The sequence below is a fragment of the Aphelocoma coerulescens genome, chromosome 3 (genome assembly GCF_041296385.1).
Source record: "Aphelocoma coerulescens isolate FSJ_1873_10779 chromosome 3, UR_Acoe_1.0, whole genome shotgun sequence".
In the NCBI taxonomy this organism is placed as follows: domain Eukaryota; kingdom Metazoa; phylum Chordata; class Aves; order Passeriformes; family Corvidae; genus Aphelocoma; species Aphelocoma coerulescens.
In genome coordinates this window covers 112,681,606-112,753,694 of record NC_091016.1, presented here as the reverse complement: position 1 = coordinate 112,753,694, position 72,089 = coordinate 112,681,606, and the positions used below count along the sequence as shown (strand labels likewise).

The following is a 72,089-nucleotide window of genomic DNA, read 5'->3' as shown; positions in this document are numbered from 1 at the left end:
ATTCTCAGCATGCAGCACATTATAACACATGCTGCACTGAAAAATAAACAGAAAAGTGAAGTACGGTAACTGGACTTTCTGTAGGGGTTTGACATAGATTAAATGAAACACAATTCCAATATGTTGACCAACTGCAGAAGAAGCAATTAAATGTCTTGCTGATGATGGTTAAGGGGACCAATTAGAGAATGTGTTTTAAAACGTGACTGGTACAGTTATGACACCTGCAATAGAGGGAGAAGAGTAAGGGATTATGAATGGCTAATGGAAGGACTGATAATTTCAGAGCTGGGTTTTTTTGGCTGTTGGGTAAAGGGAAAGCTGATTGCAAATACTGTTCCACCTTGTATTAAAATGTGCATCATATTCTTTTGATCGTTTTATTTATTCTGTAAACAGTATCACAGCTGCATAAACTGGTCAAAGAAAAAGGAGCAGCATGCATAGCAAAAGTCTGGCCATAGTATATCTACGTAAGTACAATAAAAAGTAACGCTTAGGCCTTCTACATTGTTGATCAATGTTAGTAAAATGAACTGATGGTCTTTAGACTTCCATTCCAGCCAGGAAACAACAACAGTAATCCACTTAAACAGAAAATTAATTCTGGAGGAGTATTTTGGGTTCAACCCAAAAGGTAATATGCTAGCAAAGGGCAATATGTTTCTGTGTGAGGTAATGTAGGACCTTTTTAGCACTGCTTTTCTTCTTAGAAGCACTGCTTTTCTTATACTGCTTTTCTTCAATTAGAAACACTGATATTTTAAGGGATTAATGTTTCCTGAAATCCATAAGCAGTTTGAAATCTCTCATTTAGAAGAGTGCTGCAGGTCTTCTCCCACCGGCCTTCCCCAGACAGAGATGTGATACTGCTGCTGTGATGCTGCTCCCAGATGTAGATACAAAGGCAGCTAAACTGCTCCTCTGGGAGTCAGCCCTGAAGCCGAAAGTACTGGGAGGTATGGTGGAGCCCCAGTGAACATCCCCCTTCCACACAACCGAGTTTGGATCTGGAAAGAGAATTGACACATCCGCAAAGCACTCTGGCTACACCAATAACAACAGCCCCTCTACAGTTCTGGGTCCATTTTTCTGGTTCCCAACTTTCAGTTCAGATCTCTCTATGGTTGATGTTCATAGCTAGAAATGAGAAAGGCCTATTTTATCAGTGTAGTCCTGCTCTTCTCAGAGTAGTGCTTGCCTTAAGGTCTGTCCTCCAAAGAAGACCAGTCACTGGTGCTTCAGAGCACACCACAGAACTCTAAAGTGTGTTCCATGTTCCAAAAATATCATGGAAACCAACTTAAGTTATACCCTTAGTGAACATGTACATTCATCTAAAGCCAGAAAAATTGCTGTGTTTTCTTTACCAATGCTAAGGCATACAGAAATTAAAGTGTTCAATATGTTTCATTTGCTGTATACATGTAATATATTGGCACAGATATTTGACTGGTTTATTTCCAGAAAAAGTACCAGCATGAGTTGAAAGACTCGTGAAAGTGGTAGTTCTTCCACAGTTTGATTAGAAACAGGCTAATAGGGTTTAAACTGAGAAGAGAGAATGAATGTTAATTGTTTTTAAATAACATAGTTTAAGCAGCACAGTTAGTTTCCAATAACACAGAACAATAATCAATGAAGTGTGTAAACTAATTTTTTTTTTCAGTTGCCAGATATTAGAACTCCAGTTTGAATTAAAAAAAAAAAAAAGATCAGGAGAATGATGCCAGTTTATGATCAAGCAGTTGTACTGGGTCTGGCTAGGACTGAGTTAACTTTCTTCCTAGGTGCTCATATGGCACTTTGTTTTAGATTTGTTACCAAAACAGAGCTGACAACCACTAATTTTCTAGCAGTGTTGGCACAGCATCAAGGCTCTCTCTGGTTCTTAATGTGCCCCACTCCAGAGACTAGACTGGGGTATGCACAGTAGGATAGAAGGGGAGATAATCTCAACTATCCGAAGAGATATTCCTTGCTGTATAACATCATGCTCAGGAATAAAAGGGAAAAGAGGGGGTTTTAGGAAGGTTAGCAATCTTTTGCTTGGGAAGTGGCTGAGCATTGTTCTACCTGTGGGAGATGGTGAGTGATTGCCTTTGCAACAGCTAGTTTTTTGGTTGGTTTTTTGGTTTTTTTTCTCTCTTCTTTCACATATCCTTAATTTATTAACCTTATTTTTATTTATCTTGGCCCCCAATTTTTATTGGTTTTATTTTTTCTTTTCCTCATTCCCCATCCCACTGAGAGCTGGGGAAGTGGGCAATCAGCTGTGTGGTGCCTAGCAAACCTCTGGGGTTAACCCAAAACAGGAAGTACAGAAAGGCTGTGGCAGACCTTCCTTGTTATCAACTTGTTTCATGGACCAGTCTAAATAAGTGTAAAATATCCATATTCTGCTTTATTTATCCATTACAAGGCAATGGAGATCAGTGCTATTGGTTTCAGTAAAGCTACTTCTGACTCAAGCTGTTCTACCTGAGATGAGGTTATTGTCTATTAAGGCTTCAATTAGGTTTACTCTCAATGTACTCCTCTGTGAAAAATATTTCACAACAGAAAACAAATGTAATTGGGTATAATGCATGATTCATGGAACAACACCTGCTGTTCCAAGCTGGGACTGAAAAACTCTAGGAGATGTGTTAACACAATGTGAGACAAATGCTGAAAAGGTGTAAGTGGCTGTAGCGCTATTGTTTTCCATATGAGTGCATGCATTCACACTTGTTTATGTGTATTTAGACTGGGATTTAGCAGAGTTATTCTAAAATTTTTAATAAGAAATATTATTAAGCAGCTGGAATGCATTCTGCTCTTCTTGGTTTTGCTCTTGTGGCTGATATTTCTCATACAGTAAACAAGTTCTGTTAGAAATATCCTCTTCTTAAAATTTTAATAGAACTTAATTCCATAAATACTTCTCCAAATACCTCTGTTTTACTAATCATAATGGAATACATTCACGGCAAGAGTCATAAAACAGATGAGGCAGTGAAAATGTTTAGTGAATGTTAGAACTAATAATCATAATGATGCTGCTAGAGCAGTTGGAGCACAGCACACAAAGACACAGCAAGATGCTACCATAAGCTCCATGCACTCTACACAGAAGCAGTGGTAATACAAGATTGTATAACTGGAATTACAAGGCTATACTGGAATTGATGTCTACCTCTGGGATTTGCGTTAACAGAGCCAAAAACGACATAAATCTCAATTTGATGTTCAGAATACTTCCTCTTTGTCTGTATTCATTTTCTTTCCTGACTCTTTACAGCACTTAGCCTGAAGATTTTCTGTTTATCATCATTTTCTTCTTTGGTCTTTAGCTTCAGTTTGTGAAAGAAAGAAGCTTCATCTTTTCTACCCCATTTGGAGGTGCAATACTCAGTAGGCCAGCACTGTTATGCCATATCAGGTCTGAATACATCACCCAGAGCTGCACAGCTGTGCTGCTGGCTCACCTGGCTGTGAGGTGCTAGGTGCTTTTACAGAGAGGCACACTTGGTATACTGTTCTCTTTTGACAGGCAACCCAGAAATAAAAATAAATTTAAGTTGCTGCATTTGTGAGAACTGAAGAATCAAGAAAAATCCAAGCAGAATAAATTCTTGGCCTGAAAGAAGCAAAACTGTCATTCAAAGCTATATATATATTTAATTTATAGTTGGTCATTTTGGATGACTGACTGTGTGTATGTTGCATGCATGAGTGTGTATATTTACGTGCATGTGTGTTAGGAGCCCAGTGGAACTGCAACCAATTTAGGACACATTTTAGCCTGGAATAGCTCCAGAAAAAGAATTTACTAGCTAAGCCTTGCTGAAATTTATGGATAAGAGTAACATTAAGAAAATTAGCAATAAGACCAGTTATACTGCAATAGGGAAGATGGTAAAAGAAATTAAATAGACTAAATCAGAAATTGAGTAACTTCATTAAAACATAGAACTACAAAGGAAGTCTTTGCTGTGAATTAGATGTGCCCCCAGTCCCAAGTGGATATCTTCCAAAATCACCATACCATACCCTGTTGTTCCCCAAATATCCTTATTTACTTTAAGGTCAGACATCTGTGCATCCACTATGAAGTCTTTGCTATACAGTGTAGAAATCAATCCTAGATTTGAACATACATAATTAACTAATACTATGCTTCAGAATTTGATCATACATAATTAACTAACCTATACTTCAGAAGATTATCAATGCTGATATTGTCATAAATAACTGATAACCTGGCAAATAATACAGTATAAACCTAATTAGTGCACAGCACTGTATGCCTGAGGAAGAAAAGAGTGTTTCAAAGACCCTGTTTTCCTAACCCTGATTGATGATTCTTTTTGAGCTTAATAACTGCTCAAAGCTGGGATCAAAAATTGTGTCCTCGCTAATGTCTTGAAGTTATTGAATTATTGCGTGGAGTATTGTAACTACTCTAAAGTAATGATTGGCTATGGGTTGGCTGCTTTTTGAGTGGGTTTTTTGGGGTTTCTTTTGTCTCAATGTTATTTTTCATCCATGCCACATGACAAAATTTTTTTGAGAAATGAACCAATCAATTAAAGTGTTTCATGTAACAGCAGTTCAAACAAATTGAGAGATTTTGGCAAGGGAGACAATATGCATGCTCAGAAGGGAACTGGAAGTAAATGGAAAGTAAAGGTGAGGGATGCAGGGAAATTCAAACCTAAGTAATAACACAAAATAAGCAAAGCATCAAAACACAGTCAGACAAATAAAACCTAACTAGAGAATACCTCATTTTCCAGACTGTAGTGGTGGTATTTTGTATTTTCGCGTCTTCCACTCTCATAAGTGACTCTATTTAATGCAAGTTTCTGTTCTAATTATTTAAAATATATAAAACGATGAGGTTTCATTTTGAGTTAAATGGATCTATCCATTCTTTTTCTGCCTAGGGCCCTCTTCTGCTCCTATTGCAATCACGAAAAAAAATCCTAAATAGCAAATCTTGGTATAGGATTGGGACTTGGAAAAAGAGTACTAAATAAAGGTGGCTTGAATACAATTCAAGAGTTAGTACTTTTAGCATGTCATCTATAACGGGAAAAGGGAGAAAAGCTTCAGTGTAAGAAGAGAAACAAAATTAAGCAGAAAAAACCCCAATTTTTCTTGTGTTTGCTGTGAAAACCACTTCCTCCTTAAAAACACTCCAAAGAGTGGATCTTATGTTCTTTGCTATGAATGAGTCCAAAAGTGCATTTGTTTTTGTGGGGTAGAAAGTACTAAACCTCTCAGTCTGAGTTATAGAACTGACACTTGAAAAGTCCTCCACCTGTGCTACTGTCCCTCCTAAATGTGTCCAGGATTGCCTAGGAGGGTGGTAGGTGGCAGGGACAAAAGCTGTAGTAGTGAGAGTGCTGAAAATCAGTATGGATTATGAGAATCCAGTTCCTATCTCTGTCCTCCTTGTGTTTTTATTCATTCTTATAAACACAATCCTTGAGGTCAACTTTTGCTGCACAGGAAAGTGGTGAGTCAGAGGACTTTCCCAGTTGCTAACCACCACTCTGGAAGACTATACTGGGGAAAAATGACAGGAACTGGCTCGGAATAGGGGGCTAAACAACAGAGAGAAAATGTTCAGGACATCCTTCAGTCAGTTTTCTCTCTGGTGGCTTATCAGGGGGCAGTGAAGCAAACCTCCGAGTAATTAAAAGAGACCTTGCAGATGTTCTGGAAGGCCTTGATCCAGCACTCTGGCACAGATGCCAGCTGCACTGTCACCAAGTGAGAGAGTTGGAGCCGTGGTTCAGCCTCTCCTCCGCAGCACTGGTGCTGCAGCTTGCACAGCTTGCAGAGGCTGCCTGAGCCCTCATACTGGCCTGAAGAGGAGCATGGAGGGAAGAAGAAAGGAGAGGAGGCAATTAGACACTTTGAGAGGCACAGATGTAGCTCCAGCATGAAAAAACATTTAGCTTTTCCAAACACAATGATACTGTACATTCTACTTATACCTGTGAATAGATTTTTGTTTTGTGTAGTAGTTGAGCTGAAAAATTTGTCAAAGAAATAGTTTAGTGTTGACCTCTTGGTTAAGGGCTATTAAGATGGTTTTATGCTATTCATTAGTTGTGTCGGAGTCAATGTGATTTTAAAAGGGAAAAAAAATCATTTAGCATAGCAAGCTTTTTACCACAACTCTTTCATTAAAGAGTAACTTCCCTTCTAAAGTTTTAAATTTCTCAGGTGAAATTATTGCTGTAATTTAACTAAACTGTTAAATTTAGTTAAATGATTTCTTATCTCTTAAAATTACAGTTTCTAACAAATTTTGTAAGAACAAATATCATGCATTTGTACTTGAGGAAGATTATGACAGCAAAGACTAACTGAGTTACATGGCTTGTAGGCACTCAAAGCAAATGCATATAATGTGAGAGCTATTACCAAAGTTAATTTAAATTTGGTACATTAAAAATAGACTTGTACAGATTTCAAATATCGTTCTATATGCTGTCCTGTGCAGTGTGTGTCTGCTGATACTCCTACAGGGAGATGCAGAAAAGTGGCTGCTTGCAGTTTTGCTTCTGCTATGTCTTGAAGTAAGCAATGACTTTAAGCTTGGTCTTAAAAGGGCTAGAATTTGTCCTTTCAGGCAACCTGTGAAAGTGGTGTATTATTCCTGACCAACAATCCAAACTGGTTGACACAGCCAAACTATCCTGTTATCAATTTTGTATTTTATATTTTCACACAACTCCCATGTGAGGACCCCCTCCACATGTCATGGTTAGATCTGCAACATGTAACTACTATTTGTATAATAACTTGCAATTATTATTTGAATAATATGTAACTAATATTTGAAAAATATGAATATTGCCTATTATTATAACCAATAAAAAGTGTTTTCTGGTAGATCAACTGGAATTTTATTTAAAATATTTTGCTCATGTTAGCAGAGGAAGATTTGTAAAATTATTTCCCCCTCTATACCACCCCTCCCCAGTACAGAGCTTGAAAAACCATTTCTGTCCCAGAGAAATTATCATACATTATTTTGGCCATTAAGTGAAAAGGTTAATTTTTTTTTCTTTTCCTCAGACTTGTGATAAAAGAGACTGAAGATTCTGAAAAGTCCATGGGGAAATGAAAATTTTTTCCTCAACTTGTAATCCATTCTACATTCTAAAAGGCTCCTGGGTCCACTTATATTAATTTACTTACAGTAAATTTTTCCTCTCCTTGGTCTTTGATATGTCATGTGTAAACAGAACATATGTATGCAAAAGTTGACAGTAGTAGTTTGTTACTTCTTTTATGCAGGCAGAATGTTAATGGTAATTAAAGATAATTCAGCACTCAAATATGAACAAAGGAAATGTTAATATGTCTGTGAAAAATTCAGCACAAGATATAAAAAGAAAAAAATAAATAATGAAGTAATTTCCAAGAACTTTTAAAAGACACTACAAAATTTTTAATTTCAGTGCCAGACAATACATGTCATCTTTCCTTTTTAAACCTTTCTTTTGTGGTTTTTACTTGGCTGTGAAGAGTGACTGAAGCTGGGTTAGTTTTGAAGAGCTTAATTGGGAAAAGATAATTCTTCTTCCTGGATAAATTTTCAGGAAAGAAACAAACAACCCACATGGCTGAGATCAACATTTCTTTTTACAGCCACAAAGCTTTGAAAAATATTGAATTTTTGAGTTTTGTATTACTATCTTAGATACATCAAGAAGTGCAGAATTTTTTCCAGTTTTCTTTCAGTACATATTGATGCATTTTAAAGGTCATAATTTTTCACTTTTTCATACATGTGTAAATCAAACAGGAAGTCTGTACAGCTCAAAACTGAGTGTAATAGCCATGCCTTGCTCTTGGAACACCAAGCAGTCATGAAAGTGTAATCTCTCCCTGAAGTGATGCAAGATGGCTAAAACTAGTGTAATGGCTCTTCTGTTTTACTGTTTTTCTGGAATAGCATGGGCTTCTGAAGCATTTTGTATTTTAGCAGGCCATCCAAAAAATTGAATAACATCCAAGCAATGCACAAGGACTACATAAAAAGGAAAATGGACAGCAAAGGCAGCAAGTTAAGCCTCATTTGCTGGAGATGGATCTCATTTTCACCTAATGTTAGTTGTTTAGAGAAGCTCCTATGTTTTGGAAGCAGCCTTACTTCCTGGTATAGCCTGTGTGGAGTAGACGACCCTGGAAATGCACAGTTTCTCATGCCTGTTTTATAAATCCACATTGGGAAATAATTAATGGCACCAAGAAATACCTACTTCACTGTCTAGGCCACCAGTTCAGATGTCAACTTCTACTCTGTTAATATCTGCAGTTACTCCCATGTTTTTAGCTTAGATTTACTTCCAGGTGGGATTTTCATTTTCCTGGATAGCTTTCTGCAGTTGTCTTAAGCTATAAGGATACAAACTAGAGAATACTAAAGTAACTTCCAAGCTTTATGGAAGCTCATTTAAGGTTGGAAGCTACGTTAAATCAGAAACTATGGCTGGTCATTGTGTATTATATCAGCCATATTTCCTATGATTTCAAGATTTTGGTGAGAAGTATGAAAAGGGTGTATTTTCTGTTGTCCCAGTGAGATATGCCTGGTTTGAAAATCTCCCTAATACTGAGACTGCTGTCCACAGCCTTACAGGCAGAAGTTGAGCTGACCACTGAAAATACAGCTCCAACAGGAGCTCCTTCTGAGCTTTCAGTGTGAAGGAGATGGCTGGGTTTTCCTAACCCTGCAGTTTCTGCATGCAGAGGGCCTGAGGCAATAGGTAGGAAGGAGTCAGAGCCACTCCTCAGCCTGACACCAGTTCAGTCCTTCCAGCTTGGGAACTTCAGTTCTGCACAGTTCCCCTTCCCTGAAATGTGTCAAGCTCCTTCTGAATCAGTCACATTTGGACACAGTGTTTTACAGCATTTCTGTGTTCCCCGGTGTTATTTATCCCACTAAGTGAAGAATTATATACAGGCAGGCTTCTAAATTAATTTTTTTTCACATACTGTTTTTCCTCCATCTCCATCATCTCCCCACTAAAGGTACAAAGTTTCAGAGCTTGCCTTAGACGAGTTCAAATCATCATGCTTTCTAAATTCATTCTTATTCCATGATTAGCAGAAGCTTATTTGCTCACTGGGTTTTCATTTCTTGCCTGGGTGTGCCTGCATTTTCCCAGGTGCAGTTATGCAACGTGGCAAAGGCAGATTAATGATGGACAAGGGCATGGTTACTCTATGTTAAGCAACAGCTAACTGTATGTTATTTTTCAAGATTCCTGTTAAGACATGTATCTCGGCTTTCATTTTGAAAAGACATGGACACATTTGGTAGTGATAGCATAGGTTACTGTCAATCAAGAATTTTAAATCAAAAAATGTATTATTCAGGCCCCCACTTCAATTAATATGTTTGATTTTTCTTTTTACTCTTTTCACTGAAATTGAACAGAGTCCAAGTTCCCTGCAAACTTGATTTTACTGTATTTCTAGTAATTTTAATTAACAAAGCTGCTAATAAGACCACCACATTTTTGCTACACTTAAGTGATCTGAGGCATTCTTACTATTGCCAAAATTATTTTCTTCCAACTTTTGTTAATTTTAAATCTTATTTTAAAAACAGTGGATTTAGTAAAAGTACGCCACTCCCAACATCCCCCTTTCTCTCCCCCACTCTCGCCTGGGTTTTATCCTACCAAATTAATCTCTACATAAATTCACTTAAATCACAGATTTCTTCTGAGGTTAATGAGAATTGAGGATATTTTTAGAATTAGATACACAATAACATTAATGAGAAAAGTAGTAGGTGCTATGATAAATACTTGTTTTGGGTGAAGACCAAGAAATTTGCATAGAAGATTTACCTGGCTCTAGCACTTTAACCAAAGACTTTAAATAAATTTTCACCTGCATGGTTCTTCTTTGGCATTTGTTTTGGAACTATATTTTAGGATGGAGCCTTCTAAGATTTCTCATAGTCCCGGCAATCTGGAAATTTAACTTGGCTGATGAATGAGGATGATAGGTCAAAATTATATGACTGCAGCAATTGCAGATGCTCAAGCAACAGAGTAAATAAATTGGCACAGACAATGTTTCTGCAGTGCAAGCCCCAACAGGAATGTGCCTCTGACTCAGAGGAAAGACAACATGTTCACTGCAAAGTTTGGAGGACTGTGGAGTGTATCGTAGCAGATAAAAGTTATTCATGGGCAAAGAGACATGAATCCCTGTCAGCTTCACTGGCTGTGGAAGCCCCAGAAAGGATCTGTCAGGTTCCCCCAAACTCTTCAATCTGCGTGTCAGGGAAGAATAAATTGTGATCTCATACCATGTGTAATTAATGAATTTAAGCATAAAACCTTTGAATGATAAAGATCAGTGATACACACACTTTCCAGCTGGGTAAGCTGCACTCCCTATGTTTTGTGGGGAAAGAGGCCTTTTTGTTCCCCTGCAAGACTGGATTAACTATTCATGCCCACAAAATTCGTTTGATATGCAAAGAAGAGGGGCTTCAGAAAGGTGATAATTAGAAAAGGACCTACTTTTGTTCATGAAACCCACAAGCTGGTTCCTAAAAGTACTTTGTCTACTTTACACTGTTGGAAATTTTTTGGAGGAGAAGAGAGGACACATGCCCTAGCTCATATATGTGCTTCTTCCTGAGCAGCTCTAAGTAGATGGCAGTTCCCAGAGGCCTTTATTTCCCCATTTTTCTTTCCCTGAGCTTGGCAACACAGACTCTATCTGATCTTCTTATACTATCATCAGAGACAGCCTGATATTACATTGGAATGTTTTTTTACTGTCTGTTCAGGAATGGAAGGGCAATCTGACATGATGTGTTTGAGCACATGATCAATTTCTGTCATAATTTTCATAGAGAAATTAAATATTATTGCTATACTATCATGTTAATAAAGTTGGGTACTTTAATTAAGACTGAACATTCCAATATACCTCATAGAAAAAATCAGAAATATAGTTTTCTTCTGACATGAGCTGAAGACCTTACAGAGGTTATATGTCTTTTCATCCATGTGTGTGCATGACATCTGTGTCTGCTTACTCCTTAATTCGCATAGGTCAATAACATGGACAGGAAGCAGAGCTGTAGCACCCAGAAATAACCCATAGAAACAGGAAACTTTGGGGTTAAGGAAGGATGCACACAAAAATGGGGATGACCTTCTTGCTGAGCATACCTGACACTCTCAAGTGCCCCTGCAGTCTACGCTGCACATCATGCAAGACCTCTAAGTATCCCATCCTTTCACTTCACTCTCTATCATGAGCTTTCAGCATGAACCAGATCATAGGGATTTTTTCTGCTACACAAACAAGATTTTGGATTATAAATCTTACTGATTAAAAAAATTCCACCCTACCAAAACATGCCAAAAATTCCCAAAGGTGTAGTGCTAGGATTATGAAGTAATTGCCTCAATTGTTCCATTCTGAAATAGTGACAGGATCAGACTGCAGGATAATAGAAATGACACTGTTTTTGTCATAAGTGTATACCTTACAAAGTATAAAGGTAGATAAATAATCCTTTTTAGAGCTTCCAAAGTTTATATTCATATATGAAAAAAAAAATCTTTCAATATCTAAACAGGTAAATCATTCAGACAGAGCAAAAACATAGTAAGCATAAACCTTAATACAACAAAGTGCAAAATTCACAATTCTCTGAGGATTAAAATGTCTCAGAGACCTTTCCATTTGTCCTTGACTTTGGGCAGCTATTTCAGTCACAGCTGTAGGGTTGACCAATTACTCCATCAAATTCAGGCTGCTGTCAAAGGAATTGCATAGTGGAAAACCTGGCAGAAGCACAATTCACACCATCCTTCAGGTCTGCATCAGTGTAGCTAACTCAAACCACTGGAATCCATAGAGTTATTCATAGGTGTATATGAGTTTGAAATGCTTATGAAGAAAAGGAGAAATCTATAACACTAAGACTTCTGCAGCTCTGAAAAATGTAGCATCCAATAGATATATTGTTTTTAAATATAAGCCCATATCTGCTGAGAGAACTAATGCATTTCCATTTTTGACACCCCATGAAAATGTTTTATTATACTTCAAATTAAGACCAGGAAATTGTACATTTAGATGTTCCAAACAGCCACTGAAAACCTTTGGACTGTTAATTTTTTCAGCAGGAAATATGGGGAGTAGGATGCTCAGCTACTATTTCATTCTGCTAGCTAATTCATGATACATCATTAAAAATTTTAAATCCACCCTTTTCCTCAAGTACTTTTCCTTGTATTAATTATATAATCACAACAGACTCAATTAATAGTCCTTGTAAAATGTAGTTTGAGGCAGTTGAAAAGGTCCATCTGGTTAGCAAATTTGTCCTATTATGGGAATTGTTGTGAGAAGGTCTACTTATATTAGTTTCTAATAGAGTTTTTTAAAAGGGTGTATATAGACTTTTTGTGGAGGGTGACAGGAAAACCATGAAGAAAATGAGACCTTTCCACTTTTTTGCATGCACCAAATCTCTGAGGGTCCAGACACACTATTTATCTCAGAATAAATATTTTGAATGAAATCAATTTGAATTCACTGACAGAAGTATCATATTTTAACAACTATCTATGTCAGATGTTCCTATATGTTTTTTCTCAATGGTTCTGGTAATCTGATGGTTTGAAAAATGTCCACAGCTAGAAACACAAGATTAATTAAATGTAATTGAAAGACTTGATAATAATATTGTATGATGAATTGTGAGAAATTCTAACTAACTCTGGATCAAAAGACCAATATAAACAGTAATTAGGTTGAACAACTGTTTCCAAAATTAATCTAACAAACAAGCATTTTTAATAATACTGGTATTCCTGAGCATGAGATTGATTTTTCCACCTTGTCTTCCATTTTATCAGATATGGCATTTATAAGCAAGTGTCCATAGCTATCAAGGTAGCTAGATATAGGTTTTACACATATAAACCTTTGTATCTTTATTCACAAACATATAAAATCCATAATCTATAAATTGACAGTGATATATCTCTATCATGCATTAGGATATGTACAAGCAGATATTCACAGATATGATTCATGTAGCACCATTATAACCTGTTTCTTATGAGACAGTGATGGTGCCTTGAGACTTCAAGCAGTGTGAAGACTCCAAGCCTCATGATTTTTTAGAAACTGAATTTAGAATGCAAGTTTGAATCTTTGAACAAAGGTAAAATAGAATCAGGTAATGTACATTAAAGTTTCCAAAACCATGGTTAACCATTGAATAGGACAAAAACAAATGAAAGAGATATCTATCACTTCAGTGCAGATGTTAAACAATGCTACTAAGCCAAATGTACTGTGACAAGTATCCCCTTTTCCCCTTCCTAAATTCTTTTTTCCTAATGTGAGGGAGAGAAATTTACTTTATCAAGTAAAAGCAGATTTGATTCCAGTGGCTGTGGCTTGATTTAAGACACCCTACATTGGGAAATTCTCAGTAAAATCACTGCAGCTAGGAATATTGTAAAGTCAATGCCAAATTTTATCAGAAGTGAAGGTTTATTAAATTAACAGTGCAACTTAAATGCTGATTCTCAAAAAGCACTTTGTTTTCCATCCATACACAAAATGCAATTAACAGAAATTGGTACAATATTCCTCCAATTTAGAGAACAAATAATTATCATCCTAAATCCATAGCACTTTGTTGGAGTTTAAAATTAATTTTAAAGTATCTGGTTCTTTTACAAAGTGAGAATATGCTGATTTGAGATAAGATTTATTTCCAAAATATTAGAAAAATCTATTCTGATCAACACAAAGAGGACACTGAGATGATTTCTGACACTGCTAGATGAGATACTCTTGATGCTGAACAGAGCTTAATGGAAAAAAACCCCTGTACAGTAGTGCAGAATATCAATTGTTCATCTCACTTATTTCTTCCTACTGGGTATATGTGGAGTGGCATCCTAACTGAGTGCTAATGAGGAATTAATTAGAATTAAGTGCTTCAGTAGCAGTTGGTAATTATTAGCCTTTTTTAGGATCGGGCAATTTAATTTTGAAGCAGTTCCCTCACATTTCCAAAATGGGTATAAAACAAATAGAAAGGCTGTTCTCCCGTCTCCCCTCAAGCCTTGAATTTGCATTCCTTCATACAGTGACATTTTTAGGGTGATTTTTAATGGCAGCATTAGAAACCTGCCTCTCCTGCCTCTCCAAAGGCAAACGACTGTCCAGGTTTTCATTAAGCTTTTTACACATAGCTTCCATTACCACGTTTCATGTCAGCTGTGAAGAAGCCATTTCTAGCAGAGCAGAGGTGTTCAGTGCTTGTGCTTGCTCAATTCTCAGCCTGTCTCCTTAGCTGTCAAGACATGGATATATAGGAAATCCAGCATTTTATAGGAGATGAAGTTTGAAAACAAACCGATTTCCCACAGGTCAGAAGACATCTGCCAGGTGATAATGACTTAAGGTCATGGTGGAACTAAGCTAGATGTGACCCAGAGACCACAGCTGAGACTTTTGGTATTCCTTCAGCCTGAAAAAGATTAGACTTTCTGTGAGTAGCATCTCTATGCATTTTCAGATGTCAGTGAGACTGGCAATTTTAATTTAGTCCTTATCAATCTGATATGAGAAAATAAGCAGGAACTCCTTCCTAAAGAAACAATTTCTTCATGTTCTGGCAAATACAAGGAAAATTAAAAATATGTAACTCAAAAGCAGCAGAAATTACAAAGAGGGAAATGTCTATGTTTTTTTTTTTTTTTTTAATGGCTAAAATTTCTTTTGGGAAGTTTGCAGTGGGATGCAAGGTCTGATATTTTTCTACCTTCAAGGTATTTTATGGATATTATTGCTAGGGAAGGGGGAAGATGATGACCCTCTGCCATGAAAACAAGATGAGGTAAAAGCAAGTTGTAATGCTTCTCTATTACCTTCTCAGCTCCTCAGTTTTCCTTGTGAGGATTCTGTCTGAGGTTTCCATGGCAGGCCAGATCTACAGAAGTGTGTCACAGGATTTAAAGTTTGCACACTGCTCTGGACACTACTGTGGGGCAAAAAGAGCCCTGTTTAGAAATGCTGCTAAATCTGCATATGTAAATGGAAACTTACTTAAAAAATCAGCATTTTTAAGTCAGCCAAGTTGAAAACTTAATCCTAAAATATAATTTGAATTTCACTAATTTATTATCACTAAGAAGTGAAAAAATGTCTACAACAATATTTGAAATAATAAAATAGGATATAGAGGTACTCCCAGGAAACATAAACTGAATGTGTACTGGATGCAAAGTGAGAGGAAGAGTGGCCAACATGGGTATATGAAAGATGAAATGACAATCATGATTAATAGCAGCAACAGGATTAAAATAACATACTTACAATTCTGTGAGTTGTTCACCTTGGTCAGGTACTGCATTCTAATACAAAATTAACATGGCCTTCATAATGTTAAAATCTGGCTAATTAACAAGCCCAGCTCTGAGCTGAACTTGACAATCTCCAGAGCTCCCTTCCAACCTTAGCTATTCTTTATGATTCTGTCATGAAAGGGAAAATGTAATCTTTATCTTGGACACAAGTATGACTAGCTAGAGTGGAACTAAGTCTACTTATGCTGAAGTATTGAAGACAGAGATAAAAATCCAGCAAAGTTCTTCTAAAAGTATCTCCTTTTATTTAACTTGGGCACTGCTGCCTGTACTGCTGCAACATGCTATTCAACCTTAACACAGAAGAACCAGTAATGTCACATTATTTCTTATATCCACACAGAGTTCAAGATTACTGCTGACAATATCACTTCTCCTCTTTTTAAATTAGCATATATCAGCAGGAGTAGAAGACCAAAGTCTCCTACTAATGTCTGCAATTCTATGTGGTAATTACCACTCATCTTGCTAGCTTTTAAGAATATGCAAGTTACCTAAAATTTAAAAGGTCTCTTTATGAAATAAGAAATGTTTGCAGCACTGACTCAAGACAGCATGGCTGTGTTGACTCAGGCTTAGAAAGAAAAGAGCAAAGTATATTGCATGCTAATAAGTGTGCAGTCTCTAACACAGAGTTTGAATTTAGTCAGAGGATGAAAAGTCCTGTGTATACAATTTTTAAGTTCTACCTCAAATTTTGTTCATCTTAGTGAACCAGAATGCTTATGAATCATCGGAAAAATTACTGTTGAAAAGTCTGTAACATCATTACAGTTTCATGCACACACATAATATACATTTATTTGGGCATTTATATATATAAGGTCTCTACTGATAGATGACAACGAGAAAATACCTAGTTCTAGCTAATCATCTGGCTAAAATAGAAAAGATCTCTGTATGTGTAGAAAAAATCCTCCAGCTCAGAATGGCTCAGCCAGAGGAGTGCCATCTTTGCAAGATTCATCTTCACTAATCAAATTAACAGTGAAGTTACTGAATTGAGGGAATTTTTGTAAATTCTTAACCCAGGCGTGAATTTAACTCAGAGAATTACATAGCCATTTTAATTAAAAGAGGAATTACAAAAAAAATTTTAAAAAAAATAAAGAGAATGGAAAAGTAGAAAGCAGTCTGGAAAGATGGTAGACAATTATGCTGAATTTTGTCAGAAATAGAAAATTACCTGTTTTAAATAACAGACAATATCAATTTGAGGCCAACAAGCAATTTTATTAGCAGCCAAAATAAAAAATTATGAGCCTTTTATGGACAAGCTGTCAAAGCAGAATTCATCTGAAGCCGGAAAATGAAGGAACTCTTGCTGAAAGCCTGTTTTGTTGAAAGAGTAATGGCGTGTCATGATCCTGTGGGAATGTGTTCCTGTGGCAAGGACATCAGTGGGGAAGAAAGGGCAAGTTCCATAGGTGCCTGAAATAACTTTTAACTGCTCCTGATACATGGCTGAATCAATGTCACATAGAGTTAAAGCCACGAAGGAAGAGAGATCATCCCTTTTTGAAGACCCACATAAGCAAGAGTTTGGTTTTCAAGATCTGAAGTATAAGGCAGCACTATGAAACATTTGTCCAAGGCTGAGACAGCCCTTGAAGATCACATGCAGTGAGTAATATATATATTTTACTATAGGACGGGATCTTACTTTGAGGTATTAAAAATAAAAATGATTTACACGTAAAAGCAAGCACAGCACTATGGGGTCAGACTCAGAATCTACCAATATCCTGTCCTTGACAGCAGCCAGAAGCTTATGCTTAGTAAAAAATTGTAAGAATAGAGTGAGCACACTGTAACGCTTTCCTGTAATAACCTCTCACCTTCCAGAATTCTGAACTACAGCCACTTTTTATGACCTAAACGGCAACTCTATGGTTATAGCAATGTGAAATATAAAGAAACACACATAACACTGATGTATACAGATATATATTCATATGTATCTATACATAAGTACATGACAAATTGTGTATATGCATAAACAGGCAGCTTTATATTATTATCTCTACATATATATGTATGCTGTAGATCCACCTAACATTTTTTCCTGTTTTTTCCACAAATTTGATGTTACTTTATTAAATATCAGGAGTGTTCTGTTGTGCAAAAGACATATCATATAGTGGATCATCAGGCCAATTTAATTCAATAGAATAGCTTGTTCTTGTCTTACTGCCTTCTTATGTGTTCATGAGAACATCTTTGACTTAAGAATGTTATAACATTATCAATTCGCAATAAGCGTTTTGTTGAGGGGATTTTACAGCTGGTTAAAGCCCAATAAGTGGGCTGTAAGTATGACCAAGACTAAGTTCTTCCTGTTTTCAGTGGCTGGGTTTGTAAATTTGGCATTTTTACAATAATTTTTTTTTTTTTTTTTTTTTTTTAATGGGAGCAAAATAAAAACACAAATTTTGAAGTTTTTGATTTTATTTCTCTGGACAATAAAAACAAATGTGTTCAATTTGTAAATTAGATGTTTATAAAAATGAGATTTCTAGTTTATAAATAAATGAATCATGCAGTCATAAAACATCTCCATGCCAAATATTCATAGCTACAAGGGTCAGTGTTGGCTGTGCATGTGGGCATGTGTAGGAGTGCATACAAAAGCAGTGCTTTATAAAGCTACAAAACTGGAGCATGCATAAGATCATTTACAATACTAGTAGCTATACAACCAGAAAAAAAGGAGTTTCACTGAAATCCATTCTCTAATCTTATAACCCTCATGTCAACAATACTAAACATTTCACATTTATGGGAATACAGTCTGACATATTAAAATCAGTATATAATGTTGTCCAAGGTTACAATGTAAGAGGTAACCAAAAGTATGTATTCTATTATCTTCACAAGCTGTTAATGCAGGTGGGGCAGTGTTCATTATCTCCTACCATGACTCATCCCTGATAACTCCCTCCGGAGTCTACCTCTATTTAATGGGCCGTCAAGAGCCCACCACATGACTCATAGAATTACATCAACCCACTGTGAGATGCTCTGCCCAGTGGGGAGGAGCCAAGCATTCCCACCTGGATATAATCTGGGGTTAAGAAAAGCACAAGTAGCCCTACCTACTGGGTTCCCAGAGAGCAAGAGCTACCATTGGACCATCAGGTGAAGACCAGAGCCTTCTACAGGATTACTGCTTGAACAGAACCACTTCATCTGGACTGCTACCACCACCCTGACTAACAGGGTGTCAGGCTGTGTTCTGACACTGTCAGTGTTCTTGTACTATTGCATTTGTTTTATTTTCCTATGAAATTATAATGCTGACTTGTGATCTCCCACTGGTTTGTTTTCAAACTAGTACAAATGTGCTTGACAAATTGGTATTCAAAATCAACTGTATGGGCCTTTTTTTCAAATGGTGTCTATTGGTTTATCAATAGATTTTCCATGGCTCAATATCTGACACACAATGATCTATGAAGACAGGTCTCCTACAGAAAGATTTTTCAACAAAACTTGGAGAACAATAGGTAGAAAACAAAGTAGTTACTGAATGTTTTTCATTTGTAATAAAAGGTATTTTTCCTAATCCAGGTGGTGCTGAAGGGATTACAGACGATGGTATCAATCCAGAGCAGATGCTAGGCTTTCTTAGCACACCTCAGTAGAAGAAAATTCAGTATCTTTATGAGCTCCATATATCCATGAGACTTCACTGGCAATGCTTTGCTGTTGGGATGCACTTAATAATATTTGAAGATAAATGAAGCAAAAATATAAACAAAAATTTGTGCCTACTTACCTAAAATCATGAGAGGGCTTCTGAGCTCATTTTAAGTGAAGCCAGCAAGTGGATGACTCCTTAAAAAATTCATTTCTTTCTTCCATTTCAGAGAGGGATGGTTTTCACACCAGAATAGCAGTTTTCCAAACACACCCCAAGAATTTGACACCTGTTGCATTTCACTTTAAAGGTCCTAGTGCTGAACTCAGTGCAGAGGATTGATGGCCTGTAAGAAAAGTAGAGTAAGGGGGAGGATGGGTGAGAAAAAAGTTAAAGCAAATATTTTTTTAGAGACTAAAATTTTGAGAACTTTCGGTTCATGCCATGGACTGACTTTTTGCAGAAAAACTGCGCAGCTCAATAAACAACTGTCTACTCAAACTATCGCTTGCAAGAACATGCTGCTTTTTTTAACTGCAGCACAGATTGTGTGGGGGAAAACTCCTACAGATTAAAGAAATAAAGGAAAGGTGGAGCATAACTTCATATCCTGACACTGTTGACACCTGTAATGTCCACCCTGCTGTAATTCCACCACAGGACATTTAACTAATTTCAGAGCAGAGATTAATTTATTCTAATATATTTCCATTTTGTGTTTTAACTTACAATGTGGCTTTGTTTTTGTCAGCTGCAGATGATTAAGGCCTTTTCTCCTAAGCATACAAACTACGAAAGAAGTTGGAATGTCCCAAGGAATTCAGAGTGAATTAAAACTGATTTTTATTACAGAAAGTGTATGGCTGGTATCTACAAAACATTAAAAAAAAAATCCTTTGAGAATAGGAAAGAGCTCAGTTTTAATTATTGTTTGGTTTTTGTTTTTTGGTTTTTTTGTTTACTTCACTCTGATAAAAATTCTATTTATTTGAATATAAACATGTGCACAGACACACTGGAGTAGAATTTCCAAAAGTGCATGAACAGCTAGGGAGTACATAACTTTAAATTTTGCTCAGATAAATGGTGCTAAGTGTGGTGGTTTTTTTTAAACCTTTATATTTTCTTCCCTCTTACAGTATTGGTCCAGCCTTATACCTCGTCTCTAAATATCTCCTTTTAATCATGTCTCTTCCATCTGATTAATACTGCTTACAGTGCACCTCATATATTCCTTATCTCAGTATATTTAATATCTTTGAATGAATTTGTTTCAATACTGCTGCATGCCAAAGATGAGCTCACATACATACCAGTTTTAAAGGAGTGCTTACTCAGCATTTTCGCAGTGTCATAAACAGTGGGTGGAAGGTATGTTTCCAGAAGATTCTCCACATCTGAGAGTAATTTGCTATAGCATGGATCCAGGAAGGTTTAATTCATAAAGAAACTCTGCTCTATAGAGTAATCACTCCCAGGGGCTGAATTTGCAGTTAGTATATTCCCATTTAAAGTTGTGTTGGTTGAGTTTTGGTGGGTTTTTTTCTTGTTGTTTTCTTGTTTCTTCTTTTTGTTGTTTGTTTGTTTGTTTGTTGGGGTTTTTTTGGACGCTAATAACAGTGCACACACATGGGTGTAAAGAGATGAGGAGTTCACCTTCTTTTTTCTGACACCTACCCTACTCCTCCAGGTATATGAGCCTTTCTGAAACTCAGATTATAACCTCTCTTCTAATATGCTTTAATGCCTTCTTTCTAACTCTCCTTACAGAACACCTCCAATTTCCCAGTGTCCTTTCCAGATAATAAAACTTCCCCCATGACTTTTCTTTCTTTTCTCTCCTGACCCAAGCAGCCACTCTAGACCCATACATAACCTCAGCTGAGTTTCTGTCTGTTTGTTCCCTTAACTCCCAGGTGCAAAATATGAGAAATTGAATACTGCCTATTTTACACTACATCCCCATGAGATGAGGCAAAGTCAAAATGGCATTGCCAGGAAGGCTAAAGGAAGCAAAAAGGAGTTGTAAATATCAAAAACATCATTATGTACATTGTTTGAACGGTTTTTTTTGGTGTCAGATATTAGTTATTTTTTACTACATTTCATAATCCTGCTCATTATTTATCAGACTCCATTTTGTGTATTAATAAGTGTTTCTAATTGCAAAAAAAATGGTGTCTCCTGAACGCTGAACAAATTGTGAGTTATAGTTGGGAAATCCACTTGAAGTCGACAGTAATGCAGCCTACCTGCTGCACTGCAGTGCAAAGCCTTGTAGACACATTGCTTAAATAAATGAGTGGCTTTTCGAGCAAAACTTGCCCTGTGCTGGGGGTCATTCGTTGAGTAATTAGTTAACCTGTCAGCCATACCACTTCCCAGACAAGAGGGAGAGCCCAGATCTAGGCTGCACACTCAGTAGGCTATTTGTCTGGATAGGGCTCCACTTTCAAGGAAAGGGCTGGCATGGACACTGGCATTCTGGCACGGGCACTTTGTGACTATGGATGAACTGCATGAGGTGGATTTGGTCTTCTGCAGTTGAAGTCTGTTTCTTGGGGAAATGGGTCTATTATTAATTACTATTATCTAATCTGGAATTTGACTAAGAGGCAAAAAAGCCATTCTCAAACATCCCAAACACAGAGATATTTCCTATTGGTTCCACTACTTTCCACAAGAAGGAGTGGATGTATATATACAGAGACGTCTGATATAAAGAGGAAAGGACAGAAAATGGGATGGGAGATCCCCCTTCTTTCAGCAGTTTCTTTCTCCATCTGTCAAGAATGTGATAGGGAGACTGGATCATCAAACACAACTCACCTTCAAGACAGACACCTAGGAGTTTTGTAAGACTGCATGCCAGTCAGGTGTCTGAATTACCGGGGCTGAATTCTACCCAAAATCAAATCTACTTTTGAGTGGAATAGATTTTAAGATAAATAGGTTTCTATTACATGTAGTATTTCCTTTCATTTCTTTCCTCCTTGAAAATGTGTTTATCTGCTGTTGTTGCCATTTGCAGTGACAATTAACAGTATTTTAACATGTATTTGAAGTATTTCTTCTTAATGGTCCCAAACGCTGAAGCTAACAGTGCTATTAAGTGCTGAAATTTTTTTTAATTTATTAATGTTCTCTAGAGTTAGATAATCCCTATGATCTTCCTGCCTAAAACTGCTCTGGAACAGATACCTGATGAATTTCAAACAATAAAAAGGCCAGCAGTTTAGCTAAATTCCTGATTTATCTCATGTTTAAAATTCATGAGTTTGCTTTGCACATTTGCCAGCTTCCTGATATAAGATTTTGGGGAAAAAAGAAGCAAGATTGAAAACTCCCTGTTAATATGTCATAAGACTCTAAGATAAATAAGAATGAAAAATAAAGCACTGAAGATTGTATTTTCTACTGATTTCTGTATTTTTGTAATCCAAATTCTAGGTGAAAAACAAAAAAAAATTTTTTTTCATTATGAATTATGCACTGTTCAGAATACTTTCATCCAAATATACTTAAGGAAGTCCCATATTTAATAACACTTTACTCTTTAGACCACCATTAACCAAGCAATTAAATATGTTTAACAGGATGTTCGTGTCCTTAGTTTGTAATGATGGTTGCTCCATCTGAATAAGCATCAGTCCATATCAAAGGCCTATGTCTAATATGTCAAATTACTAAATGCGGTTCTAAAACTTAAAACTTAAATAATTAATCAATCTTATTAATTAACATTAATTAGTATTAAATAAAAATTTAAGACTGCTAAATGTTGGACTCGATTTTAGCTGCTGATAATTTTGCCAAGCTTGAATTTTGCCTAAGTGAGTCACTTAGTCTAAAATTACCCAGAGGTGTTCATGCAGCCAGTTCTGTTTTGTTTGGTTTTTTCCACCAGAAAAAGGGAATGTTTTTATTCTTATTTTTTAAACCAGAGTATTTTGCTCAGGATTGGTGACCATGAAGCAGTTAAAGAAATGGCAGTGCTATCTTAGTTTGTCTTCCTAGTGACTACGCTTTTTTGATAGAGTTACATAATTTACATACTGTTTTTTTTCCACTGAGCATTGTTTCATCCAGCATAGAGTAAGGAGGCACCTCAGAGAATAGCCCAGGACTGTGCAGTTACAAAAAGCCCTCCTTGTCATTGTCATAGGCCAGCTGGAGTAGTTTGCTGCAGAAGGTGTCAGGTGAACAGTGAGTGAGGCAGGAGGCCATGAGAGGGGGTGAGAAGGTCTTGGGAAGAAAGCAGCAAAATGATGCAGTAGACTTGAAATACCCTACTTCTCAGAGCTAAATAGTTAATTTAGAATGTTGTATAAGCACAGCTATGCTGCTTCTTGTATCCAAATTGTTCATTCCTGCCCCAGATATCTCTCAAATATCTGCAACGTACCATGTAGACACATAATTGTGTGATCCTTATTTTCTGACTTCCTCTGTTGAGGCTCTAGAGTCTGATTTGCAGAAATTGTGTACAGTCACAGCTGCCATGACTGTCTGTGGGATACTACTTTGAACATCTAAACTGCTGTCTAATTCTAAGTACTTCAAAAAATCAGATTCTATGTGTCTTTGATTGAATGAGAAAATTAGTGGGCACTTTGGACGTTTGTATCTGTGTGCCTCCATTCTCAATCTGTAAAATGGGGATGATAATTTCATCAGATGGCTGTGGAAGTAGTCATTAGTCTAAGAAGAGCACTCAGATACTACCCTGACAAGTATCAGAAAAAAAGCCACAGGAAATGAATAACTCTGTATTCAGAGCAGGGTTTAAATAACACACAGTAAGTAATCTGTTGAACCACTCACTGGGCATAAACGAGAAAACAGCTATTGAATAGTTGTTCATTACGTGGACAGTTGCCATTCTCTGCCCTGACAGCAACAGTAAAGAAAAAAGCTCTATGTGAACCTGTATTTAAAGACTGCATCAAAATCTGAATGCAAAAAGACATCTCATTATATTTCCTTTGGAATTGATAAAACTGATATTTATGCACTTTTGACTGCTTCACTCCATGCTCTTCCTCTCTTTGTTTCTTTTTCTATGTTAAAAATTTGGGCTAAAAAACTACTGTGACGTTTTGGCTGAATTTTATATCTCCCTAGGCAGCAGGAAAATAACATTTGAAATTGCTTATATAATATCTACCTGTTCTCTTGACTGCTTTATTTAACTTGGAAGAGTCATATTAGCAAAACGTGAACAAAATATGTTTCTGATTCATTGAGTCCTATGCCTATTTTTTCATAATCCATTTAACATGAGAGACATATTTAATTTCCTGTGATCCTAATTTTGCTTGTGCAATCCAGTGTAGGCTCCCTATCCATCTTTTTCCTGAGAGTAAAACAGAATTTGAGGAAAACAGCTCTGTGACTCAATATACAGTATGGGAATATCAGTGAATATACCTATGGATACCAAATAAAATTCTGGTTTTTGCTCTCAAGTTTATTTAAGTGCTGTTGATATAACATTTGGGAATATAGTCAACAAATTGCTATAGAAACATTTTGTTGGTATAGTTACAACAGTTATAGGCTGCAGAACTGCTTTCACTGAAACGTGAGAACATAAACTACTCTTTTGACAGTGATGTGCCACTGCAAATGTGTTATACCCTGGTCAATGGGGATAGAAGGGATTGCCTTACAAATCATTGACAGGCACCTCTTAAAATACAGCAATGCTTTTTTCTGAGTTTTGCCATTTTATTTCATTCCATCACGTGTGATAGAATAAAATGATAGCTTTCACATCAATTTATTCCCAACAGACAGCTTATTTAAATTCAGCATATTTAAATACATTAAACAATGCAAATAAGCAAAGCTTTCCCTCAAACTTCCCAGAATTAGCAAAAAATGCTCATGATCTCATACAGTTTCTTTCCAACTCTGAATGAACTGAAATGTGGGTGATATCACCTATCCAGAATAGGATTAATTCTACTGCAGTTTAGAAATCTGCAGTGTATTCTTTGACTTTCTGGCAACCAACTTAATTTTCCTTTGTAGTCAAAGAAAATATTTTAGAACCCAATCTCTTTAGCACATTAGGAAGTCTATTTCCAGATGAGATGCCCAACACACTTTTATTTCTTGATTTACTATGAGAAGCTCAGGGAATCTGGACAGAAAAATGCTCCTTTGCTGATAATGTTCCAAATAGCTGTTAAATCCATAGCTATTGTATTAGCAAATTAAACTAGTGATCTGCATGACCAGTGAAATACCCACATCTAGACAGCTAAATTATTTCAACAGCCCTTACCATGGGTAGGACTGGGACCAGCTGGCATTTGTCCTTTGGTACAAAGTGGGAGTCAGCATGCAGCCTGGCCTAAGGGCGAGACAGCAAATCCAAGATTTTAATTTACAAGTGAGGATGTGATTTATATGTACACGGTATCCCAGTATATGTGTCCCAGTGAGTGAAAAGCATCCATTCTGCTCTTCAAATGGACTTTATTAGCTGGAGACAAGTGCAAACATGGCAATATCAAGTGTGCAGTACTAAGTCTCTGGAGTTATAAATAAATTTTAGTATTTCTCTTCCAGTAACAGTCATGCTATCTTTCTCTTCTTAAGTAGGATTTGAGTCTTTAAACACATTTTTAATGAGCCCTGCTCTTACAAGTAAATGTTTATTGATAGGTGTACTAAGTAAAATATTTTTGAGGTCAGGATGTAACCTATTGTATTGATAAGACTGCTATATGGCTTCTTCTGGCAGATATTAGAAAGGTATGAATCCAAATGTTGCTTTCTTTTATTTCTCTGTGTGTGATAATCTGAGATTAGCAGTAAAGGCACCAGGAGAGCAAATCTCCTTATAATGCTATTAGGTTTCAAGTAAGTGGAGATAAAACTGGGGAGTGTGTTTGGTATGTTTCATCTGTCAAAACAAAAAGGGATCAAGGTAAAAAAAAGGAGTGAGGTACATGCTAGAATTTTTAATATTTCAGCTATTTGAACAGTAACTTCCTAAATCTCATCTTGTATATTCTGTGAATACCATTAAGGATCCAGACAATACTGATAGAGGTGTTTCAGACATTTCAGACTCTGAAATATGCATACTAAATTTAGAACAGGCAGGTCGGTAAAACCAAGTGCTATATATACTTCCTCATGTACAGCCATACATCTAACATATCTGATCCATGGGAAAAGATGAAATGAAAGTACAGTGTCATATTAAGTGAGACAAAGCCAAATCAGCCAGTCAAAGGCCAAGTTTTTGAATGAAAGGTTAAGAAGATAAGCAGGCAGAAAGTGGATTAAAAGAGTGATGATAGTAGGGACAGGGAAATGTGCTGTAATTCTGAGTTCTACAGCTACTAAGATTAGAATGCAAAGGTGATAACAGTAAGTAGTTTCCATTCAATTCTTTATATTCTTCCTTTCTAGCTGGACTATTATTTATCATCTATTTGTAGTTTCATATTCCTTTCCCTTTCTGTCTGTCATAGCCCACACTCTTCCTTTTTTTAACCTCTTCAGCTTGCATCTTCACATTTTATCATATGTTCCTCTTCCTTCTGGACAATTATTTTTTAATTTCTTGCAAACTGCTCTCTCATTTCTCTTGTTGGTGCTTGTCAGTTTGGTCTACATTATGGATATTCTGAGGGGAATTATGCTGAATATAGGAACAACAATTCATCAGGAATTTTTGGCTATTCATTTCCAAAGAAACTTTTGGAACCAGTCTTCCTGTGTCATTAACTCAAACATTAACTCTGCTGATGTGGGTTTCTCCAGAGGAATCAGAATGGAATTATTTCTGGAAGCCTGAAGTGTGTTGAGGACTGATCCAATACATTGCTTGTGGCCTTGTAAATCTCTTCAAGGGTGGATGTTCTTTTTTTCTGGGCAGACTATAACAATATTTGATGACTTTAACCTAGCAAGACTGACAGCAGATTTTGACAATTAAGACCAAGTCAGTAATTTTAGTGTGTTTTAAGTAGGGGTGCAAAGCATTTTGCCAACAGACTGACAACACTTAGAACAAATAAGGTCTTTCACTAAGAAAATCTTCCAAAAACAGGGAGACACAGAAACATATATGTTAATAAGTATTGTTCTATTAGAAGCAGCATTTTCTTGCACTTATAACTTATGATTGTGAGTTAATTGATCCATAAGTTTTCTTGTGACATGAAAATTAACTCCCTACAAGAAATTACATAGTTTGGTCCTCAATCTTAGATTAAAACCCCCCACAAAACAAAACTGAAAGAACCTCCAGAAAATTAAATTAGACAGAAATAAACAGAAAAAATGGTCAAAATACCAATTGATTTGTAGAACTATTAAGAGTAAACCAGTCAAATTAAATTCTACCTATTAAATACCTTCTGTACCTTATACTAAGCACTCAAAAGCTAAGGTTTATGAAATCAAAGGTCATTTCTATAATTTTAACAGCCAAAAGCTTTCAGTTAACCTACATCTTGGAAGTACTGACTATATAAATCTTTTAAAGTTAGAACATTTGTGAAACATATTAAATCAATAAAATTTATTCAGAAAAAAACCTTAAATGTACAATCTTACAAAAGTGGAACATGTTCATGTCACCATTATTCTGTGATAACTCAGTTCTTAATGCTTTCAGCTGTGAACTGCCTACTGAATAGAAACAATGGCTCATAATGGCAAAATCCATTTTCAAATCAAGTGAGGAAAAGACAATTTACATGTCACCTCTACTCCACTGCCTGGCATTGTCATTAAAGAAACACTCTCAATCAATATTGCTCATTTGCGAATTAAGTACGTGAATATATAAAAGGCATTAACATTTGTCAAACTCTAGCCTTTTCAGTACATTTTGGGGTCTCACATTTTTCTCAAGTATTTACAAACCTTTCTGATTAAAAGGCTTTCTCTGCTTTCTCAAACTTACAGTTCCAAGATATAATAATAGAAAGGTCTTGGATACTACAGAAGACTTCACTTCATCAACTGAAGCTAGTAAAAAATTAATTGCAGGTCCAACATACTTATTGGGTGACTCATACCCAAAATTCTCAACAGCTACATTGTGCTCTGTAGGTATGGGAAGGCTGATCTTAGTTCTATTTAGGTGGAGCCCAGAAGGAGTCTGAGGACCTATTGGACTCCTGGACACAGTACCCAAACCCCACTGGGAGAATTTATTTAAAATATGTGCCATTTCCAATTCAGCAACTTGAAATATCACAAAAATAATGTATGAGGGACTACTGTAAATCTAGGGCTTTCATGGGAATGAAACACTCAGTCCTTCTAATTGTGTTAGTGCAGAGAGTGCAATTCTGATTTTATTCTGTCCTCCCTCTGTAAAACCTTTCCAGCATGCATTAATGTGAGGATAAGTCTGCAGTATTGCTTGTGTATTTAACTACACTTATCCATTATCATTATTTAGACAAGGAAGAAAATCAATGTACCCAAGCTATAAACACCTTGGAAAGATTCTTTTTTATTTCTTTGTTTGTTTTGTGGTGTGGTTTTGGTTTGCTTTTTTTTCTTACCCCAACCAAATGACTACATACAGGACAAAATTTTTAGGTATTCATTTTCTGACTGCCAGACTAATACTTATTAAATAAATGCTACTAAACTCTCCTAAGATCAAAAATATAGGATAGTTGCTTTCAATCTGTGTGCTTACTAGTAATTAAATCAATTTAAATATGTCCCTCAACCCAGCTAAATTTTGAATTACTCTAAGGACTTGTTTGGGAGGGTGGCTTAGGCAAAAAAAAATGTCAAGAAACATGAAAATATTTTAACAGTAGACAACTAAGTTACAGTGAGTGACTAGTTTATGCTAGTGAGTTCACTAGCATAAACCCAAGGCTGCAGAGTGGGGAAGGATGCAAATGTACAACCATTCCCAACACAACTCTTTGACTTCAGTGAGTTAAAACACATAGTTTAAAAGATGAAACATACTAGTAATATTTTTAGTAATGAAGAATAATCTTAGACCAACTTCCTCAGTCAGCAAAGCCTAACAAATTTCAAGAATATCTAATATGTGGAAACACAAGTTAGAAAAATCAAATCTGTATGTTACAATAGGAACATTTCATAACACTGAGATGCACTACTCTTCCATTGGTTTATTTCATCACAGGTGCAGGACACTGCATTTGCCTTTGCTGAGTTCATGAGGTTACTGACAGTCAGTTTTTGCCATGCGCAGTCAATGTGTCTGAACAGCAGCCTGCCTGCCAGTGTATTGATCACTTTCCACATCAGTTTTGTGTCCTCTGCAAACTGGGTCATGCATGAAGTTATTAAACAGTATTATCCCTAGACACTGCCCTTAGGGAGCCCTATTAGTAATCAGTTGCAAATTAGAGTTTTTCCTGACGATCACGACACTTTGAGCCCTGTGCTCAGTCAGTGTTCAACCCAACTCATAGGTTTCCCACCCAGTCTGATTCTCTTTGGTTTGTGTTCAAGGACACTGGTCAAAAGTATGCTCATGGATGCTGTGATGGTGTCCAAAGCATTGCTGCAGTCAAAGTTAACAGAGAAGGCAAAAGTCTGCTTTGCACCATATGTTGTATCTCTTGGTGTGTGAGAAGCAATCATTAGCTTATATATTTTATCTACTTCAAAATGTCTGAAAGCCTCTGAGGGATTTTTTTTTTTTTTTTTAATTTGAAACTAAGATCAGCTGATGAAATTTCTGGGGAGGCACAAAGGCATATATAATCACTTGGAGGTCCAAAAGTCACTGAAATAGTAAGAAAGGTAACCAAATTTCCAATAGAATGGCCCTGTGGTGAATTATTCTCTGAAGCACACCTCAGTTTCATCTCAGGAAGCACTAGTTGGTTCTTTCCATAAGAGGCTCCAAGACAATTAAGTGAATGGGTTTCTGAGAAGGAGCCAGGGGACTAAGTTCTTTGACAGTGTACAGGTAGTTTTAGTCTAAAGCTTGGACTCCTTATAGTTTAGTTTCTCTGCCAGGATTTCTAGCAGAGGAGGGCAGAGTGGAAAGTACAAGGATGCCTAGTTCAGCTCTCTAAGTGTTTCAACATAAAAAGAGCTCCTAGAACATGTATTTTCAGGAATGCTGCATGTCCACTGGTACAGGGTGTTGTCAGAACTAAAGTTTTTTACAGCTAAACAACAGAGATTTCAAACTTCTCTACTCTATAACATGGGAATAGCTGGAAACCACTGATCCAAAGGAAGACAAACTCAGAAACAGAATCTGACTTCAGGGTTATAACATTTACATCAAGGATTTAAAGACTATGATTCTTAATCATTTGATCAAAAATAATTCTGAAAAAATTATAAACATGAAAAAAATGCATGAAAACTTCAGAGTAGAGCAGGTGGAAAATCAAGTGTGAAATTGGCAAATTTTTAAATTTTACGGGAAGTCTAGGGCTTTACTGTCAGACACTGTGTGACTAGAACTGAATTGCCGAGGTTATGCTATCTAAACAATGGCAATTTATCATGTTGGAGTAACAGGATCTTTAACCCCGATTTGAAAAATGTGCAAAATTATGATTTAATTGAACTGAGCTAGACAAGGCATGACCAGCAAATGACTTAGACCTGTGTAATGGCAATTTTACTAGGAGTGAAGATGAAATGGAATGTCTCATTTCCTAAGTAACCCATGGATTTCTTTCCTGCCATGTCTGCACAAAACAAAGGGGAGAGGGCTACAGAATATTGCAAGTAGAGTTAGGAAGATGAATTTATTTCTTTTACTTATATTTACTCTGTTGTGTTCTGACAGTATTAACTTATAAGCAGCAAGAATAGATGATATCATATGTGAATGGAAAGTTTTGAATTAAAAAGTGGTTGTTATTAAAATATATCATCTCTGAACAAGGAGACCTCTACAATTTGTGGTAAATTTATTATACTTACATTGTATTTTCTGCAGACACATTTCCAGGTGAGGAAAGACTCCTAGCTGAATTGTTGGAAAAACACAAAAAATAATGGAATGAAAAAAATTCTCTTTAGTTAATCATAGAATCATAGAGTGGTCTGGGTTGAAAGGGACCTCAACAATAATCTCATTCCAACCTCCCTGCCATGGGCAGGCACACATTGCACTAGACCAGGATGCTCAGGGCTCCATCCAGCCTGGCCTTGAACACTGCCAGGGATGGGGCACCCACAACTTCTCTGGGTAACATGTTCTGGTGCCTCACCCCTCTCATTAATTACTGTTAAATAACATTATGTGCCTTTTTACATTTTTTGTTTGTTGTTGCTGTTGCCATGTTGTACAACAGGAAGACCCTATTCAGAGGGATCATGACTTTAGTTTGCACATTTCTGAGGCATACACTGATCAATCTTAACTCTTCTATTATTTTGTTTATAAATCTGGAAACTAGCATATCAGAACAACTTACATGACACCTTTGTAATGTTATGAATCTGATTAGGTTTAAAAGCACAAAAGTAGTGATAAAAATCAATTGCAGATCCTCAAGCCTTCTGATTCCAGTTGTGTCACAGTTGTAACCATAGAGTTGGCAAATTAATCATCAAATAAAGAAAAGTAATAGCCGAAACATAAAAAATAGTATTTTGTGTGGCCCTGCCACTTTTTCCTATTTATTCTTTGCTTGAATGTCAAAAATGCTTATTCATCTGGGGCAAGTGTTGCAGGTTTGCCCCTTTTTACAGAACAAAAGAACAGTTAACAACTAAACAGTGACACCACATTACAAGAACACCTGAAAATATAGTTGTACACTTTTTCAGTAGAAGGATCAATACAGGCTTCTGAAAGCAGATTATGCCAGTGTGCAGCACCCATGATTCTCTGCCTTTAGATTATGAGGTTATCAATGAAGCTGTCAGTCACAGCAGCACAGTTAATCTTCAGGAGCCAAAGCTGCATTCCCAAACTGTCCACAAACCCAAGAAAGTGCCAGGGAAGAAAGGAAAAGGACTTTGAGTCTAAATGCCACCAGGTTAAAGTGGCAGACCTTGATCCACTCTCATGGGTATCTTTGGCAGACTTCCTACATTTCCCAGAGAAAGCAGATTTTGCTCAAATTCCCTTCCATAAAAAATGTGGATAACATTGTTTAAGTCAGGAGTTTTTAGAAAATTAAATGCATAGATAATTTTGTTACATTCTCAGTTATCTCTGTGGTGAAAACCATTACAAATTCGATTTGAAAAGGGAAAAATGTAAGATTGTACATCTTACGCACTAGTGCCTTGAAAAGCAATTTCTAGCTGTACTGCACTTTTTAGGTTGTTTTCAAGCACCAGGCCTCATTTGAGAGGCTGGTTATTAATAAAAAAGCCTTCATAATTTATCACTGGTGTACTATTAGTTTCTGCAGTTTAGTCCCATATCTATATCTAAAGAACTGAAAAGGCCTGATGAGGACTTAGATGTTACTTGAAGGCTGGGAATTTAGTTAGAGCACTAACTAAATTGTAAATGATAGTAAACTGTGAGTAAAAAGTGTTATAGCCACACTTGAGAAAGCTAGTTTTTCCTTTCTCTTTAACTGTGACTGTTTTGGTGCTCACAATCTGTGACTGTTGACAACATAGGAATACATTCTGCATCTACTCCTTTGACTGTGGAGCTTTATTTTTTAGTGGAAATCAATGGCTTTTGCCTTATAACACAGAAAGAAATCTTAACATCACTTGTGGTAGCTTAAGCATGTAATTTCAGTTAATGTTAAGTGGAACTTCACGTCTAATCTACCATGCACAACTCTAAAAAGTTACTTCAGTACATCCTCTCTTTTTTCAGGACATGCCATTTGTGATATTGCTTGTCACAGGGAGTTGATACGCAATTTTACTTTTTTTTGTTGCAAGCAGCAGTCATTGACATTTCTCTACCTAATTCATGTCACCATTATAAATAGTTACATTTGGAACTATTACGTGAGCATACTATTTATACAAGAGAAGATAGGGAATCAAAGCCAATATTTTCCTGTGAAGGATGCAAAACCAGAAGAACATTTTTCTCGTAAGCAGATGGGATCAATCAGTATAGGTTAATGTGTATTTTCAGTAATGCCTGTCCTTATCTTACCCCGTGGAACCCTCTTTTAGCTGATTTCAACAACATGAGCTGCATTTTGAGGATACCTGAAAAGTAGACAGAGAGCCTTATAGAAGCCAGATATTCCTTGTTTCATGTTATTAGGTATCCACAGATTTACAACTTTTCCTCACACAGTTCTTAATTTTCAAAGCCTGTAGTTAAAAATTTCTGCTCTTCCATTGGCACAATGACTTTTCACTCCAATTTTACTGGTAGATCACCAATTCAGAGATATCTTTGGCCATCCTAACAGACTGTTCTTTTAATGTGATGGAGCAATAAAATGATTTTCCAGCCTTACTTCAGTTTTGAGGAAATGAGCTGCAGTTCCCATAGAATATGCTCAGTAAAAATCACCTTAATTGACACCATGGTATATTGGCAGCCTTCCTTAGAGAGGCCAAGCACTATCTGACCTGAGTCAGATTCTCACCCTGAAGAGAACGACTCTACAAAATAGTATTATGTACTATGGGATAATTCTAAAGCTCTCCTTTTTTTTTCCTCCCTATTCATTCAGCTCCATTAAAAATTCATTACAATACATATTAAGTGATTATTCCTTCAGAAAGAAAAAGCACTGGCTTTTCAGATGAAAGTGTAGCTATTATAAGGGCAAGAAACTGTTTTATATTCAAAAGATATTTGCAGTTACATACTGAGTTTAATCTAATTTAGGTAGCTAAGCATTAGCTGTTACAGTTCAAACTAATTACCTTAGGCTCCTAAATATGTGTGTTGAATCATCCTTGGGAATTACTACTGACCAAAACAAATTTTTAGGTGCCCAAACTAGATGAGAAAAATCCTATGTAGTTTGTTTAGACTTTTACGTGCTGATAGTCACAGGTCAGCTCCCCAGTGTCCCAAAGCACTGGGGCATGGGACAAAACTGGTGCTGATACCATTTAGATAAATTTGCGTGCACTGACACGACATGACTGTGTAGAGTGTTAATGTATTCTGTCTCTCAGGTGGATTACTAGCCTGTAGGCATATTCCTGCACTTCTAACACATTTATTTTGGGACCAGAACTGGATTGCACTATCCTGGTTTGGGTTGTAGGTAGAGTTAGTCCTATTGAAAAAGCTGTATAATTTGATCCCATCTGGGCAGTGAACTGGGGCTTTGTGAAGGTGGCTTTGTTTGACCATACAGGCAGTTATAAAAATATCTAGCTTTTATTTAAATACACATGAGGACTTGTGGGAGCCCATTTAAGACTGCATTGAATGTACACATTACAATTTTCCTTTACTGCTTGGATCCAGATCTTTCTTTCAAGTATTTCAGTGAAAGCTTTCTATATTGATGAAAGCATATTCTTGCCCATGTCAGGAGAGAGTTTGTCAGGAGATTAGGGATTGGGTTCTTGTATATCCAGCTTGAAAATAACTTTTGCAGCCAAGCATTTCAAATTGATTTGGCTGTTTCACTATTCCCCTGTTTTTATATACTAACATTTGCAAGCAATGAAAATAATCCTATTTTTTTTTTACTATGCTTATTTTTCTTCAGGACATGAAATACAATGTGTTTGTTTTGTTTTGTTTTAAAAATCCCACACACACCTCCCCCAAACCAGCAGAGAAGGACCAGAGTACCAGAGTAATGAAAACACAGTTTTGCCCTTGTCTTCAAAATATCATCCAGGCCTCTGGCTGAACCTTCTAGCATCTGTGTTGAAAGCATGGAGATTATCAGACTGGTCAGTCTGTCTGTGTAGAATATTACTAGTAGGAAAGATTTTGGGGATACTCTATTTACTCCACACATCTAGGTCCTGACAGGAAGAAATTCCAAACTGTGGGAGAGTTCTTTTATATAATGAATTCTTTAAGAACTCTTAGGCACAACTAGCGTCTTTCCTCACTCCCCTGAACTCTTTGTTTTCCTCTTCTTTCCTGAATGAGCCTTCTGACTGTGTCCAATGCCCCTTTAGCCCTCCAAAACTCAAATAACTACTGCTCACATCTGAATTTTAGCTCCTCAGTCCTAAAGTCTGTACCATCTTCATTGCTCCCTTATATTTTCAGGATCTCTCCCATTTTATCAACTCCTGTTTTTCTTCTGTTGCCAAAGATGCTCCTCAGTTTCAGGTCCCCCAAAGAAACCCTGGCCTCTTACTACAGCCTTTTAACCCTGAGCTTTTAAGCAATTAGTCAATACTGTTCACGTGCAGACTGAACTTTTCTGTTCTTCCCTGACAGCCAGATGGGAGAGCAGAAGCAAACAATGACAGCAGTGGCTCAGCAGAATCAGCATTTTCCCTTTCCATACGAGTCAGTTCCCATCCTTTCTCCCTCCTTCACCATCTCCACATCGTAGTTTGGTTTCCTCTTTGCTTTGCTCCACAGATGATTAGAGTATCATTAGCTATATGAGCTACAATAGCATTATCTGCAGATCTTAGCCAGGGTAGAACTGCATTAATATTCCTTTTATGCAGGCACCAGAACTCAGTTGCTTATGCTCCTTATTTGATTGTTGCAATAATCCCTACCCGGCCTTTCACTTTGGCAGAGTAACACTCTCGAAATTATTTCCCAGGTGTAATACAGGGCTTGGCACAGGCTAAATACACATCTGAAATGCATCCAGATTGCTGGGGAGGGGACTAAGAGGCTTCACAGAATGGACACAACCAAGTTGTGACAGCTGGGGACAAAAGAGGAGGGCCTGGGATTATTTTCTTTAGTATTGCAGATATAGCCAAAATTCTTTACCTTCCCTGTTCCAGCTCTCTTCTAAAATCATTCCAGTCATATCTTTGCACTTACGTGTGCAATGTCAAACTGTTCTGTGGATGTACACCAATATGGTTCTGCTGAAGTCTAGGGGAGTAAGTTACAGTACTCTATGGAGAGCTGTTCACCATTCAGAGTTTTTCTGAAGCCTGGGTTCATGTGACTCAGTTTTCATTAATAAATTAATAGATTGCTGGAAAAGCTTGAAAATATGGCTCTTGACCTCTTAGTCTTAGAGCACAGTGTCTAGACTATACAAATAAGGAAAAAAGGAACATTTCCAATAAGAACAAAAAGTGTTCTATAGGTAATTTTGATTTTTTTATGACTTAAAATATTAGTAAAGATTTGGACCAACAAAATTGCCTAGATTTCTGCCATGTGTTTTAACTTGCCATTCAAGCACATGTCCAAAGCACTGCTGACTCAACCAACATAGTGGCATGTTTGTTTTTCTGGAGTTAAGATCAGATTGTTTTCTGTACTTCAGCTGCCCAATATAGTAATTTGACCCACCTGCTCAATTGTGTTCATACTAAAACAATTTGTTCTGCTAGGAAATCCCATATTACCCATTGATTTGGGCAACAGAGCTTTGGAATAGAACAATTTTTTCTGTGGGGTGTGTTGGATATTTACTCTGTTGCACTTTTTTGCTTTTGTCACTTTCAGAAGATAAGCTGATACTTATTTTTTTCTCTCAAGTGGCATTTGGTTGTTTTTATTTTTTTTTTTTGGTGACAGTGACTGGCATTTCTGAGCTGAGGTTTTTGACTACTCTTTAGAATTACTCCAGGCATAAGAAGTCTGTATATTGTCATCTTAGTCCTTCCTCTTTTCTCCTTCTTTTTGTTGATAATCAGTGGGTTATATGCATCTGGTATACAATCATCAGGTTTTCCCAACAAGCCTGTGTGAACTCAAAGGACAGGATTCAGACAGGATCCAGTCTACATCTGCTAGCATAGATGGCTTACAGCATTGTCACTCTGTTAGGGTAGTACCTCAGTGTTATACCACTGATCTTGTTTATTTATACTTATAGAAAAAAAAATATTTGCATTCCCTTAATTACTTTTTCTATCATGAATCACATGTTAATAAGTAGCTATAGAAATAAACCAAAATTGCTATAAGGCACTTTATATTTGAGGGAAAGGAAGACACATAAGACTCTGAGGTTTTGCTCACCTCACCCGTAAATATGAATGTAAATTACATCACATATATCGGATAATTTTCAGATAAATATGTAGGATAATACTGAATCTTTGCATGCCTTTGAGGGATGTGTCTGAGAGATAGAGAGCACTATGCACTTCAAGTATTTAACAAGTGGGAATCCTCATGCCTTGGCTCTTTTTCCCCTATGGGAAACAGAATCTCCAGCCTAGCTATCTCTCAAAATAATTTTAAGACAATTTTTAAAACAGACAGGAGGAGAGCTAAGATGTTGTCTAAGATGAGTAGGGGGAAGTGAACTCTGGACCTGCCTCAATCTAACAAGGTCTCAATAATCTTCTAGGTTCTTGCTATACAAAGATTAGGAACAGCTTTTACATGACTATTTAGACAGGAAACTTCATTTTTAGATGTCTTGTTTGGTGAGTATCAACACATTCATCCTACCTCTCTCAGTTCCTTTTGCAAAATATCCTGAGATTTTATACATGTATGATGTATCTGTCAGGGACTGACTCAAGTATCTACAAAATCATTTTCAAAGCAGTCTTCTCCACAGATAGCAATGTAAAGAAATTGTGACCAGATTAAGCAAATAGTGTTGAATCTTAGCTTGCACTTTTTCCCTTATGCAACATACTCCAGTTTCCTGGGATATTGCATCTCATAAATGGGTCTCATGCTACTGACAGATCTCTCAGACAATCAAGATAGAAGGATGATTTCCCATGCTTTCCTGAGTGGTTCTAGAAAATGTGCGTTCTACTCTCTGTTTAGCAGAACTGAAAGGGATTCATGATGGTAACAGTCACAGTGAAAAATGGGTCAGATACATCCTGAGTGCAACACCATTGATTCACTGTCTCTCATTTGCTTACAAAGGAATAATACCCTTCAGATAGGACCAGCTTGGAAAGAGGTCAGAACAATGTGGATGGTAATACAACCAATAAATACTTTATGATAATTGTACGACAATTTGTGGGTGCTTAAGAGAAGAATTTAAACCATCATTATCAGATTCTCTCACCAGATGGTTTAGAACACCTACTTCCCCTGAAATGGAAAGACTTAGGCCCATGAAAATACATCAGAACCAACTTAGAATAGCTACTGTTGGCATCTAGCACAGCTGGAAATAACTTATGCTTCCCAGGAAGCAGTATGGAGCTAAGTTGAAATGAACTAACTTTGCTCTTAGGAGCAGAGAAACTATTTTTCCACGTTAAGAGGTGCTCCGTGTTGCCAAAGTCAGATGGCTTCTAGTATATGACTTGGTTCTTTTGAAGCAAGCTCTCTATTCTCATGAGAGGCATTCCTGGAAGAACTGATCTGTGTCCAAGCAAGAGAATCCAGTGACATATTTGTTAACTACAAATATATGGATAAAAAGTATTTCCTTCTGTTGCCAAACAGTGCCTCAGTCAGAAGTGCTCAGATCTAGTGGGAAAATATAAAACCCTTTGGCTGTGTAGCAACTTAGATTGTGCTCTCAGACTCCAGAAAATGTGATTCATGCTTCCCTGTGTCTACACATAAAAGACTATTTAGGCCTGTGTCTGGTACTTGATATCTGGTCTTCAGGGAAAACTTGGGCAGTACTCAGATTAGACTTCTGGCATTCTATTCCATGGAATTTAGCATGGAAATCTAAACCTGGATAGGATAATTTCCAAAACTAGCTTTGTTCACATGAAAGACAGTCATTTAGTCAATATCTTTGTTTTCTTAAAGACAGCAAGTCAAACTGCTTGAAAATAACCTCCCTGTCACCCATCCTTCCCTCCTGATTCTTGAAATAACTCAACAGTGAATGAAAGTTCTTGAAAGCAGCATCATTTCACACCAACTGAACCTTTATTTTCTGAAAATGTTGTATGATAATTTTTGAATGACTTGTTACTTTAAAATACTTTATATGCATTTGTGTGAGTTTGATTGCTTCTACTTCTAAAAGGCTGTCAAGAAGACCTGACAGGGATCTAATGTAGGCTTAGAAAGGGGAGAAGGAATTGTTAGCAGTCCTGTGCTGTCTGTCTGGGCTGAACACTCTGTAAGAGAGAAAATTGAACAGCCCTACCAGGTGCTCAGTGTGTGATTTTACTCTTTGAAGGTAGGACAATCAGCAGCTGCCACTTCCTTGTAATCCTGAAACACAGAGAGAAGCTACTAAAACTGTACATTTCTTGTAAAAGGACTAAACTTCAGCTTTTGAAATTTCTGGAGGAATTAGTCCCATATAACTGTTTATGAATATCTGCATTACCTTTAACTTCAAGCTGTAGCCCTGAAGCCATTAACAGAGTTTTCCTTGCCAGTGGCTTTCTAGGGGGAAAAAAAAGCAATTATAAAACTGGGGAAGACGAAGGGGGAAAGGGGAAATTTCTGTTTCTTCTAAGAAACAACACAAGTGATACAATTGTTTCCTGACCTCCTTTACAGTCCCTACTAGTTTGAGTTCACTACTGACAGGTATACCAGAAGTCAATTAAATGATCTTGCTATGACAATCTTGGAACTTGTTAAAAAACAACAGAGATTTTGATTTTCTTGTAATTATGCTATCATATCTGATAGGCAAAATAGCTCTGAATAATTGTTACACAGTCTTTTAATATTATGTTTTTGTTTATTAATGTATATAATATAATTCATACATTTATTATAATTCTTGCTAAGGTTTTTTTCTTTGTTTGCTTATATGGAAATTTTTTGCTCAGACTCAGGCTTTCATTAGCAACACAGGATTCTAGGTTTCCTCTTGCAATTTTTTGTCAATAAGTTCAGAATAGAGCAATGAAAGGAATGATTGCTCGGCTGATTGTTGCGCTGCAGCTCACGTACACTGAAGCGTGAATAATTTAAACTGTGCTGGCTTGTCAGTATTGGATTTGTATGTGGTGTGAGGAGAGCACAGAGGGAGGTGTCAGATAAATCACACAGCAGAAAAGAAGCAAAAAAAAAAAAAAATCTCCCAAAAGGTTGGATCAAAGGTGAAGAGAGAAGGGTTCTATTGTGGGCACAGCACAAAGAGAGACAGGAGGGTAAATCCCTTCCTTCTTGTCAAGGAACTGTTTTGGATAATCAGTAACTTTAAAACAAATTGTGTCAGCCTACAGCACTGTTCAGATCTTCTGGGACAAAAACGCTTTCTGAATTCAGTGGGAATGAAACCATTTTGAAGGGTGCCTTTCAAAGTCATTACTTTCTTTTCTTCTGAAATCATTATAAAGTAACTGTTTAATAGGACATGGGAACAGGAAAAAAAAACAGGTGAGCATTAGAAAACTAACACACTCAAGGTTAAAGATCAGTAATCTGTCCATTGTTATGATTAAAGATTGGGAAGAAAAAAAAAACTTTGTTATGTGCCCATTTCTAACCTTCCCCATTTCAAAAAAGTTGAAAAATCTTCCACTTACAGAAGAATTGGGTGCAGTAAAAGGGTTTCTGTGTAAGAATTTTACTGTGATTTTTATTTGTAGTCAGGGAAACCATAAATAGTGGAGCCAGCCATCCATCCTCTGCCCCTTGTGTTGGGCAGCTTGCCTGTGTGAAAGCACAGTGACTGAAACCAATGTTCACATTTTACGACCAGCCTAAGGGATCAGCAGTGTCCCACAGAGTCATTCCGAGGGTGTCTCTGTGTACTGCAGGTAGCACAACTGAAAACAATCCCTCCCCACTCCCTGCAAACAGCAATTTTAAGTAGCCAAAGATGTTGATTTGCACATCAAGAGTTTTGGCTGTTACACTTTACCTTTCTTACCCATCTATTTATCTTTGTTTTGACAGAGCCTGACATGTCCTTTGCTCCACGCCTCAGACTCAAGATAGAGACAGCAACCCTGTCTTTGCCATGTTCTATCACAGGGTTTCAGTGATTTCCAGTCCTCTTTATCTCAGAGCATCTGACTAACCTTGGTGCAGGGTCAGACCAGATTTGTGGGTTTGGCTATGTACTGGACATGACATCTTTACAAAAATAAAATACTACGAGGTACAAAACAAAGGTCTGTCTAGCAAGCACTGTAAATGCTGGTTTTTCCCAGTGGAAAAAACATTGTCATGCTGCTGTACAACTGATAACAAACTATTTGGGGATTAGGAAAAAAAAAAACCCAACAAAAAAATCCCCAAACATATTCCCACATGGGCAATATTAAGTACTGCTTACTTATAATAACAAAAATATGTTACTTGACATGAATGAAGAGGATGGGTTCAGAATTTTAGAAATCTCAAGGTGTTGTGAAAACTGGAAAAGATATTACATTTCTCAGTGCAGTACCACAAAATAATGGTCCCAAGAGCCCCTGTTAAAAAGATACAAAAAGCATGTAATGGGGTAATAAATGAAAGTCTGTTTTGAGAAATTTTCCCTCTTATCTTCTGGGAGAGACTGGAAGAAATGATTACTGGCTCAAAACAACCAAAGTGTGTGTATGTGGGAGTGGGTAGGGCAAGTTCCGTGCTGGGGGATGTGCACTGCTCCACATCCCACAGGAGCCCATAGCAGATAAAAACCACTGCACAGACACTCACGTGGTCACATCCCTATTGTCCTTGGATTTTATGGCAACAGACACTATACTGGATCCAAGGTGATAGCTATATCTTGCTTTTCTCTCTCTTTTCCTCTCTTTCTCTCTTTTTCTATTTATAATTTCCTACCCTTATAATGGGTAATTTAAGTTTGGATGGGTTAGAGTTTGCTAAGTCAATGCTTTGTGAAATGTTTTATCTCAATTGAATGTTTGCTTTAAATTTTACCAAGTTTGTGATATTCTAAAGCTGGTCAGTAAGGTCTGGGCTTTTTTAACCTCATGAGAACTTTTGTTGAGTTCTCCTTTTCACTGCTCAGGAAAAAGTAGTACCTTAAGCCCCTTTCAAATAAACTTGCCTAGCAAGGACATGGACTTTACATCATCTTATACCATACCAGGTATATTTGTGAAGAAGGGTCATTTCTGATTGTTTGCAATTCATACCAATGCAGTTCTCAGCATTTTCAGACATTGCTAAGACTTGCCCTTAAAATCAAGGTGCCACTGTACCAAGAATACACTTTGACTACATTCTTTTTCAGTTTTTAAAAGTACAGGAAAAAAGGGTTATTAATATTTATTCATAGCTATATTTATATGAATCAGAGCAGTGCCAGAGTTTTTCTCCAGTTCTGAGTTCAGCTGGCAGAAATTGACTACATCCACACTATGAAATTATCTTAGTCTGCAAACCAGCATATTTCTGCTAACCTCTGAACCATGCCTAGAATTTTTTTAGGAAGTAACGGGCCCAGGCCAAAAATTATACTAAGAAATTCTTTGGAAATATATCATTACAGGTATTTAAGTTTCATTCCACTCACCTTTTTCCAGTCTGACAATGATGAACATACTGATAATGGGTAAATCCAGTGCATCAAATTGTGCATAAGATTTTGGGTAAGATGTATACTTCAGGTACTGTAGTGAGAGAGATTCCCCTTCTTTACGTGGTAGCAGTCACTAAAAGATAGACCACATAATCTGTGCTGTCACATATATTTAATTTATGTTCTATTATTTGATTTAGAAACAAAAGGAAGCTTGTTAAAATTGTACAGTTTTATTTATATTAGTGATAGGATAGCATAGAGCTGTAGAAGTAAGTACTGCTTAAATAGTTCTGGGCCATGCTGAAATAGTCTTTTGTTTTTATATCAAAGAGCAACATTATGATATGAAATTGAATTAAATTTTTTCTTGAAAACTGTTCCACTTATCCAAACCTTTGTGGAAGAAAAGCCCAAAGCGACCATTTTGGTGACCATTTTGGAGAAAGATAACATCCTCTCAATTTTAGTTGGACTAAATAGTCCCCATTTCTTCACACTGCTGATGGTCACCATCTTTCCTGAAAGCTGCTTAAGCGGACTAATTTTGGTAAATGGGATATGAGAGACATTTGAAAGAAGCAATTGTTCCCAAATTTCTGTGAAACCAGGGGAAAAATATTATGCAGAAGGCTAAATATTTACTTCCTAACCTTTCCATTTACAAGAAATCTAACAATCGGAATCTAGACAGATGAGGAAAATAAGTACACAAATGTGTCTATATGCTTACATTGAAATAAGGCTGCTGGAGACAGATGTGTTCTGTCAAGATAATGGTTGGGGGAACCCAGGGTTTTTACCCACTTACATATTTCTCTCCAATGAAAAAAAGAAATTTTAATCACATCTGGTTTAGCTGAAAAGCTCTATCTTTTCATGGCATCCCAAGAAATGTCAAGTAGACAGAACATAAAAAGAGTATCTTAGCATTTTAGTTACTTTTACAAGTTTAAATCTCATGGCTAATATCTTAATATGCTAAACTGTACAAATGCAGTTAAACCCACAGTTTTGTGATTAAACTATGAGGGTTAAAATAAGTATTTTACAAATTTAAAATTTATGGTTTAAAAAGATTCTACAGTCTTTAGAGTTCGTGCTCAAGACTTATAATACTTACTTTTTCTGTAACACCACATTACTTTGATGTTATGGTAGAATTTCTTTTCAGCCTTAACTTTTGCTTGCAAATATACCTGCATGATAGTATTTACATGGAATAATTTTCTTCACAGCAGATGAGGGCAAAGCTTGCACAAAGTAAATACAGAAGAAATTGGTTTCCTTGTTGTCCTTAGATTCAGTGCTTAGTTACAGGGTTTAGTTATATCATCCGTCTGTATCTGAGTTTAACACGCCCTTAATGGTCTGGCTTTTTTCTTCTTCAATTCATATGCTATTAAAATGTAGCTACATTTATCATTAAGAAGTATGTAAAATACATTGGCATAAAGTAAAGAAAGGAAAAAAAAAATTTTGTTTTGTGCCCAGGCAAATCAGGCTAGCAGAGAGATTGGAGCAAGGGATACCAGGAAAAAACATATGCCTTAAGTAAGCATGAAAAATGATCATTAACAACTAATTTTTCTCTGCTGTCTCTGATGTAGTATTTCATAAATTTGATAGGTGCTTTTAGCAAAATCATGCATTCAGTACATAAACCCTGAGAGTCTTTTCACTGATCCTACTGAGGTTTTGGTTTCTACACAATTATTGTAGGAAGAGATTGAACTAATTCTATGTTAGGTAACCTGCATTATTCCTCTGAAATAAGTGCAATACCATGTACTTACACCAGAGTTTATAAGATATTTGGATTATTTGTTATGTATGTTCTTTGCATCTGCAATGTCAGTGTAATCATTACTTCCATGAAGCTGATAATGGCAGAAAAGAGGAGAAGAAATAAAGAGAAAACTGTCCAATGAACTTGACTGTTTAGAAAAGAGAAAAATGAGTATTTTTGCACTAAGAATAACTAAGGAGTCAAAGCCGCTTTTACTGCACCCATTTTATTGTACTGACCATCCCCAAGGAGATTTCAATGCTTGTAGTCCCATAATGATGCTTATTTTCTCAATTTTTAGCCCTCCTAGTACTCCAACAGCACAATCATCTCAGCAATTGCACTGACTACAAAACTTTTAAAAGGGAAAAGAGGCATTTTCTACTTTAGAAGGCATTTTCACCACAGTTTCACCCAGAATCAGCTCTATGCAAGTTAAAACACTAAGCCATTGGGGCCAAAGTAATCCCCAGTGTCCCACAAAAACAGTCAGAGACACAGAGTGATTATGGTTGGTTGAGAACAAGAGGAGCTTAAAAACATTTGATGTGAGGTGAGATTGATTTTTAGGAATATAAGTTTATATAAATTTATATAAGATAGTAAGTTCTGTCCTTCATGCTAGGAAGTAAAAACTTTTCCAGTGCATTAAAAAAAAAAAAAAAAAAGAGATTCACTGCATTGTCATTTTATTATTCCATTAGACATGTGAGCTGGTATTGACTGGGGATTTGTGAGTGCAGCTGTAGTTCACAAGGCTGGACCATAACTGTATATGCTTAAACTTAAATCTTCAGACAAGCTGAAAATTCATACTGAATTTTCTTGGTTTTATTTTTTTGATTTTAAATCTTTTCCTTGTAGCTTAAAATAAAACTCAATATTTCTTTCCTGAACTTTCTGGCTCAAGGGATTTTAAAACCACTCTGTACCTGAAATCCATTTCAAGACTAAACAAGTGTGGAGGCAGGAGAAAAAAGTGCCAGTTTTCATCCTGTCTTGTGTGCCATTTGGGATGTCAATAACTGTTTAATATCAGAGTAAGAGTGGAAGCTGTGTGGGCTTTCTACTAGCAGTACTTAGGACTCATCAGCGAACTGATCTTAGCATCTATAATTCCAGAATCAGGTAAATAAGCTTACTTTGAATTTACTTGTTGTTTCACCATACCCCCACCTTATTTGTATTGTTACATTTATTTGTCTGCCACAACATATATCTTCTTCCTAAATAGCCAGTTATCTACATTGAAATTAAGATATTAAAATATGTATGTTTAATAAATTGCCTAGAGGTTAATATGACTTTTACAATACATAACTTCTGTTTCCAGATGAAAAAAAAAAATGGTTTTGCTCTGTTACTACTATGCTGATGTAACAATTGCTCTTCAACTTTCAATATACTTATTTTTTTGAGGTGCATGACCATAGCTCATGGGCAATTGAACATTTTCACTTGTAACTAAAACATACATTTTGCTTGCAAGTTTCATATAAGTTTAGCCAAATTAGCAGCAGTTAAACATTTTGCTCTAACAATAATGATGTAAGTTTCTGGTCACAGACATTAGGACTGTATCTATAAAATATTTTTAGGTGATTGTATAAAACTGCCAATCTCAGGGGCCAAAATAATGGATTCATTAGCCTTAGTGTATAAAAATATCTGAATTACTCAATATATAGTATAAAGTGTGCCTGATTTATAATCTTTGTCACCTTCTCTCCTTTGGATGCCTGCAGAATTAACTTGCCCAGAAGACTTGCTCTCTTTTACCTGAGCTCGGTGAAGGTGGGAGTTGGACAATTCCATTTCTAATATTAACTGATTGCTTTTATGACTTAAGCATATATAAAAAAAGGTACAGCATATTATAAAAAGGTGTAGACTGAGCATTAGCTACTAATTTAGTGTTAAATTTCCTATTAAAAATACAGAACTGTGAAATACTAATGAAGAGAACTGTTTTATTGTGGACTGCTGCTTTTCTATGTATTGAAATATTATGATGATTACTAAAGATACTAATTGTGAGATTATTGAGCAAAGATTTCATTTGCTTGGTAAAGAAACTGTCATGGGTCAATTCAAATTTTTTTAAACCAGATATAACTGAAGGCCTCAAATCAGGTGAGCACATATGGACTATGTAATCACACTGCCAAAAAAGTGAGTGTAAAACAACAAAGTGTCTGGGTGTGGATTTAAGGCAAAGGATGTGTAGAGTTGCTTTCCTTAACCAGGAATTTCATTCTTTATTCCATTTAAATAAGAGGAACATTGGTTACAATGGCACAAGGTTAGCACTTACGAAGTTTTCCTAATCTCTACCTTCATTCAAACATATTTTTCCTTTATGCATCTCCCTGATATCCATACGTCATGTTTACCCCTTGCAATCTGACTGAGAAACACTTTCTGATTAATCTTTGCCTTCAAAGATATGACTCAGCAGGAACTTGCCAAGACAGACCAATTTTATAGTAGTAAAGTAACAACAACAATTTATATTTGCCCCCATTTAATTTTGTACTAGATGCTAATTCTAGTCTTGTGCTGAGATATTTAGGACCAAGCTTTTTTATTCCATGCTGAGCGAACACACATCAGGTTTTCAATTACACAGTTGTGAAAAATGTTATAGATAATCCTTATTAATTTAATACAAAATTATTTTCCCTTTCTGTAGGCACCTCACTGGGTTTCTGGAATATCAAAGTACACCATCAAAACTCTTTTTACTGCTGATGTTTAAAGAGCATGAAAAAGAACAACTTGAGCTTACTAGAAGACATTATGAAACAAATCTATGGAATTGAAAGGGACCCTATGGGGTGACTGAGGCAATCTCTGTGTTCTGGCATAGCTATGCCGAGAAAATGCCTCTTAGCTTTTTCCCTACCATTTTCCTGTGGACCTCAGTGAAAAGATTCTGCACCTTCCCTCTATTCTAGTTCCTGAGGCTCTTTATATGGCTTGTAGTTTTCCTTATAACTAAGCTATTCATTATTTTCTTGCTATAAAGTTAATGACTGCTTCATACCTGGCTTCCAGGGGGTGCAGTAAACAATCATTATTATCTCACTTTATGAATGCATGGAAGAGGCAGGATGACATCAATGCATTCCTTTATGAAGATATTGAGACTTACAGCTCCAGTTGATTTTAATGACACTGTACCTGCACTTAGCTATGAAATAAGATATGCAGAAGTGCCAGCATCAGTCTCCAGTTCCTTTACTGTGTCCACAGTTAGTAACCCATATAAAGATTAGCTATTTAGGTACGAATAACAACAAATAAACAACAACAAAAAAACCTTTTTACATGAATGAACTTTTTATAGTCAAAGTCATTGTTGAAATGCTACAGATACCCAAAGTGCAATTGAATTTTAAAAAGTGATTAAGCCAATTTATGGTGCCAAAGTTCTCAAGGGTTATTAAATTTAAAAAAGGAAAAATGTTATTCTCTACTTAAAGTGCAATTTGTCAGAAATTGGGTACTTTGGGTGTATCACCAATACTCATGCTATCCTTCTGCCACTTGATTGACCACTTTCAAAAACATATTCCAGACTCTAGAAATTTGTCTGATCAAGGATTTGTGTTCTTATCTCCTTATGTACATTCATATCTGTAAAAGTAGCACATTTAAATATGGTTTTTGTACTATGCTGCATGACATTTCTTTCCAAGACCTATAATTTTTGTTCTAAATATAACTGAACTAATGATATACTCACATGTTTCAAGAGTTTGAGTACTTTATATAAATGAAAATTTTATATATATATATATATATATACACACACATGCTCTCATACATATAAATTTGAAGGATATATATTGATATCAGTGTTGATAGAGATATAAAACACTCTTTCCAATCAATTTTTGTAATAAAATGAGTTATAGTAGTTATAAAATATTCTCACTGAGTCATAAAAATATATGCTATGCATCTCAAATTGTTTATTGACACCATATTCAATAATTCTATTTTGATTTTCTAGAGTGAAAAGCTTTGGATCAAATAAAGTTATTCAGCCAGTATTTTAGTTATCAGACAGAAAAAAAAGGGACATCATTCTTCTTAAACATTGTAGGTATAAATTCCATATGCTTTTTGTATATGTGCAAATTATAGAGGGTTTAAATAATTATATATCTGGGTAGATCTTCCAGTCCTTTCCTGAATGCTAAGGAAAAGTCAGGATATTGCTATACACATTAAACCTCAGATGAATATTTATCCTCAGGACATTTCAGCTTTAAAAGTATGGATATTCTCACTAAAAATATATATAAAAATTAATTTAACAGTTTGACCCAAACGCAATTTAATGAGAACTTCTGTAGCAACATATACCAGCTATAAATTATTTGAAAAGCAATTTATAAAAGTGACAGGAGAGTACACATATGTATATTCTCCAGCTGTTTGTTACTCTTTGTTGAAAAATAAGAAGTTAAAGTATATTCCTTTAAGATAGAATTCTTTGTTAAAATATTTTAAAAAATAGTTTCTATACCACACTATATAGTTAAGAAAGCCAGAGAAATCTTTTGCTTATGTTTTTTTTTTTTTTTCTGGTGCCTAAGAATTCAAAATTTTTATTAGAAGAATTTGACAGAGTTTTCATTTTTATTTCCCTATCTTTCTTATATCCTCCCAGGGCCATGAATTTTTTGCATATGTTGAACATCTGCAATCTGGATTAATTTTGGATCATACACCATATCAGAATGTGGTCTTTCAGGGCTCTTAATTACCCCAATCACAATATTCAAAGCTTATCTAGAGTCCTGGATTAACTACCTGGATGTTACCTGAACAGGAATACTTTCAATGTCGCAGTAAGTGCCTTTTTATCTATTTTAGCTCATCATAAAAATGGTGTTGACTTTAAGAACCAAACCAAATGTACAAGCCTTTAGAGATCTAAGATTACTTGATAATTAGGATTAACTGAAATTACTTACACATCCTGGAAGAGAAAACAACTGTTGCCACATAAACACAAGCCTGTAAAGATCAATAGTCCCTTAAAATAGATCCTGCTCAATAACAGTCCTTAACGCAATATTAAAAAAAAAACAACCTATTTTTTCCCCCATGTTGACCACTTTCACTTTTTAAAATCATACCTTGGAAAAAATCCTTCTCTAGTAAGAAATGCTTCCTTTTTTTCCATCCTAAATGACAATGTTAGAAGTAGGTGATCTCAGAGGCTTTCTGTGAAGGACTTCAATTGAGTTGGGCATCTGGCCTTTATCCAAGATCTGAGGAAGAATTTGAAGAGCATTACTGTGCAATTCCTTCTGTACTGGTAACGACTTTGGCTGTGCATGTGTCTGAAGTGAACAATATGGAACACATATCATGTTTCACTTTCCAGCCTGGAGAGAGAAGATGCTTCCTCCTGGCTGGGCGAACCACAGGCACACTGCTGAGGCTTCTCATTAAGCTGAATTAAAATATTGCCTTAAACATAAACATTCATGCTTATATCCGGATCATTTGTGGCAATTTCCTTCTTTGGCCATTTCTGTAAAACAGGAACAAAGGTTTTTAAAGCACTTCTAATTAAATAATTGTTTTCAATAATTTGTACTAAATATTTATTCATTTATTTTAAATATCTTATGTGTCCACATCCATTTTTGTATTAGCTATTTTAAACTCACACATAAATAGACTTCAGATCTACAAAAACTGTATGCGTACCTGCTGCTATATGCAATGCAAGATCTGCCTAGATAAAAAAAATCTAAATCCAGATAGACTTCACAATCACAGCTGACTATGACCTCCTTCTGTTGTTAAAGGATTTAGTCATAAGCTAAATTTTTAACCCTGTTAATCTTAAAGACCTATCATTTTCCCCAGTAAATGCTCCATTATTTGGAATAAGTATTTTAGAGATATAAAAATTGGAAAAACCTAGCCCAAAATAACTTTGTAGTCATATTTCATCCAGAATGAATGTTAGCCCTAAGCAAAATGAGCAGAGGACAGAAACTGGACCTGCTTGTATAGTATTTCACAAAATATAGTTCCCATTCATTTTTGCAAATAAAAAACCTAATAAAAATTAATGAAGGTTAGAAAAACTATTCCCACTCAGATTTTCACTCTCTCTTCCTTTTCCCTCCCATTCCTTAAATAAAATAATGTATATGTTTATTTTATTAATAGATAGACGTTAAGTGATTTTTTTTCAAAGAAATATTGAATGAAAACATGAAGTTCAAGTAATGAAAGAGAACTCTGTAATGGCAGCCATGTGTAAACAGAATGGCAGGAGTTTCAAAGCATGACGTTTTCCTTGATTTACTCATTTAAAATAGATGCCACAGGACAGGGACATTTAGTTCTTCATGCATTGTAGTGAGTTCTCAGCTTTATTACTGCAGCATATTAACTTCTCTAGTTTTAGCCATTATCTCCTTACAAAAAGCCTTTGATGATGGGCACAAAGCAGGCTCACCTGTAGAACAGAGTGGCATTCCTGAGATAAAACCATGCTGAAACTAAATCTGTAAAATACCATTGAACTGTAGCTGTTTCCATAATTGGAGCAAAGTGTGAGGTGAACATCTCTCTTATGCAATTTTCCTATTGCTCAAACCCAGGGTTCTAGGAATTTATATGAAAGATTGCTTTCAAGCTATAGATAACTAAAAATAATTGATTCCCAAAGAAGAAATTAACTCCATGGTTCCAGTTTATGCAATTTCTGATTCTTGGTATAATTGTTAAGTTTTACTTCTTGATCAGTAAATTAAGCTAGGAAAAGTTGTAGCACAGTTTGAGGAAGAAGTTTTAGGCAGTGAGCAGTTCCCTTTTAAAAATAACCCATCCTCGTCCTCTGTACAAGAGAGGATAGGAGAAGGACAGGATTAATCTGATTATTCCTTTCTCATCAAAGCCTTTAAAAGATAAATAATTAGAAATGCAAAAGTTTATCTGTACAGGGAATGTGTATGATGGGAGGCAGTGAGCCCAAATCCATAAAGAATTATGAGGTAAATATGGGACTGTCACTGAAGTTGATATGGTATTCACAATACTTCCATTTAATTGTGCATATACTTCATTATGTTAGATATTACAAATGGCCCAAATCCCATGACCAGAAATATTAAGGAACAAATAGATACATTCAGAGTGGACAAACTCACAATAAAGACAGAAAAGTAAAACAATCCACTAAGAACAAGCAACAAAGGATGAATGTGGAAGAAGTAGAGAGAGAGTTAATTAAGAGTTGAAACATGACAGGGAAGCATATACAGTACGTACAGAAAAGAATGGGAAAAGGAAAAGAACCCGACAGACCATCAGGGCATCAATCAAAGTATGTGGTAGCACAGGAAGCAAACAAGAGTGTTAGGAAAACCAGTTTCATACTGAATGCATTGTTGACATTAAGCTGCTAAAAATGGTGAATAATGGAGTTGAAAATATATTTCAATCAGGACTGACGGAAATAACCAGAGACATGGTTAAATGAATATGGTAAAAAAAAGCAGTACAAGGGGGACACTGCTTCTGAACGACTGACGTTAAACTTTGAAGTGAGAAGTAAGATGGTAAAAAGAATAGTGTAGCACTTTTTAGTGACTTTTACAAGTAAAATAACATACAGTGTTTTCTGTTTATGAGCTAGCCGTGAAAAGTAGAAACTTATTTGTACAGAATAAAGCTTTCATTTCACTAGTTGCCTTCTGCCTTGTTGCACCTGTAAAGGTTTCTTTGTTCCCCAAAAACAATCAAACACAAATGGCATCATAAAGAATGGCACTACCTACCTTTAATTTTTAAGGGAGATAAGTTACAATCCTTATTCCTACTATAAAGTAATCATATTTTCATGCCACTCAGGAAACTCAGGTGACTAAAACCAGGAACTGAACAGAAGGACTGTAATATGGGTTAAATAAGAAACTATACATGTGTTGGACATCATTAGCAAACGCACTTTGTCTTAACAGATGCGTTACAGGGACATGGTCTGTCCTGGCTGCAGAAAGGGGTAGGGCCTAGAACTGTGTGGGCATGGCTTAATTGCTATTCTATACTGTCCACATCATCGCTGGGGGTGTGGGCTCAGGGGAAGAAAAATGTGACTCTACACCACAAGTGCATAATTTTGTTCCCTTTCTTCCTCAGGGAAGTTGCCAGGACCAACACTGAAGTCTGTTCCTCTGCCACTGCTGCCCATCCCTTCTCAGCTCACAGAAGAACACAGCTTAGACCAAGCAGAGATGAGTGGAGCTGAAAGGAGCTGAGCCCAGAGGAGCAAAGCATTTGCAATGAGGATAATCTGTTTTTCTGGGGAGGTGTTCTTCGTTGATTTTGTTGTCTCAGGCTCAGGGAATGCCAACTGCAGAGAGCACTCACCATGTTGTCTTTGTCTTGGAAATAACTGCATGGCACTGGCGAGGTGCGGGAATGGCTGCTGTCTTGGTTTTTGTCTTGTCAGCCATGCAGAACTGAGTCAAGGTGGTAAACCCCTTTTTGTCTGTAAATCATCTTCTCTTTTGTTATTAATATTGTTGCTTCTACTGGGCATTTCTTATTCCATTTCTGTTTGTTCTCAATAAATTATCATCTCAAGCCATGGTCTCTGCCTTTGTCCCTCTCTCACCGGATGGAGGGCATGGGGAAGGGGAGCAGCTTCTTTTGAGTTTAATTCCCAACTGGTTTTAAACCACCTCATGGTCCAATTCTGGTATTTACTGTTAAAATTTTCTATTAAAATGCTCAATTTTCTAGCTGTACTGCTAAAGTAAGATTAAGTTTCTTAGTTGACATACGACTTTTAGCAAGTGCCATCAACACAGCCCTGTAAGCCTCTCTATTTCTTTGTGCAGGAAAATCTGTAGACAAGTTGAAATTACATTGTCGAGGCATCTGAAGTTAGCTTGTTTATAGAAAAGACCACAATTACAGAGGAAGTGTTACGACTCAGTACTGTCCTACATCCTTCTGATGGATGCATCAGAAATTACCAAGCACTGCTGCAAGCTAGTGCTGGCAAATTTCATATCTGGTGGGTGACAAAGAACTCTCTAGTTTTGCTTTAACCTGCAGCTGTAGTATTTTGAGCAGTGATGTCAGCTGATCACACAGGTTAAACAACCTTGCAATTGCCTGGGCCTTGCTTCATGGAGGACAGCTGCTGGTGATTTCTTTTTTGCCTTGAAATATCCTTAGTATCTCTGGGGGTTATTTGCCTCAGTTCTTTTCATTTGCAATATTGATTTTGGTATCTGCCATATTCTAAACCACCCCATCCAGCCTCACAATAACACTGTAAGCAAAAGGAAGAGTTTGTAGGGATAATTATGTCTTTTTTGTTACTAACATTATTTTTGGTCAGGTATATAATGGTGCCAAAAATCAAGTTTTGGACTCTTAAGTATCGTCAAGAAACTGGAAAAAGGGGAAAAAATATATGAAGATCACTTTTGCAAGTGTTCTTTTTGTTTTTCAGTGGCAAGGATAACTGTTTTCAGGAAAAACAAAAGTCTCTGTGCACAAGAATGGATTTAGATGGATCTTATGTAAAAATGCATTGGGTGGATGCTAGTCAGAATGATTACCTGATTTTGTACCTCTGCCCTATCAGAGAACTCTCTGTGCAGGAAGAGCAGAAAAGAATCACGGACACTGTGGCTGGCAGATAAGACTTTATTTTCCAGTGTGTTGCTTCAACAAAATGTAACTGCCATTCTTCAGTGAATTTAAATGAGAATGAACATATGAACCTTTATAGGTCCCAATAAGCTGTAGCCTGTTGCTGCTACTGCACTTTGAATCTTCTGTGAATATGCACAGTATGGAAAGAACTTTTATAAACCTAGAAAAAAATCCAGCAAGAGGGATTAGAGGCTGTGACATATGAGAAGAGATTAAGACAATTTAATATACTATGCTGCTGCTGGAAGGAAAGACTATAAAGAGTGATATGATTGCATGCAAATACCTCAGAGGTAAAGAATGAGTGTTACAGGGGTTGTTATAACTTTATTTATTGTAGGGTCTCTTCTACCATCAACATAGATGATTAACTCTGACAAATATAAATTAAATAGAAAAAAAATCAGAAAAAAATCTGGAAATTGAATACACTGTAGAGGAATATTTAGGTAATATTTTAGGAAACAACTTTAAAGAGTAAGGCTTTTAATGTTTCATCTTGCACCATTAATATCTTTGGGGACCTAAAAAGTGACTTGAATAAAAAAATTAGGATAGGGCCCTTCAGGCAATAGTCTGAGAAAGCCAAAGAAGCAGTTAATATATGAAATTCACTTGCACTAAGAATATTTTTTAAGAGTGTGTGAGGGAATATCAGAGAAAATATTAGAATGGGAAATCCTGATTTTTCTGTAGAGGTCTGTGCTAGCTGACCTCAAAGGTTTCCAAACTGACTTCCGTCAAGTATTTTAAAAGTGTCCGGCAAGGGTTTCTCTCTTCTGGAGAGCGAGCAGATCAGTTACTTGTTATAATTTATATGTTATGGGTGCTACAAGATGTTGATGCTGTCTCCTGTCACATGTGTCACAGGTGAAGGAGGCTTCTTGTTACAACTTAACTGTAGTTAGTGCACAACAAGAACAAAGCTATTGATATATTAAATTCCACGTGGCTGAAAAATGGCTTGTTTCTATAAATATTACTGTGTGACAGACCATTTTCCTGTAGGTGTTTTCACAGCCTTAGGTGTTTCTACACCCTAAATGCCCACTATAGAACAATGAAGCTGCTGCACAAGGGTACACTATCAAGAAACAAGTGAAAATATATAGTTTAAATGGGCTGTTTTCCTTGTGACAGCAATTTAATTTGAAATATTTGCTTATTTTGCATTCTATACTGTTCTCATAAACTGTCATAATTTCAGAGCACAGCCTATAATTTCATCGAAATAACTCTGGTTCTAAGATTTATGGTGGAAAACTGGTTTGAATAACAGCCAAACTACAGTAAGACTGAGTTTTCCAGACATATTTAATGCTGACCCTTCTTTTGATTTAGCGGAAGTTTTGGGTGGCATTAGATGTATTGGTAGTTTCTAATATAATGCGCAGCTGTGGAAATTGTTATCTCTGGATGCTGTGGTTGCTAAGAGCTTAAACATTTCATAGGGAGATTGGAAAAATTAATGGAATAGAAATCCACTGTAGGTTATTAAATACTGGCAAACCACTTCTGGAAGAGGAAATTCCTAAGCTGCACATTATTCAAAGCTAATGTAGTCCTTGGTAGAAGTGTCCTTGCCTTCATTTTACTCTTGACTCTAGGCATTCATTTTGGTCATTGTCTGAGAACAGATTTCATGCTAGGTGCAGTGAGTATGGCTGCTGTCATGAGTGAAGAACTTTCATCAATAAAAGCTACTCACTTTAGTCTTTGTGTATGCCTGCAGCTCTCAGGTATTTATCTGCCTAACTCTGTGGAGAATTGTATCAGTCCTTACACTGTAAGGTGTCTTGGGAGCTCTTACGTTAACAAGTGGGAGACTGATTTTATAGTGTATGCACAAACAGAACCTGATGGATGACCCATTTAGTAGGGCAAGGTGTTAAAATGCACTGAATATTTTCCTTCTGTGATGAAAATAATCCTGTGTGAACAACTCTTATCTGTGTACAATTTCGATGGATGCTCAAATGCTCCTGTCTCAGGATCTGTACTGTAGAGTTTTCTGTGCCCGTGGCTATTATATGAACAGTGTTGCATATACTTTCCTTTGGAATCTTTGGAGAACAATAGGTAGTATTCAGGAGAAAGCTAGCACCATGAAATCTAGTCAGGTGCCACTCAGATTAGATAAAACAATGTATGCGCTTCCTGAAATTTACAGAAGAAGAAGAAATAGTGCTGCAAAATAGTACTGACAATAGTCTATGAGCAGATCACATCTAAATAGACTAAATAGTGGTACAAAAAACGCAACTGCTTCATCAGATTTCTTCATTGGAAACAATCTGACTGTCAGCTGAACAGTGCTATCCCTTAGACATGTCACATTATTTACACTTCTCTAGGAAGAATATGCCCTCTCATTGACCTTCATGCAGTTCTGTGTTCATTAATGATTTCCTTTGGGCTTTGTCAAGGGATATGCATTGCTTCTGCATTTGAGATTAAATAGAAAAGGGACAATTTCCTATTTAATATTATTTCTTAATTCTTAGATATCTTTATGCATTTTTTCCAAACACTTTCAGAATGAAGTCCCATTCAAAGCAGATGTTTGTTCTGCTGACTCTTCCTCAAAATTACATAACCATTCTTAAAAATATTTGCAATCACATAACACCAAACGTGAAAAGAGATTCCTACGAATAGTTCCTTTAGCTGCAAATTAAAGCTTTCTAAAGCTGGTAACACAGTGAAAAGCTCTCTTGAGCCTAGTTCTATTATTCTTACACTGAGCAGCACCTTACTCTATGAGCAAATCCATATGATTACTTTTCACCTTTGTGTTCTCTGTTTCATACTTATTAAATTGACTAAACTCAGTCTGTAATGATGAAAGTCTTTTTTCAGAGCAAGGTTTGCTGTAGGTTCTTTGCTAGAGATAATTTCAATTGACCTGCAAAACATGGAAAGGAATTAAAATATGTTTAAGTTATATGTAAAATTAAAATATATGTTATGTTGCATATTTAAATATAACTTGCATATATTAAGTTATAACACTTAAATTGCATAGAATCACAGAATCATAGGATGAGGAAAGACCTGTAGTATATTACCTAGTCTATCTTTAGGCCTAAGTATCATATGCTTTACATATTGCATTATTAACAGACATCCAATTAGACTTTTCCTTAAGATGACCATTTTCTGAGGTTCCCATGATGGCCTAAGGCCATCTACCACTAGTCTTACCAGTTTTTATCTCTATGTGAATTATTATTCTATACATCAGTTTATGTCAGTTTCTTCTTGTCCAAACTGTCAAGAACACAAAGGTCTGAGGATACCCTTTAAAACACTTCTAAGGTGTATTTGAGGAGTATTAAATCTCCACTACCACCCCCATTTTACAGGTCATACTCCCCTTTGAATTCTCTTTAAACTGAAAATAAAAATACAAAGCTTTCAGTCTTCCTCATTGCTCATGTTCTCCAGAACTCTTTCTTCTGAAGATCTTTCTTCTGAAGACGATGCTATTAATCTCCACCTTTATTGACACAAAAAGCCAAAACTAAACAGAGGTTAATGCAGTGTTGAATAATGGAGAAGGACTACCTACAAGATACACTTTGCTCAGACAGCCTGATATGGAATTTCTGTGTTTCAGGAAAGTGTGCTATTTCAGCCTGTAATATATTATATATGTGTTTTATAGATTTTGAGGAACATCATAAAATAATAAAGCCATTAGGTGAAAAATACATGTCATTTTATATGAAACTGTCTTCATTATTAAGTCAGATGCTATGCCCAGTCCTGAGGATGATCTGGCCAATTTATACTCTCAACCCCTTCCACTGTGTTCACACTCAATACTTAAGAGAGTAATACAAGATTCAGAGTGATTATTTTGTCAGTTATGGCACAGAGGTAATAAAATGCTGTACAGAGATCAATTTATGGACAAGAAATAGACAGGTTGAAGTTCAGCCCAACAAAAGGCAGGTTAAAAATGGGCAGTGAAGCATATTGAAGAGTTTGTATGGCACTCACTTCCTTTCAAAAACATTTATAATTATCACAGCATTATTTAAGAATGTTCTCATCATTTTTTTTGTTTTTTAAAAGTGGTTTTCATCTCATCTAATTTCAGACTGCTGTAAATTGGACATCTAATTCAAATTATATACTTTTGGCTTTTTTAATTAACAATGGGCAGATCAAAGCACCTGTGGGGATCAATTCAATTATTCTACAACACCATCTTAAGGGAACTTGAAAGTACCTGTTTCTCCACATAATCTAAACCCATGGCAATCTCATACTGCCTGTGTTGGCCTTATACAACATGCCTTGAGATACCTATGTGAGATGAAGTCAATTCAAAATTTCAGGGAAATCTGATTAAGTTATTTTAAACAACCCATAGGCTCAACTAATGACAAGACAGAGGGCAGTTTTTACTTAGAATCTTGACTTGAAGAAGTTAAATTACATTTGGCATTCTGTTACACACAGCCTTTTTGATACAGATACAGTCATATCAGATGATTAACAATATTAACATCCTAGTCTTGTAAATGTAGATCAGCAAACTGAGACAATGAATAAAAAACAATTTAACTCTCTTGTGGTTAAGAAATCAATCTACCAAAATACCACATATATTTGTCATGGCACTTTAATGGCCTTTGGTGGATTTGAAGTACCAGAAGAATAAGATATTATTTGAGATGAGGCTTGAAGTTCATGCTTGAACTTCAGTAAATGAAACAGCACTTCTTTGAGTACGAGTCTGCTGTTTGTAGATCACTATGACAGCATGATTGGAAATGTATCATCTTTGCTGCTTTGAACTTTTAATGCCATCCTCTTTCATTTATGTCATTAAATATAGATGTTGCAGAAGGTTACAGCCCTTCGTGATATCTTATTTGAAAAAGTGTTTTGCAGCTGGGGAGCTGTTTATGAATATATTTGGACAATGCATTTACATTTTATTTCATGGTAAGTTTAGCAAGGATACATAATTATACTAAACAGACTAAAACCTGATAGTGAAGAAAAATAGGATCAAAGGATTGAAAGAAACTATAATTCAAACTCTATCACAAGATTTAACAATTCCTTCACTCTTTTGGCATAGTAAAGGGTGAGACTTTTGTCGTATTTTCAAACTAAATCTGGAAAGTGCTAAGCAATCAGATCTGACAGGAAATGTCTGATTTCACTTTTTAAGAAGGGTTCTGGAAAAAACCCCACATATTAAGCAACACACATAAGTATACAAAGTTTATGGAAAGAAAATCTGAAAGTGTCATTTAAAATTATTCCATGACATGTTTTTTTTTATTATTAATATAAATATTCCTCAGAATAGAATGATAATTAAAACTTAAGATTGAAAATCAGTAATAAATCCAAGGTAAAAGGTAATAAGAAACAAGCTAAGAATAGTAATATGACTAAAGATTATAACTATGTGAGGAAATAGGCAGTTTAATTTCTGCCAGGCAGTTTTATTAGCATAAGTTTTGTCTTTGGCTATGAAATTAGTTATGTATGATGATTTCAGCTATTGACTTTGACTGGTAAATATGCTTCATTTATTTTTTGAGGGGAAGAAGAAACAGCTGTCCTCCAATATTAATTGTTTTCAGTTATTCCATATCTGTGAAATACAGCCTAAGCTTTCCCACTCATAAATTAGTCTCTGTATTCCTTTCATAGAGCCCCAGTCACTCTTATGGTTTTAGTTTCCTTTCTTTCAGAAGACAGAAATAAACCCAGGGTGTCTGCCTTAGAATCCCTGAACTCTGTGATTTGTGTCCCCTGCCATTAAACACTAATGGAAAATCATCACAATTTTGTATTAAAAAGTAATAAACTTAATTCCAGTTTAAATTATTGCTATCTGACACTGATAAGCTCTCAAAGAGAATCAAAAATCTTATAGAAAATAATATTTCATGTACTTAAGCATGCTGCTGCTCATTGCATTTAATCAACAATTTACAAAGTACTTTAATTCCATGGAAGTTACTGTCAGCCCAGAAATTTGTTTTTATCTAAGATGATTCTGACCAGAATCCATGGAACATACACTAGCATTTTGATTTTATAGATTTTGAATTTGTAAAAGTTCCTGGCCATCCTCCCGAGAATTTTCTCTGGGTTGAAAACGTGAAGCTGGAAAATATTTAAGAGTTTCCTATGCACAACTGACATGACAGTCATGGGAAATGCACTCTTTAGGAGGGGAGACCCCATAATGAGACGTTTTGGTTTTAACCTACAAGCCTCAGTTCTGCAATTTTGGAGGCTTTTTTTATTCCCAATTCTCTTATGTGCAGCTTTAAAATATTCCCATTTTTCACTCTTCTTTTTGCCCACATAATCATTCACTTCCCCTCAAACCAATGTAAGTTGATAGAAAGAGATTGAATGACTAATGCCATTGAGGGCACAGCCAGATTTTAGAAGCATCAGTGAGCACCATGGCTCTGTCTATACCACTCTGAAACTGAGTACTCAAGATGGGCTGTCAGTTCTTGGCTCTGCTTGTTTCCTGCCTAAAGATATTTGCTGGATATCTGTGATGATATGATAGTGTATTATCTACCAGCAAGCCAGGCCCAACCCCAGGGCTGACATCCTGCTGGCCTCAGTCTGTCCCCAACCTCGGGGAAGTTCCTGGGAATGCCTCTAGCTGCTCCCTGGCTGCCCTGGAGCTGGCTGGCATGGTGAGATGGGTCCTGGCTGCCAGAACCTGCCCTGACATCCCTGGGGAGATCCTGCTTCTCCTAGCCCCAGGGATTTACTGGCCTGTGCTCCATGCTGAGGTATTTTACTCTTTTTCATAAAATAAAAATTCAGTCAAGATCCTGTCTTGACCAACTGCCTGTCTTTGAGGTCAAAGATTAAGGATGCCTTAAAGACACTCAGAGCAGAGTGGGCAGCCTACATAAGTCAGCCTGTATATATACAATATACACAGGGTGCATCAGAGATGTAGATGTACACAGGAATACCAATGAGGGCCATGCAGGCTGCTCTGACTGCAATTACACTCTTCAAATACACAGCCCATTCTACTTGCTATTTTCATTTTGCAAATGCATGAAGGTCTTCAGAGTAAATCTGTTTTAATTTCAAATACTTATTCTGTTATCTACACAAAGAAAAGTCCATTAAAAAAAGTAAATAGATAACCTCCAAACATACAAAGTCATAATCAGTGAGAAACAAATATTCTATTGCTTAAATTACTGGTCTTAATGTTTACCTGTTAAAATAAAAGAAGAAAAACTGCTATGTTATTTCAGCAATATCCAGCTTTGGTTCATACAGGTTTCTGCAGATTTGATCAGTGTTATTAAAAGGATGAAAAATTTCACTCTTTTCTTCATTTCTGAAATTTTACTGCCTTGTTGCACCTTTTGAATGTCATGCAGAGCTTCAGCTTTTTAGCATAAATATCAGCTTTCTAAGGAGAATTTCCAATAAGTCTACATTTAGCTCCAAATTCTAAAACCCTTATGCAAGGTTTTCAAAGAGCAGAGACTAAACTCTGAAAATATTTGCTCAGCAGAATGAGATTCAGTATTGTCCTCCAACGTCAGAAAAAAGATCACAAATTCAAATCATGTTTTGAAAAGTTTCGGATATATAAAGCTGTATGCCTTTTTTTTTCATTAACAAAATTTGTCATTTGGTTTTACAACAAGATATCAAATTGAAGTCATGCTGCAGAAACAAGCTGAGTGTTAACATAAGAGCCATTATGGAATAATAAAAATTTTTTTTGTCTGCTTAATGTCACAGGTATTTCAGCTTGGAGTCACAAAATGTAATTCAGTGTATAGCTGTTTTATTTGTTCCTCGCTTCCTAAATACCTTTTCTTCTGCACTGGAAACAAGAAGCAAAATCATGAACTTATTTTCAGATATTTTCACAGCTACCTATGAAAATCATTCTGGTTTTTTCTAGTGTGTTCAAATGGGATCATTACCTGAGATAGAAAGGCACTGGTACTTCTCTTATCCTGGAAAAAATAGCAGACTCTGATTTTACTGTAAATAAAAAAAGAGACATCACTGGTAAAATTTGAACTGTAACTTAGGGATGATCTTCCTTCACCATTTCAATGAACTTCATTTAATAAATATAGGACATTTCACATGTGGCATCAAATAAACTTATTTTGAGTCTCAGGTCTCCAACTGATAATAATAGGTGCAAACTCATCTTTTCAGTCACCTAAACTGAATATCAAGTTTTCCTATACTTATTACACATACATTACTTACTCCATTCTAAAAATGCTCAGCACTTTCCTATATGTAGGACAAAACCAGCTTATGATTAAGCTCACTGTCTAAGAGAGACTGACCTGGCAATTCTTGCCTGTGCAAACCTCTCACTGAATAAAGACTTGTCTTTTAATAGTTTCGATGTTCTTTTGCTGCTGCTATACACTCTCACTGAATCTTGCCCAAGCAGCAACTCAAATCATGTTTGTTCCTAGGCACAATAGAAACTTTATATCCAACTCTTGTACATTTTATTTATTTCAGACTCTACAAATATTCTATGAGATAATCCTATTGATTACATCTTATATGAGTTCACCATTGACAAAAAAGATCATCTCTTCCGAATATCTTGCAAGCAGCAAGAAATGTCCTATGCTTCATTCTAATATGTTTTCTTTCACAGTCACCATAAGCCAAGAAATGACCATTTGGTTACTGCTTGTCATTTAATTTCCAAAGTGGAAAGAGGTATTCTAACAGAATCAGGTGTATATTGTATTTGCCATTTAATGTCTTTTAAATCTATCTGAATTCCCCAGATTATTTGTACCACTAATAAACATGATAGTTAAATGTTTTTGACCCCTGCTGTACTGTGACTGAAGGTGACCTGTAGTACCAATCATATGAAAACTTTGCCTGTGGGCAACTAGCAAACAAGCAAAATCTTTGCAGCAAATCTGCACACCTTTTTAAAACTGTGACCATGCTCAGAAGTTCTAGGTAAGCACTGTGCCTCCACTGCCTACATAATTTCTGCAATTCTAGCTGATCAAAACAAATTTGAAGCTCTAAAGTTGATCAAACCAGGATGCAACAGCCCTAGCTTAAAGCCTTCCTAATACCAAAAAAATTTTGCTGTTTGTTCCCTTGTCCTTCTTTCCAACAATCCAGACTAGTTTGGTGCCAAAGCCATAACTTTGTCTCTTTTTATCTGGCCCTTTCTTAGAGAAATTTAGCAGATTTCCCCATGTAATGACCTACACTTGGGCACTGGTTTCTTTCCATATACACTATTCATACAGAAACTTTGTGGTTAAACACCAAAATCATGACTGCATCTGAAGAAAAAAACCCTTGGTTTTTATTTCTAAAACTCAAAGCATAGGGAAAAAAACCCTCTTTTGCAGTTCTCAGCAATCAGCATTTCTTTGAAGTTTCTGCTTTAGTGTGTGACATTGCAAAGATTTTTCTGTAAGATTGGCAGCAGATTAAATCACAGATTGGACAGCATCTTTCTTTGAAGTTGTATGACTAGGTTATTTATTCATGAATATCTAACAGGTTAGATTTTGATAGGTCAATTTTTATATCGTGTCACCTGAGCGGCTTCCATAGTGACCAGCTGCTGATTGAGAAAAGACTTGGCAGAACATACCAGAGTGGAATGAATCACAGAAATCTCCATACAAAATAACAATGTATGTTCTGCTATCACCTTCCTACAGACTCGCCTGAAGTTAAAGATGATAGTGGTGTATTCATGCAAAAGATACATCACAGAGTTCACAGGCACTGTGGTATCATCCACCTGTACCTTACTACTCTTAGTGTTCAGTCTGAAACCTTGACTATACACTTAGTAAAACATACTGGTAAAAAGACAAGCAATATGGAACAAAGATATCTTTTATTTGCAGAGGATTTTTGGTTACTGCTAAACATACTGTACTGGGAAAAATGTGTGTTTGACCATGGGAGAGCTTTACCCTTGCAAAGGAGGAGTGTATTCAGTTCGTTTCAGCAAGCTGCTCTGTGATAGATGTAGCAGAAGATACAACAGTGTAATGGCCCCTCTTGCAACTTCATATCTGCAATTTGATTATAGCACTTCTAAGTCTTAAAATAATACATGTAATTGACTCTATCATAGTGCTATTGGTCCATGCTATACTTCATTCCCTAGAGTATAACAATAAAAAACAAATATTGAATTTTAAAGACAAGAAAATACCATATCAATTAATTTGAAACAAATAATAACTAACAGTTTTATAGCTTTTTTTTTTTCCTAGAGGTTCTCAGAACAGACCAGAACTCTAACAACTCTCTAATTAACTTAGAAAGAAACTAGGAAAGCCAACTTTATTCTGCTCTGAAACTGAGCAGCTTCTCAAAAGAAGAAAAAATTTTCTTTGCACAACTGCCAGTTTCAAAAAGAGCTGCAAGGAAATCTGATGGATTGTCAGACTGAAGCTTTATGTAAATGCACATAAGTAAGCAAATAAATGTATAAATAAATAAGATTATGCCAGTGCATTTCAAGTTTCAAATATGAAAAGTATTTTTCTGCATCTACAACAGATGTAGGAACATCATTGGAACATCAGTTTTATGCAGAATTTCATTCTTTGTAAGACATACATCTATAAATGTTAGACACAACTCCTTGGAAAATACATCTGAAATTGTTATTTCAGGCTGGAGGGATGGATGAGGGTAATTAAGGTGAAGGTGTGCCAGTGATGAGTTACCACAGCCACACTGTACATTTTGATCTTCAGAGGCAATTCAAGTATAGATCAGCACAAATTGAGGTATCTCACTGTATCAGCGCCTAGCAGAAAAATTTACACAACAGGCTCTTTATTCATTAGAATGCCAATAGTAGTAATAAAAAATAGTGAGATAATTTTAATGATCTTAGGAATTTCTAATAGATATACACTGCAGGAGTGAAAGAGATTCTAAGAAGCAGGAAGACAATGATAAGAGAATTCAAAAGGATGTTATACCTAAGAAATCTTCCTTCTGTGCTGAAACAGACAAATTCTTATCCCATAATAGGCATTGGATTCATAAATAATATGGTTCCTGTAGGCCATCCCACTGCTATTATTTATATACAGCTGAGAGCAGTTATGTGTTTGATCATTAAAATAATGCTACAATCCTTATATTGATGTGTTAACAAGTTAATTTTTTTCAGAGATGTCAGTGTATTCTCTAAGTTGCCTTAGGGGAAAAAAGCTTTCCAGCATCTTCATTGTGTTTACTTTCTATCTGAAAAATAAGGTAAAATATAAAATCCATTTTCTAAAAAAAATTTATCTGTCAGCAATTTTTTTTGTCACATAGCCAATCAACTAAAGCCAAGAAAACAGAATTTAAAAAATCTAACATTCCAACTGAAGTATACCTCATTAGGGGTTGAAGTCATACTAAGACACATAAATATCCACTACATATTAAAAGATACAAATAATTAGCTGGTATTTAAAGGGCATTTAAAAATAGTGGACATGAATATTTAAAATTATTTCTGGTGGAATTTGGAGGTGGATAACAGCCTTGAAAACTAGAATAGTACTTTGAAGCCATGAGTATGCATCTTGTCTTCAAAAGAGGGCTTGATTAGGGTGTAATAATAAAACATGGAACGGCATAGCTAACAATGAAAAGAAACAAAATCTTGAACAGCTGTTCCCAAATGATCATCATCACACCTACGCATTGAATGAGTCAGGGGTCTTGAGAAACACAATCACATTTTGATTATATCATTAAACCTCAGTACACACAAAAGAAACTGAAAATTTTCAATTTTTTTTCCGATTTCTTACTTAGACTTTTTATCTCCAGTAAGACACATCCCAGATAAGTTTTAGGATATACTACTGTGATTTAGATTTCTTCTATCAAATACCAAGGCATTATTTCTAGCATATAGAACCACCTGCAACATTCTACTTCTACAGAGCCTTATGGGACTTTCAATGTTTAATTTCTCATTGTATGCTGAACTGATGAATATTAAGTTTGAGGAATATTTTTTGCATCATCATAATATTTTTTTAAATTAATTTCTTTTGGTATATTCACCACCATTTTGTGTTTGTTTTCCTCAAGCAGTCACCTGGCTGAGCTTAGTTACAAGGTTTTTCACAGACTCAATTAAAACAGCCTTACCCTATTTTTCAGCAGGATTTTGAGCCTTAGATCAGACATAACATTCAACCAATTATGGATCTACAATAACATGATTGCAGCCAACTAAACTAAAGAATACAACTTATACTTGAAAGAATAAGCCACTGAGTCAAATATATTTGTAAAGACAGTAAAATGACTAAATAAAACCTTATGTTTGAGAGACTCGATGCATCTACAGATACATGAAGAAAAGATGCATGAGGAATTTTCAACATCTCTACAGACGTCTGGTTATGCAAGTTTACAGAACCATAGAATCACAGAATGGTTTGAGTTGGAAGGGGCCTTAAATATCACCTAGTTCCAAACCCCCTTTCATGGGCAGGGACACCTTCCACTAGACCAGCCAGCCTGGCCTTGAAGCCTTATTGTAAGCACAGTATTTATTTAGCCCCTTGTATATCTAGAATGAAATTCATTTGCCTTTGTTTACGTAGCTGAATTTAAATATTTTTTTAAATACTGGTGACTTCTCTTTAGTGACAGGCTAGTGTCATTATTATGGCAGAGTTAGGAGAACTTCTGACAGGAAAGACTTGCAAAGTTCTCAGCATTTTTTTAAAACCATCTGTTTCCATTTCCCTGTACATGATATCTTCATTGTCTTGGAAACAACATGTGAACTGTGAACAATTTTCTATATGGATTCAAAATCTGTGCTGCTCTGTTCAAGCTGTGTTACAGGAATCATTCAGCTGAAAGATGCTTGAAATTACAGGTTTTTTTAAATTGATTTTTGCCCCCAAAGCCTCATCCCTTTTTACATTGTTACTTATTTATATACTTGTGCCAACGCATGCATATTTTCAGCCAGAGGACTTTTACAACACATGCCTGTACATGTTTTCAAATTAAACTGTCATTCTCATATGGATGTCAATGACAACAAAGGAATTAACTGATGATGAACAATATTTTGATAATCTATCCTTTCTTTATCTGTTTTCTGAAAAATCTGTGCCTGTTTGCAGTCAGGCAAACATATTTTAAAATGCTTCATATGTATAAATACTTATACAACAATTATGCTTCCAGGTCTTATACCTTAGGCTACAGATGTGCCTCTGAAGTTTAAAGCTATATGTCAACATGATAAACCTCCCTCCTGTCACTCAAAGCTTTAGCTCTCTTTAGGAACTTGAAAATATGGTGTCTAATTTCAGAATGAAATGAAGATAACGTGCTCAAAAAAACTCTCCAGACAGCTGGACTTTAACTAGCAAAAGAAAAAATACCCATCAGTTTCAGCAATATCCACTGCTTCAACAGTGAGGTGAGGCAAGGACATTAATAATATTTCAAGGGTTTTTCTTGGATTTGTTTTATTCATCACATTTTGTATAATCCTTCTTCATCTAATACAGTATTGGATAACTGGTAAAGAAGAGGAAAAAATTTCTTTTCTAAAATTTTTTTCCAACTTATTCTTTAGTATATATATATATATATTATATATATTACATATAGCTTTCCTTGGAAATCCCTACTTTTCACATATCAGTACATTCTCATAACTTCAGTGGCTTGTCCTGTCTGGCATTCTTGCACCAGGGTTTCTGTAAATGAAGAGATGTATATGAAACTGCAAGTGGAAATCTTACATACTTATATAAGTATATACTTTTAAATTGCACCAATAAATATAATTTCCACTTATACATGTGTATATTGTAAATATTTATGTATTGATCTTTGAACAATATAGAATTGAAAGAAATTCCTTGCAGTCTTTGAGATCTGGCCTATATGTCTTGTTCTTTCACCTGAGTTGGCAGAGGTAGACATATTTTCTTATTAACTGGATGCAGTTTTGCAGGGATTATCTGCAGTTTTAGATTCTCACAAATAGGTGGCACTAATGAATTCTTTATTTGCAGTAATTTCTATGTTCCTAGCTAGGAAAGTAAAAGTGCTTTGTGTCCTCTGACACACTCCATATTGACCTCTGCTACCAATAGCAAATTTGAACTTAGTTATGAGGGCTGAAACAGATAAAGAGAATCCTGTTTTTCACTTCCATGAGATAAATAACTTCTACTGAATGTAACAGGAGTTACTCACTCATGAGTTTAGGAGAAGGCTGCCTACGTGCTGCATTAAAATAAGAAAAGCACATTGCTCTTTAATATAAAACATGTCTAGAGTGACATAATGTATTGGCAGTTCCTATGTAAGACCTGATTAAACTAGTTGGACCTGAAATATTACCTGGCATGCTAGAAATGTCAAATAAAAATTACCTTGAAATACGAATTTGAGTCACATTCCCTGCATATTTATACTGGGGTAACCTTCCTAGTGTCAATGTAATTTGGGGCATTTTTCAAATGCCATCACAAACTCCGGTTTATTAGCATTTTCTGAATAAGATGCTTCCACAGATATTGTTGGGTCCCCAGGCAGAGTTGATCAGTTTATCAAAAACTCTTTGGTGCTTCCAGCGAGGGAATCTGACCCCTCTCCATGCATTGCATGTGCACAGTAGGCAGGTGGGTATGTGTGCACTTGCACAATACATATGGCATGTATTTGTAGGTACTGAATGAAGTCATATCTGCAGAAATCTTGTTTTATTTAATTTTGTCATGCTGTTACAATGAAATTTTCCTCTGTGTATAATAGTATGACCAGGTCCTCATAGACAAGGAAACTATGAGAATTTAAAGATTCTTGTGAATCCAACCCTGTACTTTAGAAGTTTTGATACTTTGGAGGGTATGACAGAAAATATATTTAATCAAATTAGTAAATTTTTGCACTAGGGAAAAGGATGACCTTCAAGCTTTTTTGAAAACAGGTGTAATCCCCAGTAAAAATAGCTCAGAGCTTTCAGTACCATTCAAAATTTAAAAATTATTTTAGCAATTAGCCTTATGTTTGATAGATTAGGGATTTTAAACAGAGATAAGCTTACAGAGATATTATTTTATGAAAAAGAAAAAAGCAAAAGAGTTGAGCAAGACATTAGAATGCTGTGTGCACACAGCCTGCATTAATGTGAACACCTTATGCACTGTTCTGGAAGGAACACAAGGAAACAGCATCACTCAATCAGAAAAATAATTCTCTGTGGGCCTTCCATACTATAATGAAGCTGGGAGAAATACACATTACTGTCTCTTTTGATAACCTAAGGTTCTAAATGATGTCAACACATCAAGCACTTTTTGTGCCACTTTGAGTTTGAAGATAGCAGGCAAGCTCTGGTCATGTCTGTAAAGTAGATGTCTATAGGTAGGTGCTCTTACCTTCTAAAATAAGATGACAAATTTCAAAATATCCATTGAAAATTAAACACTTGTGTGGTAGTTGACTTTGTCTGGATGCCAGGTGTCCACCAAACCATGCTACCACTCCTCTCTCAACTGGGCAGGAAAGAGAAAATATGATGGAATGTTCATAGGTTAAGATAAGAGCAGGGAGGCATCACTCAACAATTACTATAAAACCGATTTGACTTGAGGAAATTAATTCCATTTATTGCCAATCAATTCAGAGTAGGATAAAGAGAAACAAGAACAAATCTTAAAATACTTCCCCCTACCCCACACTTCTTCACTGCTCATTTTCTTTACTTTCCCTCCTCCATCCCCTTTGATGCAGTGGGAGGGGGGATGGGGAATGGGGGCTCCAGCATGGGGTCCTCCATGTGCTACTGGTGGATCTCTGCTTCACTGGAGCACAATTTCCTCCTCCTTCTTCACTGACTTTGAGGTCTGCAGGGTTGTTGCTCTCACATATTCTCACCCCTCTCTCCTGTTGCTGTTCTGCAGTAGATTTTCCCTCTTAACTATGTTATTCTAGAGATGCTACCACCCTTACTGATGGGTTCAGCCTTGGCCAGCAGCAGATCCTACTTGGAGCCCCCTAGGATTGGCTCTGTTGGATATGGGAGAAGCTTCTGGCAGCTTCTCACAGAAACCACCCCTGTAATCCCTCACTACCAAAACCTTGCTATGCAAACCCAATCCACAGTTGCTTGTAATATCTCCAGAAACATGCCCATGCAGTCCATGGAAGCATGGTTGCTGCCCCAGGCCAAAAATGTGCCAAATCCACTTGCAAGAGATGCCAAAATTACAGTGCTTGGGATTTGATAGTGTAAAACTTAATTTAATTCTCAAATTACTGTTTGAAACAGTGCAGCCCCTACACAGTTAGGGAAAGTTTGCAATATTATTTCAGTTACTATTGATGACAAAGTTTTGCCACAAAAATTAAAATCTCAAAAATCTATACAGAAAAGCAGAAAGAAAAGAAAAAATAATTTCAGTGTTGAGAAGTGTTCACAATGCTGTGTTTTCCAATTTCCACAAAAGTGACAGATTTTTAAATGAATGCAGTAATTTGAAAGTCAATATGCATAATATGACTGATAGATACAAGAAGCGTGGCTGTGTTGTTAATGTTATATACAAGGAAACATTGATGCAGATGCAGCAGCAACAGGTTATTGGGAGAAATTAATTGCTTATTTAAAAATTATTATTTTATTAGTATTTAAAATTATTATTTATTAACTTATTAATTAAAAACTTGCAGAAAAAGCAGAGGAAGGGTGAGTAAGTTACATGAAAAGAGATGATAAGCAGAGGGAAGGAAGGAAGGAAGGAAGGAAGGAAGGAAGGAAGGAAGGAAGGAAGGAAGGAAGGAAGGAAGGAAGGAAGGAAGGAAGGAAGGATAGAATTCGGAAGGAAGGAAGGAATTCGGAAGGAATTCGGAAGGAATTCGGAAGGAATTCGGAAGGAAGGAAGGAATTCGGAATTAGGAAGGAAGGAAGGAAGGAAGGAAGGAAGGAAGGAAGGAAGGAAGGAAGGAAGGAAGGAAGGAAGGAAGGAAGGAAGGAAGGAAGGAATTAGGGCAGGGCAGCGGGAAAGAGAAGAATGAGAGTGTTTATATAAGTAACTGATAAGAAGGTCATGCAGTGGAACAGGTTACTCTGAGAGTTAGGGGCTGCCTTCATCTTTGGAAATTTTCAAGATCCAACCAGACAGCCTTAAACAACCTTAGAGCTGTCTCTGCTTCGAGCATGAGGTTGATCCAGAAGCCTCCTGAGGTCCCTTCCAACCTGAATTGTCTTATGATCCCAGATCCCAGAATTAACAAGAATAGCTTGGACACAAATCTACAATGGGTGCAGTTCCACTGATACAGAAGTATCTTTTATGGAAATAGCTATGCCTGCCCTAATCATCATCTGATAAATATGACTTCATCCATACCCACACTGGGACAGCTACTCAGTCTTTCCAGGACAGTTAATACAGTCCACATTTCCAATGAGAAGAAACCCCATCTAGCTGAGGAACAAAAAACCCAACACCATCACTCTACTGTAAAGAAGCAATTTACTAAAATACCATCATCCTCCATTAAACCCAACACCATCACTCTACTGTAAAGAAGCAATTTACTAAAATACCATCATCCCCCATCAGCTACTAATCTTTAAATAGCAATAATTATTACATGTTCCTGTACCTACTAAACTAGACAAAGACAGGATATAAACACATTGCTGAATCACTTAAGCAATAAATTACAATGTGTGCCTTGCAGCTTGAGTAAATATTGTTGACTTGGAGTTCACAGTAGAACACAGACTTGCACAAAGTTACCTTGCCTGAACTATGAAATCAGGTCTCTCACATTAAAGCATAATTTTTCAGGGAGAGAAATCTCTGTTCATAGATTTTTCTGAACAGTTTTCAGGAATAAAAACACAGATACGTAATTTTAAATACAGGTTATGTCTGGAAAATTTGAAAAAGAATATTTAGACCTGGGGATTAATGGGTGAAAGTGCCCTATCCAATATCAAAACCTAGTGTTATACCACTAGTTTCTGTGTTTGGAATTAATCCATTAACCATTACTCCTGAAGCCCAAATATC

General features: G+C 36.1%; 1 long non-coding RNA gene across 2 annotated transcripts; it reads left to right on the top strand.

The window, feature by feature from the left end:
• The first annotated feature begins 41,632 nt into the window (after nucleotides 1-41,632).
• LOC138107406 (uncharacterized) lies at nucleotides 41,633-52,903 on the top strand. Of its 2 annotated transcripts, XR_011149495.1 has the most exons (6): nucleotides 41,649-41,718; nucleotides 45,191-45,408; nucleotides 46,026-46,074; nucleotides 48,299-48,387; nucleotides 48,962-49,142; nucleotides 52,462-52,903. It is a non-coding gene; the product is annotated as an uncharacterized lncRNA (long non-coding RNA). The 2 variants fall into 2 exon arrangements; XR_011149496.1 differs by lacking the exon at nucleotides 45,191-45,408 and having other exon boundaries at nucleotides 41,633-41,718.
• The last annotated feature ends 19,186 nt before the right edge of the window (nucleotides 52,904-72,089 follow it).